This window comes from Lygodium microphyllum, chromosome 21 (genome assembly GCF_053477565.2).
Source record: "Lygodium microphyllum isolate KBCC chromosome 21, Lygodium_microphyllum_v1.1.10, whole genome shotgun sequence".
NCBI lineage: Eukaryota > Viridiplantae > Streptophyta > Polypodiopsida > Schizaeales > Lygodiaceae > Lygodium > Lygodium microphyllum.
The window spans coordinates 62,505,094-62,577,182 of NC_141155.1; the positions used below are offsets into that span (position 1 = coordinate 62,505,094).

The window sequence follows — 72,089 nt, forward strand, 5'->3', positions numbered from 1 at the left end:
GAGTTGCAATGATCCAAATGACCAAGTTCTTGGCTCTCTATGAAGCTTAGGGTGTCCCCTTTCAAATGAGCTATCAAATGTTGAAAATGGTTAAGTACAAAAAATTATGTAAACAATTTACTATAGTTGTCTAGAATTTCCTGCAACATGCGAATGCTTTGTTCTAGTCATTTAGTGACTTGTACCATCCATTTCATGCATGTACCAACTATGTAGACCTACAAAGGAACTCCATACATCTGCCCACACTGATAATAACCTCTACAAGTATCCCAAAAGATTGAAAAATCCCACTGTAGGCTACAAAATAAGGATCCAATCAATGGAACCTTGCTTGAAATCTTTGCTCCAACTCTTTATTGCTTACCCAAGTTTCAAATGCCACAAGTAGCATACATCTTGCTCAGCATAACTCTGTCCCAAATTGCCAATAGCATTTCATTATGTTGCTATACATTTGCATTCACATCATGTACGCCATGCCAAATACACAATGCTGAAGGCTGAATTTTTGTGTCCTTGAAGTGGTACCTGCACCTAAACTTTAAATACGTAGGATCCAAGACTTAAGGGGTGTGCAAATTTCCCTCTCAAGCCGGTTTGTGCTCCCCTTAAGGGTCCTTCTTAGTAGGGGAGGGTCACGTCTCTTTTGTCCTACCAACTTGCCTGGCATCCACTTTTCCTCGTGGGTATAGACATGGGGATGATCAATGCTAGATTAAGAAGACGGCATGAAATGCATGTATTGGAAAGGATTTGATTGTCATTTCATGATATGCATGAGCTTGGAAGAAATTGGACTGAAAATGAAGTGGGATTAGGTAAGGAATACCTACATCAGTGACTCACTGGTTTACAATTGTACTTCACTTACCATTGAGTAATATTTTTCATTCAAGGTAATGAGACAAAAGGCAAACAGTTCAATGTCCGGTTAGAGAAGAATGGGTGAGAATTTGAAACATTGGAAGTGATTATTTTCAATGAATGTAAGTGATCAATCAATAATTAATCACTAGGGTAGCTAAATGGATTGTTCATGAAGTGCTTTTAAGAGAATAATTGGAATTTTGAATCCTTTTAATGCCCCTTTTATCAATTGGATTCAGAAAGGAGAGATTAAATATGATTTAAAATACCTCATATGCTTGTGAATGATGAATGTAGTTGATGTAGATTCCTCACACAAAGATGGATTATCTTCACCTTATAAAGATCCACAGAAACCCCAATTTCAGCATGTTTCAATGTAGCATAAGTTCCCAGCTTCATTTGAACTCCATTGTTGCCACATGCTTCAAGAATGCTTGATGCAGGAATAACCTTCTTCTATTTGATGAAGAACTTGAAAGATGGTAGAGAATAACTCCAATATAAGCTAAAAACTCCGATTAATTGAAAGAGAACTCAGGATTTCACTGACATTGAAGATACCCAAAGCTTCCGTAGATCAAAATGAACCCAAAGATGCTTCAATGTTGCTTCAATGTTATCAATGGATTGAAGCCACGTGCATACGCAAGCTCCAGGAGTGATTCGCCACCAATACTCCCTTCATTTGCTTCAAGAAATCTGAGATTCTCTATTGTTGTCCAAAACTGTCAATAATAGGGTTCCATGGGAGAGAGGGGAGTCCACAATAGAGAGAAATCTTTCCAAAGCTTGAAGGAGTGCACTTGGCAAGTGCTTTAGAGCCTTAATCATGAATGATTTGAGCTCCATAGCTCATTTTTGGCAATAAATAGGCATGAATATGCAGCAGGCACAATTCACGTTGCTGCCTACTATTGTATTCCTAGGCAAAAATGAAGCGTAGTGTGCCATTCCACCATTCCATGGAAAGATTGAGAGATGGAGAACAAGGCTATGAAGTCCTTTTGCATGATAGAGATCATGGGCAAGAGATTTTGATCAACCTTTCACCATGGATTCTTGAGAGAAGCTTGAAAGGAAAGGGAAGAAACCCCTGTTCTTGAAAAGTAACTCAAGTTTGAACCAAACTAAGTCCTGTAACCCTCATTTTGTCCAACTTACCCCAATTTTTGGTCCAAAACTTGGTCATGAGTTACCAAATTGGTTGGAACCCACCATTATCCATTGGTTCATGCCAAGAACCTCCATGTTAGTCATGGTTTGTGACAGATCTCCATGTTAGACCACGGTTATGGAAGAAATAACTCCTGTGGATTGAATTTAACTGTGGTTTTCACTCCCTAGTCACTACAAAAAAATCTAATGCATGAAAATGACTTTTGACAGGATCTAAACTAATGATCTGCTACTAATGTAAAAGGAGTCTAATCTAACAATGGAAATGAACAAGAAATCAAAATATTCTAAGCAACAGATAACAAGAAATAAACCAAACTGAGATTCCAGCATGGCCATGCCATGGAACTTCTTCCATTACCATAGCACAATGTAGCCATGGACTATCAACAAAGTACAAGAATGTGAAAGACAAGAAGGATGAAATTTTGATAATGCCAAAGAATGATGCTACATTAGCACTTCTTGCCTTTTATACTAAACCCTAAGTCCTCTTTTCTCTTGGCTCAAGTATTTAAAAAGTTCATACTTGGAAAAGGCTTCAACTCTCATGTTAATAATTTGCTTCATTACACTTCACACACATTTTGTATATTAGCTACTTTGAACTTAGGCAAGCCCGTCACAATTTCATGTGATTGCATATTTTCAACCATTGTTCCTTTAACATGGCCAGTATGTTTATACCAAATGTTAATATTAGCCACAACTCTTGCACCTTGTGCAAACATAGTAGCCTTCAACTCGAGTACAATTATATCCAAGGTAAACATTCTTCCCAAACACTTGCTTTTTGCAACTAGTTTGCATTTGTTCCTGAAATCTTCTACAAAGTAGCCATTTTGATTGAACTTTACTTGTGATCCCTACTCAACCATTTGTCCAACAAAGACCAAGTTCTTTGCGATACTAGGCACATGTAGCACATCAATCAAACACTTTTCTAGCCTGCATAGACAATGAGACACTCCCAACATGAGCAATATGATGCATTATATTGTCACTTGTTTTCACAAAACCAAGCATTTCGAGATTTGTCATTTCTCAAAACCATTCTCCATGAGATATCATACGGTTAGATGCACTTAAATCCACATATCATACATCATTGATCATTACTATTGATACATCAACATTTATTGCATTCATCATATGCTACATAATAAATAATTTCTCATTATCAACATGATTACTAGTAGATGCATAATTGTTATCCTTTGTCTTCTCCCATATTTGTTATTTCTACCTCTTCTATTTTCCGGACAATCATATAAAATATTACATTTTTATCACAATTATATCATTCTTTGTTATCATAACATGCATTCTGCCTACCATGTCCTTTATGACTCTCCTTATCTCAGGAGACTAGCCTCTACCACTTGTATGTGATTGCTCCTTTGAGTCGTGAGGCTGTCCTTAATGGCCACCACTACAACCTCTACCACCATGACTTCTATCTCTACTTGTGTTAGAGTAGAGCACTTATTCTAAAGTGTTCTTGCTTTATGATGATGGTGCAAAAAGTCTCAAATTTTTCTCTTTTAATATCAACATAAATATTAGATCTGCAAAATGAAGGATGGTGTCTCTTATGTTGATGGAGGTCTGAAACTTCTTATACCCATTGCCTAAGCCATTCAAACACATAACCACTATATCACCACCATCAACTTGTACTTTAATAAATCCAAAAGCTTCAACAATGCTCTTAATCTTCAATGCATAGTCATTAATAGACAAGTTTTCATGCTATTGTTTAATTTAGACTTCAACTACAACTTTCTAGCTTTGGTATTTATAGCAAATAGTTTGACTAGGTTATTCCATGTTTTTACAAGACTATCCATATCCTATGTACACCTAATCATGTTGTCTAAAGCCAATACATAACTTTTTGAGCACTTTGGCTCCATTCATTAAATGCCTTAGTCTCCTCAACTATGGCATTTTCCTTTGGTAACTCTGGAGCCTTAGCATTATCTCCTTTGATGTACTCCCAATAACCTTTACCCATAAGGAAATATATCAATTTGAACTTCCAAGTATGGAAGTTGTGCTTCTCAAGCTTATCATTGACAATCTAATTAAATCCCTCAGACATTGTGCAGCAAAACCCATATGTTATCAACAACTTGCTAATTAAAGTAAATTGTCACCCGTACTCAACTCGATCCATAAGCATGCCATAAGCAATACCTATAACGTTTGACAACTTCCAAATATTGTCTGCTACACCCAATACCTACAACTTATTTGGGAAATGAAAAGGTTTACAAATTTCATGAATTTTACCAAATTCACATATGAATAGCCTCAAATTCCTAAACAAAGGCCGAAACAAACCAAAAATGCGAATTCAACCACACATGCATAAACCAAAGGTATGTTGTAACACTCTCTCAAGTGCTTCAAGCTCACGAAGGTGGCTCATCAATTGGCGATCATATGAGAGAGATCTCCACAGATGTACTCTATAACAAGGTTTCCTTGTAGACTCTTGTGTTTGCAGCTCACAATTCCTTACTTGAATGCTACTGATACCATGAAGAGATGGGGGGAGAGAGAGGAAGCTTGAGCTCTTGCCAAACAGAAAACACATAGAGAGAATGCACACAAGATAGGAAGCTAAAACCTTAGTCTTTCTTACAAGCTCCAATATACGCCTAGTTTTACATATAAGCAACAAGCTAAGGGAAAAGTTATGTGGAGTTGATAATCTCATCTTAGGGGATGAGATAGTAGAGCTCTTTTAAAAACGATCACTTCCACATAGCATGAAAAGATTTTAGATGTTTGTAGTAGACAAATGAGGGATATTATTTACAAAGAGTGTTTGGTAAAGTTCATTGTATGAGTCTACCAAAAATAAGAGAGAGTACAATATACATAATTTACAAGTGATCCATAGTATGAATACGCTAATGTAGAAAGATGACTAAATAGATATCCCATAACTCAGGTATGTAGACTAATTGATGTCTAGTTATAAAGTATCCTTGAATGATATGCTAATGCAAACATGTCAAATTTCGAGCTAAACAAGCTCTAATCAATCCAATAATCTTTCTTGAGCATCAATACATCATCTAAGTATTATTGTTGGGGGTAAAGGCGCACGTGTCTAGCCGCCCGTGTATTACTATGTTGATAGTACCCACACTTGCGCACTATAGGTGAAAAACTCCCATCACTACCACTTCATTCTTTATTCTTTCAGTGACATTTGAATAAAGGGAAGGTTGGTCACACATTGTGACTATTGGAGTTCCCATATATTGAGTCTCTCTCGCTCTCGCTCTCGCTCTCATGCTCCATCCGCCATAGCTCACACCTCTCTTGCCTTCGCTTGCTCATGCTTCCAGTTGGCTTCTCCCTTCAACTAGTATTATAACCTTATTCTCGTGAGCTCGAGCTCAATCCAACATTGCTTCAAATCTCATTTGAGTTACCTACAATAGAGTTTCACCATTGGCAATCATAGCTCAACCTTTTAAGGTTCATATTGAGCTCTCATTGTCTAGGACTTCTCAAAACCTATTGAGGCTATCTCAGGGCATTCTTGAGTCTACATTGAACTTATTTCAAGGAATATTCAACTTAATATACAGGGCTAGAAATACAAATACGCTTTTTAGTTGTGGCTATTTTCATGTACTTGTGCTTGCTTAACCACTTCCTAGCATTGGACAAAGGCTTTGGCATTGTTTATCAATCCTCCCGGCATTGACCATTAACATTGAGCATTGGTTTTGAGTCATTAAGCTTTAGCTATTAATTGTGCAAATAGGGTAGCATGTTGTCATAAAATAGGGACAACCATATCTTCAATGTTTGGAGCTCATATATACTTCTCGAGATGCCCGTACACCTATGTTTTGTTATCGGATACTTGGGAGATCATATGTCATTGGTTTGAGATGCTATTGGACTAATTTGAGCACTCTTTTAGCTCGGTTTTTTTATAGATATTACTGTTGTCATAACAAGCTGAATCCTATTTGTCTAGGAAATGTCATGCTCTTGGCTTATGTGATGCTCTTGGGATGCTCATTTGATGTTGGGCACTTGGGGAATGTTTGGCCAATGTATCAGAATGCTTTTGGACTGATTTGAGCCCATATTTGGCTCAATTTTACTATCATTTTTACTATTGTAATAAGCAGGATTGAAGGTCATTTGATCAATGAAAGCATATGCCTATTGCTTGTTGATGCTTCCCAACTACTTGGGATGATCCATTGATGTCTATGGTTGATGCCGCATGCTTGGCCATGCTCACGGAATGCTTTTGGGCTTCGATTGAGCTCACTTTTGCTCAGTCTTGACTATCATTTCACAGCTGTACATACAGTGGACAACAAGCTTTTAACAAGGATAGTCTATGCCTAATGCTCTTTCATGCTATTTAGGCATTATATCCAATGCATTGGTGCATGACATTGAAGCTCTATGTTTGGTTATGCTATTGAATGCATTTGAGTTTTGATTTGAGCATAGGACATTCGACATTGGTTGTCAGTTACTTCATTTGATGCTTCAAAGGTCTATGACCTTATAGGCTTATAGCTTTTATTGGGTCTTATGCTCCCAAGTATGTACTTAATGTATCTTGGATGTGACTCACATGAGGATTTTAGCTTTGTTTGCTCATCTGGCATCCGACTTTTATTCCAATGGGAGTTGCTTACTTGGCACTTGGATGTTACATTGAGCTTTAGACTTTATTTGCAGTGATCTTGAGTATATTATACCTCATTTTCAACATGTTGTAATTGTTGATTGTTGTACTAACTATGAGAGCGGTCCCCTCCATTTGATGCTATTTTGGTCATGGTTTGTGGACATCTCATTATTTGGTCCATACTTCTTATTTTCAACTTTTTTGGTAGTGATTTTGGGGCTATTTGCAAGTATGACAACAGCGTGTTTAGTCTATAGTACTGTACCTCTTTTTCCTATAGTATGGCTAGTCATTCAAATGATAGTGTCATCTTCAACATTGAAAAGTTGAATGGTGGCAATTATGGCTATTAGAAGACCCAAATTTGGCAAGTTTTGGTGTAGAAATCTCAGATTAGGTTGATCAAATGCAAGAGTATTAAGCCTGAAGGTCAAGATCAAGATGTATGGGATGACTTAGATGAGCTTCGTAGGTCCACAATTATATTGTCCCTCAATAAGTATGTTTAATATAATGTTGTCATAGATGGGTAGTCTGCATGGGATCTTTTGGAGAAAATCCATAACCTCTATGATAAGTAGAGCCTTGCTTCTTAGATGTATTAGCTAAAGCAACTTATGGACCTTTATATGAAGGAAGGTACCAATGTTTCTCAGCATTTCAACGAGTTTCATGCTATCATTGGCCAGCTATCTAAGGACAATCTCACACCTTTGCTCTTATAAGTCACACTGAATGAGTCTTTGGACACATTTCGTACTGTTATGTATGCAAATATGCCCAAGAATGGGCTACAATTATCTGATGTAGAAGATGCACTCTTAACAAAGAAGATAAATAAGAAGAATGTAGATGCTTCTCGTACTTCTCATGCTTTGACTGTTTGGGGTCACCATGATGGCAAGAATGAGAATGACTACCATGGTAGAGACTCGCAAAGTCTCATCCTGAGTCCTGTAGACAGTCTCGCAATAAGTCCCATTGATGTAAGTCTGATTTGACCTATCATTATTGTGGAAAAGTAGGCTATATTAGGCCATAGTGCCATAAAATATGCAATGACAAGGACAAGGAAAATGGAAAAGGGAAAGCACAGGACAAGTTTGATGATCGCATCATTGTTCCTTCTAAGTCCAATGTTAACATTGAAGAGATCAATGTAGTGCCATAACCTGACTCTGATGATGATTACATACTTGCATCTTCTTCTTTGGATGAGCCACAAAGCTGACTAATGCTTCACTTGGTTTTACTCAGTGTTGGTTGTGACTAGATTTGTCCATTTGGGGAATGCCTTGGCATTGCAGATAGTTGGTATTGGTGATATCCGACTGTAGTGTAGTTCAGGTAGTATGTTTACTTTGCATAATGTTTGACATGTACCAACTCTCATGAAGAGTCTTATCTCTGCTGGCATATTGGATGATGAGGGTTACTTTGTTTCCTTTGGGGATTCTTCTTGGAAGATCACCCATGGGAACCTTGTTCTAGCACAGGGTGCCAAGTTTGGCACTTTATATCCCTTGGTTGTATCTAGATCCATAGATCATGTTTTATCCATGGTTGTAGTTTCACATGTATCTCTTTGGCATCATCGCCTTGGGCACATGTTCTTAAAGGAAAGGAAAATGCTTACTCACTGGTAGTATCTTCCGCCCCTTGACTATAAGTGTTTTGAGTCATGTGATCATTGTTTGTATGGCAAGTATACACTTAGTATGCATAAGAAGACTGGCACTCTGCAGATGGGTGAGCCTTTAGCTCTTCTTCATTCTGATGTCTATGGATCTATGCCTTGTCAATCATTAGGAGGCGCAAAGTAATTTATCACATTCACTAATGATTACTCACATAAGGTTTGGGCATATTCCATAAAGCTAAAATATGATGTTTTGGCTACCTTTCAGCATTGGCTTGCATTTGATTGAGGACCAATCTAGGTATAGGTTGAAATGCCTACAGTTAGATAATGGGGGTGAGTATGTCTCTAAATCCTTTGAGCAGTTTTGCAATGAGAGGGGTATTAAGCATCAGTTGACCACCCTATACACCCATCCCAAAATGGTATGGCTAATCATATGAACAAGACAATATAGGAAAGGGTCCATAATATGCTTAGCTAGGTAGGCTTACCACAACAGTTTTGGGCTGAGACAATGACTATTGCAATCGATCTCTTTGCAATACTATTAACTTTCAGGTTGTAGAGCAAGTGTGGTTTGGAAACCTCCCTCGTATGCTCATTTGTGTGTCTTTGGTTGTGAGGATTTTTGCCATGTATCTAGGGACAAGTGCACAAAGTTGGATCCTAAAACCATGAAATGCATCTTTCTTGTCTATGGGGATGTAGGTGAAATGGGTTATCGCCTATGAGATCCACAGGCTCGAAAAGCTATTTGTAGCCATGTTGTAGTTTTTCACGAGAAAAAGATGCATAAGTAGCCTGAGCAGATAGTCGAGATACATAGGGTTATATTCTAGAAGGAGCCTCCTACTCCCTTATAGCTAGCTAGGTAGCTTGTAGTAGCAACTGATGCTCAAGTGGCCCATGACCATGATGTTAGGTAGAATGTGCGGGCTTCCTAGCCTCCCTTGAGATGATCTACTAGAGCCAGATGTCCTCCTGAGTGGTTTGAGCCCTCCATTGATTATGTGATGGTGATAGATGCAGGTGAGCCTCTCACTTATGATGAGGCCATGTGCCGTGGTGATAGTCCCTCTTTTGGGAGAGGACCATATAGTCAGAGTTTGAATCTTTACAAAAAAATCATACATGGAAGTTGGTTCCTTTGCTTGGTGGAAAGCATACAATGCCATGCAAGTGGGTGTACAAGTTAAAGAGTACCCCTGGATGCCCCAAGCCTATCTATAAGGCCATATTGATAGCTTAGGACTTTAAACATGAGCATGGTATTGACTTCGTGGAAATCTTTTCTCCTATAGTTTCTTATAAGACTAACCCTACGCACTTTTGGAAAAGTGCAAGGTTGTAGTTTTTATTGAGTCTGAAAGCATGCTAGCATTGGTTGCTTAGTTTGATCTGGACCTTTGTGTTAAGATGACTTTCTTATTTGGGGACTTACTTAAGGAGATTTATATGCAATAGCCTAAGGGGTTTGAGAAAAAACATAGGGAACACCTAGTGTGCAGATTGAGAAAGAGCATTTATGGCCTTAAGCAAACACCTAGGGAATGGTACCACAAGTTTGGTGCTTTTATGCTTTCACAGGGCTATACACGTAGTGATATCGATCTATGTTTATACATAAAGAAGGCTCGTGATGGCAGCCTTTTGATTTTGGCACTCTATGTGGATGACATGTTGATTGTTGGGAGAGCTCCTGATGAGCTAGATACTCTGAAAAGTCAGCTCGAGAAGAGCTTTGAGATGAAAGGCATGGGACAGGTCTCACATATTCTTGGGATGCACATTACGCGTGACCACTCTTAGGGGCTCTTTTACTTGTCACAGAAGGAGTATATCCCGAAGGTCCTTAAGCGGTTTCATATGTAGGATATTAAGCTTATTGAATGTCCTTTGCCTTATCATGTGAAAGTGAGCTAGGCTGATGGGTAGAGGCTGAGATGGCCAAGATCCCTTATGCATATGCAATAGTGGGTAGCTTGATATATGCAATGATAGCCACTCGTCCTGACATAGCTTTTGTAGTGGGAGTTGTAGCACACTATATGGCTACACTTGGCAGGTGGCATTGGGATGCCATCAAGGGTATTATGAGGTACCTGAAGGGCACAACAGACATGTGTATATGTTATGGTGGACATGATATATACATTGACTCTGATCATGTAGGACATGTAGACAATAGGAAATCCACCTCTGGCTAAATTATATTTAATATATAATTAATATTAATATTAATATTAAATATTAATATTAATATTAAATATTAATATTTCAATTAATTTAGGATATATAATTATATTTTAATCAATATATTGTGTGTGTGTGTATGTAACCATGGCATACATGTTATTTATTATGAGAGAGAGAGAGAGTGAGAATAAAAAGAATAAATTATCAATATCATTGATGGGTTGTCAAGTTTACATAATGTTGTCGGCTCAGCGTGTTAAGATAATATGCATGCCATGTTAGGCTCAACATGAATAAAAATTACTATTAAATATGTTTGTCTTTGAGAAACTTTGAAAAATAGTCATGAGAGTTCTTTGGGAATATAGTTTAGGCTTGATCCTAGTAATATTGGTCTTTCACTCCCTATATGTTAGTGAGTGCCACATCCCCTATATTATATTTTTGTGCTTGTATTAGTCTAAATTACCTAAGCTTTTTGAGTTTGGAATACGTTCTTTACAAGTGCAGCTATGCGACGTTTTGTAATTATCTTTTTTGTTATTTTTTGGGTTAAAGAATAAAAGTACTTCCAAAATTAAAGAAAATATTTTTAAGAAAAGCTTAAATGTTTGAAAGTTTTTAGGCTTTTCAAGTTTGTAAACTACAGAAGCTTTAAAAAGCTTAAAGGAAAGCTTTGAAAGTTGGGAAGCCTTAAGCCTATATACAGGGGAGAGAGTTAAGTATTATGGGTCATTCTCTTCATTACGAAATTGGTCTCTTATTTGAGGAGAGAAGAAGGTCATACACAAGTGTGTGGAGACGCATACGTCAGTTCCTCGATCATCGCATTTGTAAGACAAAAGGTTAGATTCAAATCTTTATCATTCGTCCTTTTTAGGATTAGTTTAAACAAATTTGTCATTCGTCTTTTTAGCTTATTAAGGTTAGATTCAAATCTTCGTTATTCGTTATTTTTAGATTAGTTTAAATGATTTTGTCCTTCTGTCTTTTTAGTTAATTTTAATTAGTCACAACATCATTAGTTAGTCTTCGTTCGTCCTTAGAATAGTTAGTTTTGTCAAGATTAGTTTACTATAGTTAGTCAACATGATTAGTTTATTATAATTAGTCAACATGATTATTTATTTATTTTTGTTAGTAATTTTAATAGTTCTAGTGTAATTAGTAAATTAGACACACTTTTGTAATATAAATAGTATTTGTAATAGTTAGTATGTAATTAATAGTTGCAGTATTAGTAGATAGACTTATGTTAGTTAATAGTTAAATAGTAGCGAAACGAAAATGAAAAAACATATGGTGAAAACAAAAGCGTAACAAACTTTTGAACATACTTAAAAAAATAAAAATGTAAAACTTTAATAAACTAGATATTTTAAATGGACGACAGAATGACATCTTCTCCTATAATTATTTAATTGGGAAGAGATTTATACCAACTCTTCGACATATTGTAAAGCATGCTTTCTCTATTCATTTAGTTTTTTTTTAAGTTTTTGAAGTAATGTTATTGTTTATTGATTTTATTTATCTTACTACTATATTATTTTAGCTATAGGTTCGGAAAGCCCCAAACCTCCAAAGGGCTTCCCGAACCTACCCCCTTTTCCAAACCTCCATTTTTCAATTAGAACCCCCTCCCCTCCTCTCTTTTTCATGTGCAATATCTCATTTTCTCTTCCCTTGCCTTTTTTTATTAAAGCAGGCGCTCCCCTTCCCCCCACAACCCCACACACACACACCAAACCTATTTTTTAAATTAAAACCCTCTCCCCTCTCTCTCACTTATAATCTCTCTCTTTCTTTTCCCCATCCCCTTTTTAATTAAATTCTTCTCCTCTCCCCCCCCTCTCTCTCATGTATAGGGCTTAGGTTTTTTTTTTTCTCACATACTCTCTCTTTGTTAGATTAAACTTTTTAATTTAAAAATTTTCGAATATAGTTCTTCACACACTTTGAGAAGGAGATAGAATAAAAGAGAAAGAGAGAGAAAGAGAAGAAAAAGAATGATAAAAAGAAGAAGACGAAGAGAGAAGGGGGAGAAAGAGGAAAGAGAATAGTCTTTTTTTAATTAAACATTTTTCTTCTCCCCCTTTTCCCTCTCTCTCATGCATAGGGCCTAGGTTTTCTCTCTCTCTCTCTCTCTCTCTCTCTCTCTCTCTTAGATTAAACTTTTTAATGTAAACGTTTTGTTTAATTAAAATAAGGAAGGGGAGAGAGAGAGAGAGAGAGAGAGAGAGAGAGAGAGAGAGAGAGAGAGAGCAAAAAAAAGAGGAGAGGGAGAGAGAGAGCAAAAAAAAAGAAGAGAGGGAGGGAGGGAGAGAGAGGGAAAATAGAGAGAAAGAGAATTATAGAGAGAGAAAATATAAAATTTAAGAGAGAGAGAGAGAGGAAAAGAAAAAAGGAAAAGCGAGGAGAGAGGGGAAAGAGAGACAGAGAGAAGAAAATGAGAGAGAGAAAATAAGAAGAAGAAGAGAAAGAATTTGAACACAATTAAAATTCGAGAGAGAGAAAGAAGAAAAGAAAAAAGGAAAAGAGAGGAGAGAGGGGAGAGAGAGACAGGAGAGAGAAAATAAGAAGAAAAAGAGAAAGAATTTGAACACAACGAGAGAATTATAGAGAGAGAAAAAATAAAATTTAAAAGAAAGAAAAAGAATTATAGAGAGAGAAAAAGAAGAAAATAAAAAAGGAAAAGAGAGGAGAGAGGGGGGAGAGAGACTGAGAGAGAAAATAAGAAGAAGAATTATAGAGAAAGAATTTGAATATAGAGAGAGAATTATAGAGACAAGAAAGATAAAATTTAAAAGAAAGAGAAAAGAAAAAAAGAGAACCTTTCTTTTTAATTAAATTAAGGAGAGAGAGAGAGAGAGCGCAAAAAAGAAAGAAGAGAAGAGGGAGGGAGAGAGAGGGGGAACAGAGAGAAAGAGAATTATAGAGAGAGAAAATATAAAATTTAAGAGAGAGAAAAAGAAAAAGAAAAAAAAAGAGGAGAGAAGGGGGACAAAGATAGAGAGAAGAAAATGAGAGAGAGAAAAGAAGAAGAAGAAGAGAGAGAATTTGAACACAGAGAATTATAGAGAGAGAAAATATAAATTTTAAAAGAAAGAGAAACGAAAAAAATTTAAAGAGAGAAAAAGGAAAAAAGAGGAGAGAGAAGGAAAGGAGAGAAGAGGGGAGAGAGAGAGAGGGAAAATAAGCAGAAAGAGGAAAAGAGAAAGATAGATGGGGAAAAAGAGAAAATAGATTTTTTTAAATTTAAATATTTTTTGAGAGAGAGAAAGGGAAAGAGGAGAGAGGGGGAAGAGAGAGAGAGAGAGGATAAAATTTAAAAGAGAGAGGAGAGAAGAAAAAGATAAAAATTAAAAGGGAGAGAAGAAAAAAAGGAAAATTAGGAGAAAGGGGAGAAGAAGAAAAGGGGGTGGGGAGAGAGAACATGTATAGAGAATTATAGAGAGAGAAAAGATAAAATTTAAAAAGAGAGAGAATAAAAAATAGAGGAGGAAGAGAGAGAGAGAGAGAAGAAAAGCGCAAAGAGAAGAAAACGAGAGAGAGAGAGAGAGAGAGAGAGAGAGAGAGAGAGAGAGAGAGAGAGAGAGGAGGAAAAATTTAAAAAGAGAATGAAGAGAGAGAGAGAGAATAATAAGAAAAAATAAGAAAAAAGAGGAGAGGGAGAGAGAAGGAAAAGAGAGGAGAGAGGGGGGAGAATAAAAGGAGAGAGAGAGAGAGAGAGAGAGAGAGAGAGAGAGGAAAAACGGGGAGAGAAAAAAGAGAGAGAGAGAACCACGAGAAAAAAAAAACTAAAATAGAAGGCAAAGAAAGAGAGCGTGAGAGAGAGTGGCCTAGCCTTTTGTGCACGCGAAACGCTAGTTTATTTTATTAGAATTACTATTAAGAAGAAAAAAATCATCATCCTTGCACGCATGCAAGGTCATTATTCAAGAGCTTCAATCAAAGCCTAGAATGATAGATTTTGGAGACACAGTTCTCCAAACATAGGGCCGTGTGGCTTCTTCATAAAAAAAGCCCAAGGCTAATATCAAACTGACCAAAGAAAGAATGCCAAGAAACATGTAATCGAAATTTTGTGCGAATAGGTGTAAAAAACTGCATATAGAACTTCATACTTCTTTACCAAGCTGCAAGTGTCAACCTAGTTATATCAATCTTGCATGAATCCTCTTTCTAAAATTCTTTTAGTTGCTTCGATAGGAGCTATTACCGTGGCTCCATGGGAACGAGTGAAACGCGAGAAGGCGCTGTGAAAATCTAAGCATGAAACGCCTAATTATACTCCAAGATAGATGCTAATCCTAGTTTTTTTTAAATTTTTTAAAAAAAAGGCAATATAATTTACTTTTCCAAGGGGAAAAAAACAAAAAAAAACAAAATGCATATCCTCCAGAGTGCACACTCTGAAAGACAGAAGCAGCAAAGGGGGAAGGAGGGAGCGAACAGGCGGACATGCTCAGAACAGAACAGAAGGAAGGGGTCTGGCGAATGGCGGATGGTAATGAGACGACCATTGCTCATCGCACTCTTATACAAGCCTCGTGCCTCAAAAGCAATCCGCATTTTCCTGTCCAAATGGGATCTTGGAAGACGATTAAAGAATACAGCCGGCGCTCCGATGACCTTGGTGCTAATGCGACAACGACTGGCATTAAACCAAGGACTAGTCGTGCTATCTCCGATGCCATATTCGGCAGACAATAAGATAAAAACACAGGGTTATGTCCCCTCCCTCTGCATGTATGGGTCTCTGTGTGTGTGTCCCCGTGGACCCAGTGTGCATAAGCAGAGACTGTATTTCTTAGCGTACAGAAAACCCTATCTTGATGTGACACTTTGAGAGAGAGAGAGAGAGAGAGAGAGAGAGAGAGAGAGAGAGAGAGTGTGTGTGTGTGTGTGTGTGTGTGTAGCATAAGGAGAACGAGGTTGAAGGGGAGAGCCTTGCATAAGAAGAAAAAGAAGCGGAGAGAGAGAGAGAGAGAGAGAGAGAGAGAGAGAGAGAGAGAGAGAGAGAGAGAGCATTCGCCTTTCAGTGCACTGGAAATTATCATGCACTGGCTTCTGTACCTTACAGCCTGGCATTGGAACCAAGGCCTAATCCACCATTCTCGGAGCTTGGCGTATTCTATCTTATATCGGGCATGTAATCTACCTCACTAAGCCAGGTCTTTGTTCTGAGTTCCACTCTAGCAGGCATGGTTGGCAGCTTTCTTCCTATGCAATTAATGTACTGCAATGTATGACGTTTCTGTAAACGAAATGCATCAGGCATGCAGAGAGCCTTGCTTTCTTTAAACAATCCAGCAAACTGAATGCATCAAGCACACAGAAAGTTTTATTTTCTTAAACCAATCCAGCCATGGTTCCTACGATGGAATTTTAACTGGCTGTTGCACAGTATAGGATCGCAAAATCTGGCACTCTGCAAACATTTTGCTCGCTCACAGTATCTGCAATTTTAGTCCTTTCTTGAATTGTCCGGAACAAAGATGTTCAGAACTGGAATAGCTGACATACGCTTGAGCTACAGTCTGCTATCGTTAGATTCCTATTTTTAGGCAAAATATTCCCAGGGCAGAAATTGCTTTTTAGATAAAATTGACCTTAAATTCCTAGTGGGTTTAATCGTTCACGGGGCAGAAAGTACTTTTTTAGATAAAATTTGCAGTGACCTTCAGCAGGCAGGATGTGCAATGAATAACAGTTGATCTTGCTAAATGCACTTCTGCTATTCTTTTTGACTTCCCCCCCCTCTCTCTGTGTCTCTGCATGCATGTGTGCGGGTTTGCCTACTGTTTTCACTTTTCCTTGCTTTCTCTATATCAGCTGTGCTAAAAATTCCGACAAGAAGTCTTCAAGACCATGGTGTCCCCATGTGGTAATTGTCTTATGACTGACAGATTACGTGGTCCAAGCTAGTCATGGCAAGTAAGATCAGGTCTGTACAGCTCATCAAGTTACAGAGTACATAGAACATTGGAGGAATAGAGGAAAGGTGAAGTGTATACAGGACAGTCATGTGAGACATTATCGCAGGACCAAAGTGGTAGGCCACTTTGTGGCCCATGGTGTTGTAGAAAAACTGGCCTACACTCTTGTACATAAGCCTTGCATTTAGTTGAGTGAATGCCATTGGAAATCTAGTGTATGCTTGTAACCTCCTTATAGATGTACCGGTTTAGTTTGACCTATCGTACTCTAGTGAACATGTTTGAGTTTACGCTGGCCTCATAGAAGAGATAAATCTTGGCAACCTTAAGGGCTTCCATCCACCTTAATCTCTTTAAATTATTCTGAAGGTAAGTAAGACGATTTGCGTCAATATAACAATACCCTCCGCTTAACATCCATCGCCTTTCATAATATAGGGGTGAAGGATTGCATATTTGATCTAATATTCGCATCATCTAGTTTCTCAAGCTGTATGGTGCATTGTGCATCTCGACTCAAGAGCCTTAATTTATGTGACTAGAAAATGTCCTTGAATTGAAGTTGAGAACTTTACTTTTTGTTTCAGCTATTAATTGGAATAACTAATTGCATTTGTTTTTAAGAACCGGAGAAGTTACTTCAAAAAATTCAGACAGTTGTTCCAGACCAGCTTCCAAGATGAGCAGTTGGCCATCTCATATATCTCATACTCGGTGCTCAGCTTGTTAGTATTCCTCCTTATATGATTTTTTTAAATTTTTGGTTGACTCATTCGGAGATTGAGCTAATCCTATTGAGTATTCATGTCTCTAGGAAAAATAAAAGGGATGGTTACACCCAATACGTGACAAAATAGACAAGCAATCTCGACCAATCTTGGGTGTTGGTGAAGAGAAGTATGGGGGTATGTGTTTAAAGTTTTCAAAGAAATTACTCATGGAGATTGCCATGTGAGCTACCACGAATATAGTGCAACCAAAGTTGACTACTCTTTGACTGAAAAGGGATAGATATGCACAAATGCATGTTTATAAGAACAAAATGTCAATACATGGAATAATGTAAAGGGCATTGTACTAGGTCATGCTCAAGCAAAATGCTATGTGGTAGTGCCACTTGGACAATTCCCTTGGTGGAGAATTGTTCACTTGTCCAAGTGCCCTTTTAGTATCATAATTATCTTGATGATATGGATAATGATACAAAGTATAATAATAATATCCATGAAGTAAAAATAATCAAAATCTTGTAAACACTAAGAGAAGAAAGCCGTCCCCTCTCATCATTGGATAAGAGGGAATCCCCTCTCCTCTTAGGTTGAAAGAGTAAGAGAGGGAGCACCCATGTCGATTTTGGGAGTAAGTATTGAAGAACTGGTTAGCTTGGTCAATATGTGTGTAAAATTTTTTGGTGAAGGCACAAACTCTAGGCAGATGGTTCCTAGCTCAACTTGCTCTCTGGTGCAATGTTAGTGTATTTGTACATGCCTTGTCTTTAGATTGATGATGGGGTAACCAATAAGTGTGATGGCATTTTGGTTATTGGGTGGTTGTGGGATGAGGGAGCTCAGCTGAAGGAGGCATGAGTAGGGTAGCTTTGTGGATAGGCGACAGAGTAGGACTGTGCAGGAGATAGGGCGATGACATTGTGTGGGCAATGCATAGGGTAGGGTGACGTTTGGGCAATGCGTAGGTAGAGCAAAGGTGTTTGGGCAGCGCGTAGGCAGGGTAGAGGTGGTAGGTAGTTGGAAGAGAGCGCTAAGGCGGCTAAGCTACAAGATAGGTGGCTGGAGGTAGACTTGTTGTTGGCAGTGGAGCTGAAGTTGAGAGCTGGTGGCAATAGGGGACCTTTGGGGAGTGGCACCCGCTAATGGTGGCTATTCCATAGTTACCAGGAATGGGGAACGGGACCCCTCGGAATGGGGGGAACGCCCAAAGTTAGGAAACGGGAATGAAGGGAACGGCACACACACACACACACACACACACACACACACACACACACACATATATATATATATATATATAGAGAGAGAGAGAGAGAGAGAGAGAGAGAGAGAGAGAGAGAGAGAGAGAGAGAGAGAGAGAGAGAGAGAGAGAGAGAGAGAGAGAGAGAGAGAGAGAGAGAGAGAGTCAACACTTAAGTCTTAGAGAGAGATCATATCAACCATAATTTCGTGAAATTAGAGACATAATGATCAAGTTTCAACAATAATAAAGATTCAAAACATTGTAATCAGCAATGGATTGTTGCATTCATGACTCAACATTGTAATCAATAATGTTACATAAGTCCAACAAGTGTGCATTGCAAAGACACAAAATATGCACTAAACTTGATTTATGGAAGATGGCTCCACTGTGCTTGAATGCTCATCCTGCTGAACAACATCCTACCCATCACCATCTCCATCATCATCATCATCATCATCGTCATCTTTTTCCCAACCTATAAAAGAATCAGCCTTTGCAATTGATGTACGAGCTAGCAAGCGAAGATTTGAGCTCACATAAACTAGGTCATTTGTCTTCATTGTACCAGGACGATTTCTCTTCTTTGAGTGAATGTGATTGAATGAGCTCCATAGTTGCTCTAAACAAGAAGAGCTAATTGTTTGGCTAAGAATACGAATAGCCAAACTTTGCAACTTTGGAGCTTTTGCGCCGAAGTCCTCCCACCATAAAGCAGCTCCAATATTTGTCCTGTCCTCTAGTGCATCTTCTATACCAAACATCCCTAATGTTTGTCGATACACAGAGATCTGATTTTTAATTTTGCGTTGCATGTCACGGCTAGGATAAAGCCTTGCAAGCAATGTGTTCCAAGCCTTGACCACCTCAAGGTCTCTTTCTTGTGTCTTTCCTTGAAACTCAAGATCTAGCACATATGTTGCGGTATTCATAGGAGAGTCATACTCATTCCATCTGGTGATGCATAACTCCTTGATCTACTTATACATGTTTGCATTTGGTTTTACTCTCTAGCTTCTCAATCATGTGATCCATACCTTCATAGATCTTCCCAATGCATGTATCCATGCCATCTGCAAGCCTCAACATGTGCATAATAGGATCAACCATTTGGTTGGTGCAATTCACCTCATCCCAAAAATCTCTATCAGCACTAGCAGTGGTAGTCCCGGTCCAATTTTCATTCTCATCACTAGCAAATAGCTCCCTAATTGCACCTTTGCAATAGTGCAATCGACCAAGCATAAGAAAGTTATATGCAAATCGTGTATCAGAGTATTTGAGAAGTTCTTTGTCACTTCTCTTACGAAACTCAGCATGCAAGTACTGATGATTGCATATAAGTGTGATAATCTTGTTGCCTTTCGCAACAAGAGATGCAATCCATGGCAAGTCCCCAATATCCTTCAACAAGTTATTCAAGCAATGCGCCATGCATGGACTAAAGGGGATATGTGGATACATTGCCATTAGAATGTTTCCTATTGCCTTGTTTGTAGGTTCACCATCTGCCACAAATTGCACTACATTTTCTATCCCAACAGCTTGCATTGTCTTGCACCACTCGGATGCCAATACATCTGCACTCTTTCCAATCTCTGAAGCATCATGACTGCCAATGAAGTATCCATCCCCATGAGAATATTCGACAACACCATGTATGGACCTATGGCGTGTATCACTCCATCCATCTGCTATCAATGTCACTCTATTTCTTGCCCATTGATTGCGAATATTTGCTGTTGCAATTTCTATGGCTGCTTTCTCCTTTTGAAGCAATGTAGTCCTGATAGTTTGTGATGAAGGGGGCTCATATGTGGGTCCATACTTTGCAATCTTTGTCACCATATTTAAAAAATAAGGTGACTTGGCTGATTTGAATGCAATATGGTCATGGTAAAAAAAGCGTGCCATTGTTGCATCTGTTTTCTCTTTTTTCTTTGGTTCCTATGAAGTGTGCAACGAACTTTGTCTAACACCACGACTTGCTACCATTGATGGCCCACGAGAAGGCTGCGTAGCCACTAATCTTGGTGGTCTTCTGCATGAAGCACCATGCCCTGCTGGCCTTGGAGTCCATGTTGTTGGATCCATTGCTATATTTGGCATCCTCTTGGCATGTGAATTCCCCATAGAAGTGGCTATGCGGTCAAGTAACTCGTGTCTTTTCTCAATTGATACATTGGTGCAAAAACGCACCTCTTTCCCCTCCTCATGTAGAAGATGGGCTCTCACTTTATCAGCCCTACTAGTGCAAGCATAAGAGCAAAGTTTGCATTTCCAAGGGCGAGCCCCTCCACCTCTCAATGGCACCCCTACATCTACCTCATCCTTCCATAACCAAGTAGTGCTTCGACTTCGTCCAGTTGTTGACGAAGTACTTGTTGAGGATGATGAAGATCCCATAGATGTCAATGCTGCCATCTATATAAAAGTGACAAATAATCAGTAAGCTTCAATGAAATTGCAAAAATTTGCAGCCAAAATTTCAACATCCATGTGTCAAAGTTCAATGAAATTGTAGAAATTTCAGCCAAAATTTCAACACGAGATTCCTCGGACCTCACCTAATCGCAGGTGGGAGTCAGGCTAGGTAGGCAGGAGAGGCGGGAGCAGGCGAGGCAGGTGTGGCAAGCAGGGCAGGCGGGAGAAGCGGGTGACACAGGCAAGGTAGGCGACATAGGTGGAAGCAGGCGGGGTAGTCATGTAAGGCAGGCGACAGAGGCGAGAGGCATGGGAGAGGTAGGAGAGTTGCGGGCTAGTGACAAGAGACGTTGGGCCAGCGAATCGCGACGTCAATCGACAAAATTTTTTTCCCTTAAAGTTAGCTGCTGGAACGGCCGTTCTAAATAGGAAACAGCCAAGGAACATGACAGGGAACGGGCTGGAATATTCCTCTAGTATTTTTTGGGCTCGGACCTCCCGGAATGCGTTAATCTGTTCCTATGTGCCAGAACGGGCGTTCCCTGTCTCTATGGGCTATTCGGAATCCATGCATAGAAGCTATTCTGATACCAACTATGAGAAATGGCACCAGTTATGGAGAAGAGTGAAAACGAGACAGTGAGAGCATGTGAGAGTTATGGAGAAGAGTGAAAATGAGACAGTGAAAGTGCAACTAATGTTTAGGTCAAGAGTTGACCTAACTAGCCTTTCACCAACTAACTAGAGTTAGGTTTATTTACTCTAGAGTCTAGTGTTGCTACTTTAATGTTTTAAGACACTAGGTGTACACACTCTACATTGACACTTTAATAAGTGTCCACACCACTCAAATTACATTGGGCATTGCCCAAAATTGGAAAACTCTAGCAGAGTCGTTCTAAATGTCTCATGTCCTCCATTGGAGAGGCAACCAACCACACCAATTAGTTTGGATGTAGTAACAAAACTGGTAGGAGGGGTGTAAGCTACTATATCTGATATGCAAGTACTCTTCAAACTCCTCCTTGGTCATGAGATTGAAATTTGGAACATGAGAAGTAAAAGAAGGTGAAGGTGAAGGTGGGGTGTCACCTTTCTCACGGAGTCCATAATGCCTCCAATGATGGAGAAGCTTGATAAGACATCGTGGGATCCCAAGAAGGTGTTTGAGATATTATGAATTGGTTACGTGTCATTCCTATACCTCGTACAAAACCAAGTCTCCAGTATCCGTAGGATACTCTTTACAAGAGTATTGGCTTTGATCCCATGTGAAGATGATATGCTAGGGTTTGCACTAAGGGAATAGAGAATGTACGACCATGACTGAAACACAAAGAGTCAAACAGTGACGTGCAAAACTCAGACCCTAATCGCAAAATATAAAACTGAAAATGCAAAAATACAAACACAGGTAGAGAAAGAGAACTCTAAAGTGAATGAATTAGCGCAATAAATGGATGTAAGAGTGTAGAGAATGCTCAAGGGCAGAGTAGTGAGTGTTGGAGTGTGACATCCACTGAAGACAAATTCCGAGTCCAAGAACCACCATTTGGAGTTGTTGAGTGTGGAGAAGATAAAAACATTGATACATTGATGACTAGAGGCTATGGAGCACCATGCAATAGTAAAGATGATGGAACATGATACAAGCGACAGCCAAGCGGTAGCCCAGGACTCCAAAATGCAATTGTGGAAGGAGTTACATTAGAGAGAAACTTGATGCTAGGTGTTGGAGGCAAGAAACAAAAGCAGGAATAGGTGTTGGAGGAGTTGGCGATGGCAAAACAACAAACTGTTATAGGAAGTCGCTAGGTAGTAGGTGTTAGTAGTCCTGACAACTCATGTGAGAGTTTGATCTATGTCGGGTATGGCTAGGCTATTTGGGAATTTTATTATGGTCATTTTATCCTTATTTGGGACATTTTATGCTTACTGACCTGCCCCTATTTTGGCATTGTTTTCTTCTCTATATATCCAACTCTCTTCTCATTCAGATTATTACCTATAGGTTCTATAGAGAGGGAGCTAGTGCCAGTGCCTAGGAGCTAGATACTAATTGTTGTATGCGTCATTCTTGTGTTTGGTATATGGATTCCATTTCTTGAGCACATCTTTGAACTCTCTCCCTTTGCAACGTTCTTCTGTTTTCTTTCTCTTTTGTCTTGTGTTCAACAGTGTATTTCAGCACTTGTCTATACTTCCATTGCTGCACCACTTCTAATATAGTATCAGATTGTAGGATCTAGCTTTACAGGTCTTTCCTCCCCCTATTGATTAGGCGATCTGTTTTGTTGATCATTGTCAGCTTGTCAAAGGTCCATCGCTGCTTGTGTTTTTAGACTACCACTACGCATTTTTAGCTTGCGCTTGGATTCTAGCCTGCAATTGTTGATTTGCTGCATTAAATGCTCAATCAGCTTGTATTTTTGGTTTTCTATCCCTAATTGTGGTTGGGAGGCTCTTTATGCATTCTATTTTTGCTGTTTTTGGTAGTTTTTGATTGGTCTTGCTTCATTTTGCAGTGATTGCCCTTTGTTTGTGATCAGATTTTTGGTGACACTGCATGTGAACTCTCGTTTTGTGATGTCTTGGCTGTTAGTTTGGTTGTATTCTCTCTAATATACCTTCTATTCTCTATCCTCTATTCTTATCCTCTCTAGATGGCTCCTCTGTGCACTTCTACAGATGATAAGCTACATGGATCTGACTATCTTACATGGAGTGCTATGATGAAAGCTTGGTTTGTGCAAAAGCCGATTTGGTACATTATATGTGGAGCTATTCCTTGATCTCTACGTCCTTTTCTTCTTTCTGAAGATTTTGATGAGGACAACCATAAGGAAAATGTGCTTACTTGGGATTCAGACGATGCACATACGTATTCTCAACTACTTTAGTGTATTTCTAAAGAAGTTTTATTGATGGTTACCTCCTATAAGATGTCCCTAGAAATATGGTCAAAGCTTTAGATATTGTATAAGACACCTTCGACTATGCATGTAGTGACCCTTTATGGTGGACTTCAGTAGATAAAGTTTGAGCCGTAGGATACCATTCAATCCTTTTTACTTCGTATTACATAGGTATAGGACTAACTTCAAGACATGTAGCTTGCCCTTTCAGAGGCACATCTAGTGGGAATGGTACTCTACAAGCTCCTCTTGGAGTTTAATGGAGTGGTGAATGATTTGAGGGTGCAGACATCCTCTACAATTGTGAGCTTTATACATATATCCTCAATGCTACTTGAGTATGAGGTATCTTTGCGTTTTTAGGAGAGGCTTCTGTCTCATTATGGAGGTTCCAATGAGGCCTTTACAGCTTCAGAGAGGGGTGAGAGGAAGAAGTTAAAGGCCTAGTGTTATCGTTGTGATAAGAAGGAACATTTGTGAAAGGACTACAAGGAGTTAGCAGTCTCATGGAAGAAAAAGGACAAGAAGAAGTGAGATACAACCTAGTGTTATTGCTGTGATAAGAAGGAACATTTGTAGAAGGACTGCAAGGAGTTAGTAGCCTCACGGAAGGACAAGAAAAAGAAGTGAGATATAGACTCCTTCACCAAGTCATCCTCTTCCTTACACTGACTCTAATCCTCCAGCCTAGAAAAAGTCTAAGGTGTGGAAGGGATCCACTTATTTAGATTACAGGAAGGGCTTGATTGTCTGTCATGAGGACATGTATTTTTGAAACCTTACTTAACATGTGGATTAATTTTTAATCACATGATTAAGTAAATGATGCACATGTGAGGTGCAATTGGGATTAAAGTAAATTTATGAGCTCAGGACTCGGAGAAATCACGGGATGTCAGAGGCAAAAGTTGCTATAAGTTATGCTGCACAGGTACTTGGTAGTATCTAGTGCCAATTGATGGCCTAAGTTATTCAGTTGGTGACACTAAGAAGTGGCGTTTAATGGTACCTAATGCTAATCTGAAGGTCAAAGATGGCACAGAGACACTCAGGAATGGAAGTTGCCTAGCCAATTTAATTATTGGCCAGTCAGATTATTTTTCAAGGCATTGAAATAATTATTAGATTAATTTTCAGTATTTTAAGGCTGAAAATTAATATTTAATTATGAAAAAGGTTAGAAAAACCATTTGGGAAGGTTGCCACTTGTGAAAAATGCCCATGCAAGACTTAAAAACGTCTTTAGAGGCTGGAGAGAGGCATTTTTATAAATTCAGCCTGCAAGAGAGAGGGAGGGGAGGCTGCTGATTTGATTTGCAGCAATTGGAGGACCTTCTGAGGCAGCCAGGGGCAAAAGAAGACCAATCAACAGCAGGAGACAGCATCTATAGGCTGTTGATGCAGGGCAATAGCAATAAATGACTGATTTTCTTCAGTTCTTTGTATCTACATGTTGTTGTGGCAAGGCAACAGCTGCACTTGACTGATTTTCAGTCATTTTTCGCGAGAAAACTCTGAATTTTCTCTCTCTACAGCTTTCCCTCTCATCTCCCAGTCATTTCACAGCCTTGCTTCGAAGATCTGAACATTTGGACCTTTGGAAGTTGAGAAATTGCAAATTTCTCTGTTGTAAATCCTAATTTACAGCAAAAATTAGGGTTTAGCAGAAGCCTTGGAAAGCGTGCCGAAAATTGGAAGCTCCAAGACTTGGATTCAACAAGGCTGAAGGTGAATTTCAGCTGAATTCAGGTGGAGGACTAGCCAGCCATTGAATTTGGGGCATTTCCATCGTCTATGAGGTGGGTGAAGGCCAATTGAGTGCCAAATCAAGGGGGAAAATAGATTGAAGACTTGCGGGTCACTTTGGACAGAAAGGGGAGTTGAAATACCGAAAGGGATTGGGAGAATCCCATTGTAAATCAACTTTTTCTTCAATAAAGCTAAAGAAATACCGGACGGGGCGCTAATTTTGGGGCCAATCGGGTGTGCATTGTCCAAGATCAGTAGGTAAATTTGTATTTTCAGATTTGCATTTATTGTTTGCTGCTGTAATTAAGTTGTAATCAGGGATTTACCACCCTATCCGAGGAGGAAGGCTGGTTACATGGTTTCATTGCCGGGATACCACTCAATCCCTTGATTTGGTGGGCCCGAGGTACCTGATTGCAAGCCAAATCTTTGTGCCAGTGCTGATTTTTACTCTCAGTTGAGAAATTACAGCAATATGTCTTCATACAGTGAGATGGATTCGAGCAATGATGATGAGTATGAACGTTCACATGGGAATGAAGGAAATGCAATGCCTAACCTTGGACAAGCCTCAGACCATGGATAGCAAGCTGAAAATGTTGTTGTTGGGCAAGATGCACGGCCTTCAGGGCATAAGGAGGTTGATGACCAGCAAAGTGAAGAGGAATTTGATGACCAGTTGAAGAATCTGATGAGGACAGCAGTAAATCTCTTTGCTGAATTGGCAAAGGATCCTCAATTTACCCGATTTTTCAATGCTCCAAAGAAGAACAACAAAGGCAAGAAGAAGAAGTCTTCTACACCTTCGGGACAGCAAGATGCACAGAAGATAATGCCAAACCCTTCATTTGAAGCTCCCAAAGATGCTAATGAAATAAAACAATTGGTGCTTATGGGGCTCAAGGAATGAATGCTGGTCATGCAAATGCTCCATTTTGCGTTGGTTTTGATGTAAATTCAGCAAATGCACCCTTTTTGCAGCAACTAGTGTATGACAACTTGACACCCAAAGGGGCAGCAAAAGACTATGATGAGGGTGGAAAAGGAGTGAAGTTTGAGTCCTTTATCGGTGTACAAGATAGGCTGAAAGCTTTGACTTTCATTCAGCAGTTTGATGCAGCCTATTCAGGGGGGAACTTCACGGAGTCCTCAAAGATTCGAAAGGCAGTCACTTTCTTGAAAGGGAATGCATTACACTAGTGGTCCACTCTTTTGATGCAAGGTAGAGCACCGCCAATCTGGGTTCAATTCAAGTAAATGTTTGTATCTAATTGGTTGATAAGTATCTTTGAGGTGGACATCATGACAGCTTGGAATAAGTTGGATGCTAAGGAATGTAAGAATTTGGAGCAATATAATAAGAAGTTTTGGGATGCATTGCTGCCTATTATTTCTTATCGCCTTGTACCCCTTCATGAGCAAGTGGAAAAATATGTTTGTGGGCTGCCCAAAGGAATTAGGAATTTTTGCATTAAATCCACCGTGTCTAGCATGTCTCAGCTTATAGAGACTGCTGCTACAGCCGATGCTTTGCTGCATGAAAAGGATTCGGGTTTCCTAAAGAGTGGGGAGAAGCCGAATAAAAAGGTGTTTAAATTTGAGAAAAGGGACAGATCTGAAAATCAGTTTGAAAAGAGGCTAAAACAACAAAGAAAGGGCTCGAAAACATTGGCACAATGTAGGGAATTGATGACTGTAAATAAATGTTTTATTTGTGAATAGGAGGGTCACATTGCAAGGGACTGTCCCAATAGGCAGCAAGCTAAAAAATCAGAAAATCAGAGAGATTCTAAAGGAAAGAAGCCCAAAACATCAGCAGGATTGGTGCTCGATGTTGTTAGTGATTAGCCCAATGATGATGCTATTGAGTTGTGCAAAGCATGGGGCAAAATTAGGGATTAGCATGTATTGATTTTCTTTGATAATGGTGCACGAGTCAACTTCATCTCTGTTGACATGGTTGCCCATCTAGACATCAGTGAGGATGAGATGAGACCCATGGGGGAAGTTGAAGTGGCATGTAAAGGCCATGCATAGCTTGCCACATTGCTCATTGGAAAGCTTCGGTTGCACATACAAGGATATGTGGACAGCAAAGAGTTCTTCATTGCTCCACTTGAGGGTTGTGATGTATTGCTTGGTATGCCGTGGTGTCACCATATGCATGTAGTGATTGATTCTCGTGTAAAAAAGATCACTATTCAGTATAAGGAAAAGGTACTTGCACTTAATGTAAAGTTGAAAGGTGAATCTGTTTCTGTTGTATCTACAGTTGCCATTTCTAAAGTAATGAAAAATTATCTTCTAGCGTACTTGGTTTTTACTAAGGATAAAGATTATAGTGAGAATGTTGAAAACATGTCTAAGTTAGAAAAGGATCGCATGTCATTTCTGAAAATGTATGTTGATTGATTCTCTCAGTCACTTCCAGGGCAGCTATCGTTTGAAAGGCCAGAAGATCATGACATAGATCTTATCCCTGGAAGTAGCCCACCTAATAAGCCACCCTACAGAGTCAGCGGAGCCCAACAGGAGATTATGACTCAGGTAAATGAGCTGTTAGAAAAAGGGTTGATTCAGCCTAGCTCATCTCCTTTTTGTTATCTAGTGCTTTTGGTACAGAAAAATGATGGTTCATAGCGTGCTTTGAAGAAGGATCATAATAAAGAATCGTGCTTTGAACAAGATCATAATAAAGAATCACTTTTCGATTTCTCGAATCGATGATGTTATGGATAGATTGCAAGAGGCAGCCATATTTAGCCGTATAGATTTGAAAAGTGGGTATCATTAGGTACGCATTAGTTCAGAAGATGTGTCTAAGATAGCTTTTAGGACATCTTTTGGATTGTATGAGTTTCTTGTTATGCCTTTTGGACTTATGAATGCTACTGCTACTTTTAATTGGATGATGGATTGTATCTTCAGGCCACATAAAGGATTTGAGGGCACTTTCTTTGATGACACGATTGTCTATTCAAAGAATGAGGCGAAGCATAGAAAACACTTGGATATTGTGTTCAATGAATTGCATGACCATAGGTTGGTTATCAATGACAAGAAAAGTGAAATTTTCTTGCATGAAATCCACTTTTTGGGCATATTGTATTCGCATGGACCCTGCAAAGATTGAAGCAATGCGATTATGGCCACCTTTGAGGAATATGCATGAGATCCATAGCTTTCTGGGTTTATGTTCTTACTACAGGAAATATGTACGCGGGTTTGCTGAAATTGCATCTCCATTGCATACCTTGCAGAAAAAGGATGTACCATTTAGATGGACAGCAGTGCAAATTTCAGCATTTGAAAAGTTGAAGGAAAAGATGACTTCAGATCCTATGGTTATATTGCCCGATCTAAGAAAGTCATTCATAGTTCAATGTGATGCATGTGGTAACAACATTGAGGCTGTTCTTATGCAGGATGGTCGAGTTGTGACTTATGAGAACCAAATTCTCCACGGTGCAGAAAATAGTTTGCAGGTCTATGAGAAAGATCTTGGTTGTAATTCATGCACTGTCTACGTGGAAACATTATTTGTTGGGGGCTGATTTTACAGTGCTGACAGACCATCAAACTTTGAGGTACTTTTTGACGCAGACAAAGTTGTCAGAGGAGAATATGAGATGGGCAAATTTTCTCTCTATGTTTCATTTTCAAATTGTACATATTGATGGTAAAAAGAATGTTGTGACTGATGCACTGTCACGCAAGCCACAAATTTCAGCCGTCAGCATGGTTTATCACATTGAGTTGGATGCCATGAAAGAGCAATATGTTGCTGATTTGGACTTTGCTAATGTTTATGATCAGCTTTGCAATGGCCAAAGGCATGAACACTTTGTGCTAAGAGATGGATTTCTGATGATGTATGGACGACTATGTGTCACAAAGCAGTTAAGGCCTAAAGTTATTACTGAAAGTCATATTCCTTCGTATGCAGGACACAGAGGTATTGATGCCATGGTCAAGGTAGTGGAGCATTTCTTTTATTGGTCAGCTTTGAGGCATGATGTAGAACAATTTGTTAAGACGTGCATCGTATGCCAGAAGGTAAAGCATGATAGGCAAAAGATGCCGGGTTTATTGCAGCCCTTGCCTATTTCAGATAGGCCTTGGCAGAGCATTGCAAGGGACTTTATTTTCGAGCTTCCTAAGACATCTACAAGAAATGATGGGATATGGACTATCATTTGTAGGTTTAGCAAATAAGCCCATTTCATTTTAATGAGGAAGAAAATAAAGGCTGATCATATGGCACGATTGTTTTTACAGCACATCTTTAAGTATCATGGTATGCCAGAGTCGATCATTAGTAATCGAGACCCCTGGATGACTAGTTTATTTGGAAGGGCTTGTTTGAGAATATGGGTACCACGTTGAAATTCTCATCATCCTTCCATCTGCAGACAGATGGTTAGTTTGAGGAAGCAAATTCCACAATGTTAGATCTTTTGAGGTACTATGTTTCAGGCCACAAGACACAGTAGGAGCAATATTTGCCCTTGGTTGAGTTTGCTTACAACAACACAGTGCATAGTTCTACGGGCAAAGCTCCATTTGAGGTGGTTGAGGGTGGCAAGAAGGTACCATCTATTTTGCAAACTAAGGATAAGATCTTTGAGGCTGATTGTTATATGGAAAACTTGAATGTAGCCTATGCAAAGATAAAATATGCACTTCAAAGATCACAAGAAAAGCAAAAGAGAGCAGCTGATCGATACAGACGTGCTTTGCAGTTTGCAGAGGGTGATTACGTATTGCTGCGTTTTGAAAAGGCAAGGCCGAAAAAGATGAAAGGAAGAGAAAGATTGTATCCGAAGTTGAGTATAAGATACTATGGGCCCTTTCAGGTATTGGAGAAGATCAACGATGTGGCATATTGGTTGAAATTATCTCCACATTGGCGGATACACAATGCCTTTCATGTTAGTTTGCTGAGGCCTTTTCATGGCGATGTGCTAGAGGATATGTCTGTTGAAATTCAGCGTGAGGTTGAGGAGCTAGATGAGATTTTGGTACTTCAGCAGATTTTGGAACATAAGGAAAAAAAGATCAAAGGTAAAGTTTTCAGGAGATACTCGGTGAAATTTAGGAATTATTCACCAATGGATGCCAAATGGATGGAAGAGGATGACTTGGCAGACCATTCTCAGTTGTTGCAGCTTTACCTAGATGTCTTTCGGTTAGAGCCGGCTTTAGTTCGGGCTTCGCCAGGGAGTATTGCCTGATGCTCAAGGGGGAGGTAGCACTTCCCCTACTCCAGTTAAGGACAACTCTCGTATGTAGTGGATCTCGGATGTATTCAGCATGCATCCAAGATATTGCGCTAATAGTATGTTTGCCATGAGGTCACTACTTAGTGTACTAGTCACTGTGAAATGTATGCAGATGAGTTTGAGTTTCACCCGTGCATTGGAACTATACTTTTGCATCGGCTTATGATCAATTTAGTATGAATTTTGCCTCAATTTTGAGACAAATTCTGATAAGTTTCAGCTTAGTTTTTGATAAGCTTGAGAACCGTTTATGGTCACTTTTTGGATCAGTTGTGCATCAGTTTTTGCACTGATTGCTAGTCAGTTTTTGCAATGAATTTGTGATTAGTTTGGGGTCACATTTGCAGCAGTTTGTGATGAGTTCTCAGATTAGCAAGTGATCAGTTTATGATCAGATTATGCTCAGTTTTCAATGGTTTACATCTAGTTTCATGGACAACAGTATATATTTTGATACCATTGATGTTTTAGCCATGGTTTATGCTTGGTTATGCTATGCTATGGGTTGGTTTTGCTAGATGAGTTGAGCTCATGAGAAATCGACATGTCACATGATAATCTGGCAATGTTTTTGAGATTCTTTGTGAGTCTTACGTTATGTTATATTGGCTGGTAATTTTCAGCATCTATTGGGCATATGGAATGGTTGAACAACAGTGGGCAATGTTGTGTTGACTATGATGCCCTATGGAAATTCCAGTGTAGTACTTTGCTTTTGATGCATTTGGTAGTGCAATGTAGGATGATTGTAAGGATTTCAAGGGGGAGGGCTGTTAAGAAGAGTGCTAGGGTTTGCACTGAGGACACGCAGAGTGTATGACCACGACAGAAACACAAAGACACAGACACAGACACAGAGGGCAAAACTCAAACCTAAATGCAAAACTCAAAACTCAAACACAAACAGAAGAATGGAGAGAGAGAACACAACTCTGAAGTGAATGAATGCTGTAAATGAATGCAAAAGTATAGAGTGTGCTCAAGGGCAGAGCAATGTCGGAGTGTGACGTCCTCTGAAGACGGATCCCAAGTCTGTGACCACCAGTCGGAGTGTAGGAGTGCTGAATAGTGAATGGCAGCAGGCTGGTCACCAAAACGCAGCAGTTTGGAGGCTGGAAACTGGTAAATGCAGCAGTGTATCACCGATCGGGGGCTGGAAACTGTGCACAGGCTGCTGTAAACAGCAGGCTGAAACAGTGTCTAAGAGTGTCAGGGCTTGCAATGCTGAAAATGCAGGCTGGCTGACCTTAGAGATGATGGACAGCAGGCTGAATTGCAGTCTGGGACAGTTTGGAGCAGTCGCCAACAGTTGAGAGCTGTCGCCTACAGCAATGGACATGCTGAAGATGATGTGGCTGCAGTCGATGATGGCTGGACAGCAGATGGAGGCAGGCTGCAGGCTGGAAACTGGACGCCAACAGCAGCAAAGGGTGTATGGGCTGGTGTAACCTGCAAAACAATGATGATTTTGCTGAATGGGGGCACCTTGTCTATTTATAGATGTGGAAGGGCGGCCCAAAAATTAGGGTTTCCACTAAACTTTCTTGAACCGCTCCACGTTTTAGGATTTCCACTGAACTCTCTCGAACCGCTTCCCATTTTAGGGTTTTACTCTAAAAGAGCATTTTTAGTGTGTTTTGGGATTGTTTAAGAGGCTAATCAGCAAGTAATGCATATTTTAGCTCAACAAGGGCTGTCATGAGAACATGTATTTTTGAAACCTCACTTAACATGTGGATTAATTTTTAATTACATGATTAAGTAAATGATGCACATGTGAGGTGCAATTGGGGTTAAAGTAAATTTACGAGCCCGAGACTCGAAGAAATCACAGGATGTCAAAGGCAAGAGTTACTATAAGTTATGCTGCATAAGTACTTGGTGGTATCTAGTGCCAGTTGATGGCCTAGGGCATTCATTTGGTCATAAGTGTCAGTTTGTGACACAAGAGAAGTGGCGTTTAATGGTACCTAATGCCAATCTGATGGTTAAAGATGGCACAGAGACACTTGGGAATGGAAGTTGCCTAGCTGATTTAATTATTGGCCAGTCAGATTATTTTTCAAGACACTGAAATAATTATTAGATTAATTTTCAGTATTTTAAGGTTGAAAATTAATATTTAATTATGAAAAATGTTAGAAAAACCATTTGGGAAGGTTGCCACTTGTGAAAAATGCCCATGCAAGATTGAAAAACGTCGTTAGAGTTTGGAGAGAGGCATTTTTATAAATTTAGCTTGCAAGAGAGAGGAAGGGGAGGTTGCTGGTTTGATTTGCAGCCATTGGAGAACTTGCAATTTCACAGCCTTGCTTCGAAGATCTCAGCATTTGGACCCTTGGAGGCTGAGAAATTGCAAATTTCTCTGCTGTAAATCCTAATTTATAGCAGAAACCAGGGTTTAGCAGTAGCCTTGGGAAACATGCCAAAAATTGGAAGGTCCAAGACTTGGATTCAAGAAGGTTGAAGGTGAATTTCAGCTAAATTCAGGTGGAGGACTAGCCAGCCATTGAATTTGGGGCATTTCCATCGTCTATGAAGTGGATGAAGGCCAATTGAGTGCGAATCAAGGGGCAAAATAGATTGAAGACTTGCGGGTCACTTTGGACAGCAAGGGGAGTTGAAATACCGAAAGGGATTGGGAGAATCCCATTGTAAATTAACTTTTTTTCAATAAAGCTAAAGAAATACCGGAAGGGGCACCAATTCTGGGGCCAATCATGTGTACATTGTCCAAGATTAGTAGGTAAATTTGTATTTTCAGATTTGCATTTATTGTTTGCTGTTGTAATTAAGTTGTAATCAGGGTTTTACCACCCTATCCGAGGAGGAAGGCTGGTTACACTGTCCCTTTCTTTGCTGCTTTCTAGCCCTGGTGATGCAATCATCCCTCACGACGGTGGTGCCAAAGAGAGAGTGTGAGAAGGTGGTGAGATGGGGTTAGTGAACCTCATGTATACAGGTATATAGGCGTACATGTTCTAGAGAGGGACTTTTCTAACGCGGAAGTTGGGATTGATATCTAGCCTCTAGGTTCATGATGGGTTGTTATTTGACAGAGAGTGGGATTGGCTCTTAGTCCGAGCTCCCATGAGGGGACACTTTGGCGGTCCTGGCCAAAGGAAGGGAATCCATGGCCACATATGTTCAGAGGCATTTTGACAGGATGGTCTTGTATGCTACTACGAGACATTGTTGACGGACATAGAGATTTGTTATGACTCTTCTCTATTTTCAGGAGCTTGTATGATGGACATCAACATTAGGTTCTCTTCAAGGTACCTTGGTGGTGGCTTGATCACCCATTGCTTGGATATCCATGGTTCTAGTCTGGTGATTCTTTGTTGTATAGACTATGATTAGACTTTATCATTTTATCCTTGTATTGTATTAGATCACCCATGATTTGAGAGGTGTTAGCAATCGAGATAGCTCATGTGTGAGTTTGATCTATGTTGGGCATGTCTAGGTTATTTAGGCATTTTATTATGGTAATTTAATGCTTATTTTGGGGCATTTTATGCTAGCCGATCAGCATTAAATGTTGGTCGGCTTGCCCCTATTTTGGCATCGTTTTCATCTTTATATATCCGGCTCCCTCTTTATTTAGATTATTATCACCTACAGGTTTTGTGGAGAGCGGGAGCCGGTGGCGGTGTCTAGGAGCTAGAGACCCACTATTGTATGTTTCATTCTTGTGTTTGGCATATGGATTCCATTTTTGGAGCATATCTCTGAGTTCTCTTTCTTTGTAGTGTTCTTTTGTTTTGTCTTTCTTTTGTCTTGTGTTTAGTCGTTTATTTCAGCACTTGTCTATGCTTCCATTGTTGCACTCCTTTTGATAGCAGGGGGGTAGTTGGAGGGCCGTTGTTGGGTGCTACTAGGAGGGTTGATGGAGAGGTGGCAGCAATTGTGAAGGCTGGATAGCCAGAGTGGAAGGCTGATGGCTGAAATCAGCATGTGAACACAAGAAACTTGCACAAAAGGATAGGGCTAAATGGTGGGCAGTGTGTCTATTTATAGATGTGGAAGGATCCTCCCGAATTAGGGTTTTGAATGTGGGAACTCTCTAGAGTTGCTTGCCGTTTAATGAAACTTTTGGTAATTTACTGTTTTGGAGCTGTTTTAGAGAGCTAATCAGTGGCAAATGTTTGGTTCAACACTATCTCCCCCTTGAGTATGAGGTAGTACTTAGGACCCCCTACTTTGTTGAACTTAAATGATCGCAATCTGGCTCCATCTAAAATGCATCGAGGTAAAGCTATAACAAATGAGGATGATTTGCAAGTCACCTTCTGTTGAGACTAAAAAGTCATTAAGTTCATTGTATTCCATTAATTCCTATTTTGGTCTCCATTTGCAGCCCCAAAAAGGCTTCATTTGCATTATTTATTAGTGTCCGGGTGCCATATGAGCTAGTTGGGGTGCTATCCTACATAGTTCAAAGACTATGTGCCTATAAATAGGGCATGGCCATTCATCACTCCACTCTTATTCTCTCATTTATTCTTCATCATTCCCCTATCACACCTTCAGCCTCAGACCTCTACAATTGCTGTCTGCACTGGTAAAACAGATCTCCTTCATCATTATTTTGTGTTTCCAACTCCTGCTACTACTCCAATACCCGACCGACAATTTGCAATCATCAACCACTGTATAGAGGTTGCATTTGTAGGCAGATTCAAGCTGTCTACAGCAGGTTACACCCTCTTCGTTAGCCCTACATTAGATGCTAGTGTTTTTGTGTTTCTTCACTCCTGAAGGGCTACCTGACAGTCGCCTGTTTGCAGCCATTTACACAGAGAGATCTCATCCATAGGTGTTGCTACTTGATCAGCCAGGACAATACAGTTATCTTTGAGCTCGACTCCATTGTATTAGCATGATTCATTCAGCATGATTCAACATTGATCACTCTTCATTCTTGTTCAATGCTTTTGAGTTTCTTTGCCTCATTTCTTGCTGTACACTTTTTGTTTCTCCTTGCAAACCCTACTGTTTCTTGACATGGTATCAGAGTATACTGTTCCATCTCTTGACGTGTATTAGAGCAGAGGTGCTCCAAGAGTTAAAGATACTCATTCTTCATTGAGGCAAAAAAAGGTTGTGGGATCAGCAATACTCTCAGATTCTAGATTATTTATTTTTGTTGCATCATTGAAGGATACCATTATCTTTTCTATTTCCCGCCCTCCCTCTACAGGTTTGATGCATCAATGCAATCGATCATTCTACTGCAGATTGTCATTGTCAACCTTTGCTCCCTACCCCACCGGAGTATATGTCTCCACTCTTGGCACTTGTGCTACCTTGCCATTCTAGGCCCCCCACTTTACTTTTTTATTATGCCTTTCAGCCCTTTTTATGCCTATGCTGATTGTGGTCTCTGGCTGCTACTGATTGTAGTCATCTTCTCTCTCCAGCCATCATCATCTTCTCTCCTTGCTCTCGAGTCAAATCTCTCCCCTTTGTCCGGCATCCTCACTCATCCTGTCCACAGTTGGCACTTGTGTAGGGCCCCAGTTTGTTGTCTTCAGCATTGTATGCAGTCCCACTTTTCTTCATCATCGATGCACGCTTTGTGTTTTTTTGCCCTCTTCTTTCTGCGTTCTCTCTTTCTGTTGCTTCTGCATACGCACTTGGTATCGTCACTAAAGTGTATAGCTTGTGTGAGAGTTTGCTGCCTTTCTTTGTCTTGCTGCTGCGTTTCCTCCCTTCTGTCTCTTTCAGGCCTGCTCATGCCCTTCTTCGAGCAAAGGCTCCTTATGGGACACAACTGGTGGTCTGTAGATCACAGCATCACAGTGAGACTGATGGTGTGTGAAGTAGGGGAAACCAGAAAAGGGAATGACTGGATTTTTAGTCATAAAGTTTAAGCAAAGGAATGATAGCACACTCAGTTCTGCTTGTTTTGCAAAATGAAATTTCATATGTTTTCTTAGACACTGCTTTATTTTTTTGGTGGTTGCATTTAGATTATGTATTTGAAGTTCAAAAGAAGGACTGCAAACTAACATACTTCTATACTCACTACAGGCTGGTGGCAGCTTTCAATGTTCTACATTCAGTTCTAATGACTCAGATGATGAACAGCCCATTAGTTTATGGACTCATGGTGCCTTTAATCCTGTTTATCATCTTCACTGCTGCTTTTTGGGTTGTCTTTATGTGTGCAAGCAAGGATGATGGAGAAACTAAGAAAGTGAAAAGGGTTTTCCATAAAGGTTCGAATTATGTAAATTTTTGTAATTGATCTAATGATAGGAGTTTGGAGTCATTAGGGGAAGTGAAATTCAGTTCTAACACCTGAGCATGCTAATCTGCTCCAGCTGACAGTCATGGCACGTCGGAATCGGCTAATGCCATCTTAGACCAAGCACAAGTTTTTCAGTTAGCAGATCTAAAAAATGCCACCCGTAACTTTGTCAATAAGGTTGGGGAAGGTGCTTTCGGTCAGGTATTCTATGGAAAGCTCTCAAATGGGCAAGAGATAGCAGTGAAGGTTCTAGCAATCGACTCAAAGCAGGGTTCACATGAGTTTTATAATGAGGTATGTCATCTATAGTCATCACATGTTGGACTTCGATTGCTGCTGAAACACCCAGACATCTTGTTTTCCTGTGCTAGTCAGGTGATATCTAATATCGTGCATGCAGGTAACATTTCTCTCCAGAGCTCATCATAAGAACGTTGTATCACTTTTTGGATATCATGCATCTCCAACACAAAGGATGCTCGTTTATGAATTTTTGCCAGGGGGAACTTTGGAAGATCATCTTTTTGGTAATTTGAGAATAAGTCTCTAGATTTTTTTGATTGTCTTCTCTACTTATATTTAAGTTTAACTGATGTCATATTTCATGCAAGTATTTGCAGATATGAAAAGATCTCAACCACTTACCTGGAAAGAAAGACTAAAGATTGCTCTAGATGCTGCAAAAGGTAATACTAGCAAGCGTTGATTTTTTTCATGCAAGGTTGCAAGATTTTCATGGTTTTTTCGTGATCTTGTTGGCTTTTAGGGCTCGAATATCTACATATTGACTGTGTTCCAACAATCATTCATCGTGATGTGAAAAGTAGTAACATTCTTCTCACGAAGGAACTATCAGCCAAAGTTGCTGATTTTGGTCTGTCAAAGCTAGGACCTGAAGAAGGTGCAAGCCATGTATCTACTATAGTTAAGGGCACATCTGGTTATGTTGATCCAGAGTAAGATGTTTGTGTTTGCGTTTTTCTTCAGATGCCATGTGTTTAGTATATCCAAACCATTTGATAAAACTTTGTTAAGCTCTACATCCTTGGTACCAGGTATTATGAAACAATGAAGTTAACTCAGAAGAGTGATGTTTATAGCTTTGGAGTGGTGCTTCTAGAGCTCCTAACCGGCCGTGAAGCTTTATTTAGTGATCCATCCACAAGTTATACAAGGCTTTGTGATTGGGTATGAAACTTCTTTTCCACCTCCAGTTTCTAATGTAATTGAATCACATTGTCAGAAATATGCACAAAGAATCCTGCTCTGGTCATTTCCTTCTGCTTCTGTAATTCTCTCTGTTTTTGGATGTACTTGTTACTAAAAAAGCATCCAGTCATACGTTTAATCTCAGACTGTTGACTTTGAGTGTTTAAATAAGAATGTCAAAACACATTCATCATGCAGTTGCTACTCCGTCTTATTGTGGGTGGTTATAATTTTTCTTTTTTAATGATCATATAGCTGGGAAGGGCTGGCAGATATCTATGACATTGTTTATTTTCCAAGAAAAGTAAATTCTATTGCACCTCAGCAATAAACATCTGAAACCAGCTTTCCTCTTCATAGAAGAGTTGTGAAACCCTGATTTAACACTGATTACAGAAAGCAATAAATTCATAAAATAAATGAATGACTTCAAAACGCAGCACTTCACTAGCTTGGGCTAGAATGCCCTCAAGAAATCAAGATGAGCCAGGGCCACAAAATGTTGGTGCCCATATGGTATTTCTTTTCGCATCAATTCCAAAATCTTGTTATAAAATTGAGATTTGACTTGAATCCTGGAAGATGGCAGACCTTGCCTGAAACTCAACAAATATGCCCCGAAGTTCCCAACTTCCTCTATTAACCGAGCCAATTCTCTTACAATGATTGGAGTAACTTGCTGTTCTCTGTAACCAGCAATCATAAAATCCAATTTGTCCTTTGATTCCACAATCAAGAAAACTCAAACTGAATCTTCTTCCAGTTGCATGCAAATCAACCCTCATTGATTCCAAAATCTCGCCCTTTTTTTTTTCAGTGACCAAATTTACATTAGCAACCTTCCTTAATCACTGAGGCATGCATGCATGCATGCATCCCAATGCAGCTCGGCAAAACCTAAACCTTGTTGGTTTCAAACTTGAGATAAGCAATTCCCAATCAGCAACATTTCAAGTTCAAATTGAGGCTTGAACTTTCAATTCTCATTGCCAGGTTCAACATGCATTTGACATGGTTGAGGGAAACGAGCAAGAGGGGGAAGCATTTCCAACCTTGAAGCAGTGAGTGACATTGGTTTCCAGTCTAAAATAATGGCCAACATCATTAATCCTCAATGTTCCCCTTGTTTTTGAATGCTTGGGGAGCTAAATTAAGACTTCCACAATTGCATGTAGGTCTGTTGCTGTAGATGACCAAACCTCCCTAAATTCACCATTAAGCTCTAGATTTGCAACTACAATTTGTCATGCATGACCAAACCTCCCTAAACCCCCAAAATCAGGTTTGGCGGCTGTCAATTGCTCCATAGACTCAGCTGGATGAAGGAACAAAATTCTGATATGAATACAGCCCTTGCACGTGTGGATTGGCATTGTCAGGGAGGGTGCATGAGCAAGGAGAGGAGAATGCATCCAATGATGAGGAGATGATGAAACCAGCCTTCCTTCTTGGAATGGGTGGTGATAACCTGATTAAGCACTTAATTATAGCAATAAATAAATGCACGTAAAATGAAATACACACTTTACCATAACATTCTTGGACAGTAGACTCTCTGTTGGCCCCAAAACTGGCGCCCCTTGCGGTATTTCTTTAGCTTTCATTCAATTGGAAGGAGTACAACTTGAGATTCTTCAATCTCCTCCTGCTAACCAATTGCTCTTGTTGTAATAAATGACTAGCAAGCCTTTTGGGTCATTTGCCCCTTGATTCACCCAGGACTTCTCCAATTTGACCCTTGGTTGGCCAAATGCTGTCCCAAATCAATTCGGGATGGGCTGGCTCTTGAAATCCCTTGATAATCTTCAATGATCAGCTGTTGATTTCAGTCCCTTGAGCCTTCAATCTCTGGCACGAATCCCAAGGTGGCTGCTCAACCCGAATTTCTGCTGTAAATCAGGGTTTACTGCAGAAATTACAAATTAGCCCACCAAAAATGGCTGAGATCTCCAAATGGCTGAGAATGGCTGAGTATAGGTTGAAGGAGATGAGAGAATGTTGTAGAGAGAGAAAATTCTGAGATTTGTCGCGAAGAATTGATCAAAATCAGGACAAGCATTAATCCATTAATTAATGCCTAGTCCCTAGTGTTACCACTGACACTTAATGGCCAATTAATGGTCCTAGGGGCAAACTGAGACCAAAATTCACCTAGAATCTAACAAGTCTAACTTGTTACAACTTTTGCCTTTGACACCCATCTTTTTCACAGGGTCCTTCGGCCTTCAACTATGAAAAAGTAGCTTGCACCTCACACGTGCAACACATGTGCAACTTTTAATTGCACATTTGATTAATCCTTTAATCAAATGTCAATTAAACATAAGCAAAGCATCAAATTTTCACGTCCTCGTGACAGATGAAGATGAGAAAGAAGAGGGTGATGCTTAGGGTGAGTGAGAGGGGCACAAGAATGGTAGCCTACATAGGCAAAGATGAGGAATTTTGTGTTTTGGCTGGTAGCAGCAGTTCTGAGTGTAGCAGCCGCATGTCGGGGCAGTAGAGTCTGTGTTTTGGTGGCTGGCAGCTGCATGGCAAACTGGAGCAACACAGGGTGGCTGATGAAGCTGACTTGGCAATTGTAAAATAGCGTTTCTTGATGATACGACACCTGATACTGACCTTGCCGAGCAGCAGCAGTTGTCCAGGCAGCAAGGGCTGTCGTTAAGATTTTCATGATGATGCAAGAGATTGGAGCAGTCATTGATAAAATAGGAGTGCACATGGTAAGCTAGTGGCATGGCAAGTTAGATGCGTGGTGTGGAGTAGGTTGGACTAAAGATGTGGCATTTATGATTAAGGATGAGGGATGAAGTGTGGTTCTTACCTTGGCCCCCTCATATAAAGTTTTTGGGTGACCGTTTTTCCCACCCAAAACTCCAAATTGAGAACAATTCAACTTGGCTCTTTGTGAGGCTGTTTTTAGTCAGAAATTTGGCCATGTTTTTGTAATCAATTGGCAGCATACTTGGATGAATTTGTCATTGCTGAACGGAGGTCAGTGAGTAGATGTGTGGGGCCAAAATTGGGCCTAAAACTAGTTAAAAAAAATCGGCCATGATTTTGTAATCAATCAGCAGCATGCTTGGCTGAATTTTTCAGTACTGAACAGGGGTCAGTCAGTAAATGTGTGAGGCCAAAAGTTGGGGCCAAAATTGGGCCTAAAACTAGTCTTCACCTCTTCTACAGCTTGCGCCATGCAATAACACAATTTTCATGGATCTGGCCATGAGTTAAGTGTGGCATCAAGGGCCTTGTCATGAATCTACAAGCATGAAATGCCAAAAGAAGCCATTTCTCATAGGCTCTAACTTGCATGTGAAATCTAGCATTGTGAATGTGCTTGACATGAAATGTGGAGATGGCTAAAGTGGACCCAAAAGTAAAGGTTTCTGAGCAAATAGGTTCTAGGCAAAGAAGCAAATAAAAGTTACATGAAAAGAATTAACCATGTCCATGGAATACAACATCATAGGTGCTCAAAAATCCAAGACTCGTAAGGATGCTGACCAATCGCTTGAAGGTTTAGTTTTGTTTATCAACTACAATCATCAAAATGAGATTAGTTCATGATGAAACTTTGCCATTTTCTGGAGGACCTCATCCACAATAGACTAGGGTGCTACTTGTGTAGGTAAACCAAGGGCAGATACTTTTTCAATAACGAAGGTTTGCATGCATACCCCTGTTTCATACATGCTATAACACCTTGATGGACATGCCTCAGGAAGATAGACAGTAAGTACCTTAGCAGTGCTGGTTCAGCAAGCTAGATAAAGGTGATGGATGCCTTTCATTTCTATTATATTGCATTCATTTGATTTAACAGGTAGATATTTCCCATTCTTTGGTGACATCTTTCTTTCTACCCTGCTAGTTTGTTTAAGTGGATATTATGTGTTTTGGTGACATTCTTTTGTGACAGACGGACCATTCAATCCAGATCCAGTTTCCATGCTGTCTTTCAACCTCTGTATATCTGATATACAGTTTCGAAGTTGATACTTACCACGATCTTTTTTGCTTCTAAGGCAATGCAATTACGTTAGATAACACACTTTTCATGCATGGGGATCAGCATCTCTTTCTAGTGGGAAAATACTGAATCTATTAAAATTTAAAAGTCCATTCTGCTTTCTGTGTGTTTATGATGGTTGGTTTTGATGGTTTCAATTGCTTAGTGTGATCATGGCCTGCCTTGTTTGGTTCTGAGCTAGCAAGCATTCATTCAATTAGTGTTGTCAACAACTTGTGTGTTTACAGGCACGGAATTACTTAATTGCAGGAAATTTGGAGAGCATTGTTGACCCTGTTCTTCGAGATTCCTATAACATTGATGCACTCTGGAAAGTGGCTGATATTGCGATGTATAGTGTGGAGCCCCGTTCTATTCATCGACCTAGCATGAGTGAGATAGTCCAGGAACTCAAAGAGGCTATGGCTATTGAGTTTGGCTCACAGGGACCTGTATTTGAGTATGCTGACATGGTTGTCCAGAGCACACCATGGGATGATACTGAAATTCTATATTCAGGTGTAGCAAGCAGCCCTCTATCATTTTAATGAAATTGTTCCTCACATGCCTATTCTTGATTTTTTACAGACTAAAGACAGAAACTATATACATGTGAGGTGTATTCTAAACAAGCATTAAAACCAGTAAGCAAGAAGTTGAAGTTGCTGATTGGCAACCCAAAGTTACCCACTGGAATAAACAATTACCAAGGAATACAATTGCAATACTTCCAATGAAATAATTTAATTGTGATGTGGTACGAAGGAGTGCTTTAAGGAGTTGATTATTGGAGGTTTGTTAGTTGTGTTTTAAGAGGTTCTTTTGCAATTACAAGGCATAGCTTGAAAGGTAGCTGCTCAGTTTTCTGGATGTCAAAGAACTAAAAGTTGCCTTGCAAAGCTTCAACGAGAAAAAACTCGTGGGTATCTATATTTACATTATTGCTATTATTTGGTGGGTTGTTTCTTAACGCTTTTTCTCTTTGAACTCAAAATTAAGATGCTACAAAACAATCTTTGCACTGAGCTGAAAGCTACCATGGAAGGAGCTCATCACATTGTCAAACTTTGTGATGGTTAGTAGGTTTTATCGAAGGCCTATTATTCTTGGGCACGTTGGGGTTCTCTCCACAATCATTAGTTGGGCATGTTGGAATTTTCAAAATCTATCTAAACTTGTAATAGTATATCACAATTGAGGGATTTTTGTTGACCTATGACCATCCTATTCTGCAAGCATATTGTTTTCAAACCTTCAAAAAATAAGATGTTTGTAAAAATACTTTATTTACCCCTTTTCTCTCTTTCAATGATTGCACGCATGGTAGATCACACACACACAAGCGTATAACTACCACAATCTCTCTTTGTTTTATATCTGAAACCTGTGTGTGTAGCCCTTTTATTCCACTCTTTTACATTCCGTATTGTCCCTTAAGGTTTTTTCCAAAAAACAAAATGACTTGTTGGTGTGGCTCATAGGGGATTGTAGAGTACTACTTTGTTTAACATTACAAGGGTTGTATATGTATGAGGAAGCTCAATCTTATGTGAAATTGGTGTATAGATGCATATGGAATATGTACAATATGTGTGAATTGACAGTATATGAGTTTGACTACCAATTCTTGGCAATTAGGCTTGTTGGAGGAAATTGATCATAACTTTCTTTGGGCGGCTTTGGTTGAGACGTATGACATGTCAAAACAAAGCTCATGAAATGTACTTTCAATCCCATACAGGTTGCACATGATTGTAATTAGGAGATGGTAAAAATAATTCTAAAATAGTGTGTTGTTTACAAGTATTTTGAAAGCCAAATTGAGCCAAAATGAGCTACTCTTCAAGTAAAATTCCATCCTTTAGGTCGGGAAACTCCTCCACGATTGTTGTTGGTCTCTATGAGACTTCTTTTGAGAATAAACCTTGCTATTTAATTAGATATTCGTGGATGGATTGAATCCTCAACTTCTTTTCTCTTTGTCCAATGATTGTCTCAAGAATGTACTGGATAATGTCCTCTTCATCTATGGGTGGTTGCTCCTCCATAGTCTTTAGGAGTCCCAAGAAAAGGTTTCAGCTAACTCACATGAAAAACAATATTTATCTTAGTGGAGGAGAGAGTTAGAGATGATAGGCTAAGTTATCCACTCTCTTGACTATCTTGGAAGATCCATAATAGTGGTGTGTCAACTTGTTGCCAGAGCTATCCTTTAGGGTGGATTGTTGAGACTCTGGATTAACACATCTTTTTGAAACTCAAGGGAGTACCTTTTTTCATCAACATAGAGCTTTATATGTTCTTGGGCCTTCTTGAGATTTAGCATGTGGTTTAATTCTTCTTTTCCATGGGGGTTCAACTTTTCACTGAATATGACAATAGGAAGGGGCAACTTGTACCCATATATGGCCTCAAAAGGGGATACTCTAATGCTAGCATAAGTGGAGTTATAATAAGCAAACTCAACCAGATGGAGCTACAAATCCTATATATGATGTACATCATGACAAAAGTGCCTCAAGTATGTCGTAAGTCACATGGTTGCCCTCTCAATTTGGCCATTCGTCTAATGATGATATGCTATAGATGGAGCTAATTTTATCCCCATGAAGCTGAAAACTATCTACCAAAAATGGCTCTTGAATTTGGTGCTTTATCATGCACAATGACCTATGGAAGCCCATGCAACTTAAACACATGCTCTCAATATTGGTCGGCAACTTGTGATGCGATATATTGTGTCTTGGTAGGGATCCACTATCACATAAATGCTATTCCAACCCTTCTTGGTCATGGGTAAGCTAGTGATGAAATCCATCATAAAATGTATCTCTTTTCCCTCAGATAAGCAATGCTAGCAATAAACCCCTTGGCTTGAGAGTGATATCCTTGTTTTGTTGGCATGGCACATATTTAGAGACGAAGACCTTAACATCCTTTCATAGGTCTTTCCAGTTGAAACTCTGCAATTTGATTGTGTCTTAAAGATGCCAAAATGACTAGCAATAGGTAAAGAATGCATATTTTCCATTATCTTTTGCGTAAAAGGAGAGGTGTGAGGGATTATAATCTTGTGATGTGACCAAATGAGTCCATTTTTGAGTTTATACTAGGAGTTCTCTTCCATGATATCGTGCTGTAATTTTTGAAAAATAAGGTTGAAGTCATCACTAAGTAGACCTCTTGAAGCTCCTTTATCCAATCATTGTGAAGCTCAAAAATAGCTGATACTTTGCATGCCTATATGTGAGAGAGCTACAACATTATCCTTTCCTCTAGTATGAGTGATCTCAAAATCCTAATTCTATAAGGTTGCCACCCACCTTTACTTAGGAGTCAAGTTTGGCTGCAGTAGAAAGTACTTAAAGAGTACTCAATGATCACTTTTCACTCTAAACAAGTTGCCATAGAGATAGTGATGTCACTTCTTGATAGCACAAAGGATGGCCAACATTTCTTGGTCATAGACATGCATTTGCATCTCTTTTTCATCCAATTTGTGACTCTAAAATGCAATGACACCATGTTCATGCAACAAGATAGTGAAGCCTCCTTTTTCAACCTATCAATCAAAGATGTTGCAATTGTTGCATAATGGCAAATAAATCTACGATAGAATGAAGAAAGACTTAGAAACCCTTGTAAAGAAGTGACATTAGTTGGGATGCCAATCCTTGACACATTGCACCTTTTTTAGGTTAGCATGTATGCCAAGCTTGCTCACAATGTGACACATGTACTCTACTTCAATCTGCATGAATATACATTTGCTCTCTTTTGCAAACATTTTATGCTCCCGTAATATGTTAAGCACCCTCTTGATGTGTAGTAAGTGCTCTCTTAATGATTTGTTGTAAATGAGAATATCATCAAAGAATACAAGCATGAACTGAAAAAGAAAGGCGTGTAAGATCTTATTCATGAGGCTCTGAAAAGTAGTAGGGGCATTTGTTAATCCAAATGGCATTACAAGGAAATGATAAAGCCCTTGATTTGTGCAAAATGTTGTTTTAATTTCATCACCTACCCTCGTGCATATCTTATGATAGCTAGATCTCAAATTAATATTTGTGAAATATTTTGCCCCCTTTAGCTCATCAAGCAAGTCATTAATCCTAGGTATAGGATGCCAATTCTTAACTATAATTTTGTTCAAGTCCGTGTAGTCAATACACATCATGAATGATCCATCTTTCTTTTTGAATGAACAAGATTGGGATGCATAGGGAGAAGAACTTGTCTCAATGAATCCTATCTCAAGTAGCTCCTTGACTTGTTTTGCAACTTCTTTGCACTCTCAATTTGAGAGCCTATAAGGTGGCTTGTTCATTGGCTTTGAATGGGGCTCCAAGTCAATGGGGTGATCCATCTATCTCTTAGGTGAGAGGGATGTAGGCATTTAGAATAAATCCTTGTACTTATCCATCTATCTCTTAGGCGAGAGGGATGTAGGCATTCAGAATAAATTCTTATACTTATCCAAGAGATATTTCAATGTTTAATTCTTAGTTGAAATTGTGGATTGATCTATAATTTCCTTGTTCAAACACAACACAAATATGTGCGACTGTTTGTTGAATTCTCTTTAAAGTTGCATGGTTGTAATAAGCTTAAATTTTGCATTATCTCGAATTCTCTCTAAGTGTACGAGCTATCTATGCATAATAAACTCCATGTAAAGTTGAGAGAAATCCATGGCAAATTTTTCGAAGTATTTTAGCCAATCATAGCCTAAATCAATATCAATGGGGCCCATATCAAGTGCAATCAAGTCCACCAATCACACATAATTTTTAGCCAAGTATAAAGGTACTCTAGAGCATATTTGAGTGTTAATTTTCTCCTCACCATTTGCTACTTGCACTCTTAAGGGTTGTTATAATTCAGTGGAAAAACATCTCAAACGATCCATGGTTGATTTATTCTCACAAAACTATGAGCAATACCACTATTCACAACAATAAAAATACGTTTTTCAATTATGCTTCCTTATATTCACAGCATGCTCAAACTCCTAGAGCCTATCCATTCATCCATAGAGATAGAGCATATGGAAGTGGCGGCATATGGGGATATGGTAAATGCATTTCTACTTAGGTCATGAGGCAACCGTGTTGAAGGGAAAGTCATTTGGGGAATGATAAAAATGTTATTGCCCCGTATCCTTATCATAGTCCTCATAACCAACATAGCTTAGCCCTTCATAAGCACATTTTGAAGCATGATCCATGGCATACTTTTTCCACGTCGAAAGCATAAGCCTTTTCTTTACGCCCTCTAAAAAGATCCACCAAGTTGCATTTTTGGTCTCCTTGATTACCTTGGGTTGAAGTATTTTTTGGCCTATTTTCAACCTATTTTGTGTTTTTTGTTGCCCTAAAGCGTGGCTATTATTTTGAGGTACTAAATGGCTAGTAAGTGGGTATTTTATGACTAGTGTATAATATATTACTTCCCTCATAAGCACCTCCTTGAGGGCTTTGTCCACCTACTACTCTTTGTTGTCCAAAATTGGGCTGAAATCCAATGTCTTTCTTGTATTTACGGGCATACCTCTAATCCAACTCTATTGCTTGGGAAAGTTAGTGGGCTTTTGTGCCATCACATCAACAAATAAATTGGACTCTAAGCCATATACATACTTACACAACTTTGCATCATCACTAACACTTTTCACATACATTGTTAAGGAATTGATTCATGTAGTCTCTCATGGATAGGCTACGTTGCTCTAGTTGGTACCACCTCCTAGCCAACCACTCCACTTCAACCGAAGAGACAAATGCTTGCACCATATATTCCTTGAAGTCATCCCACCATCCATTAATAGGTTGATTTTTGCACTCTACATAGTACCATTGAAGTATGCATAAAAGCTCAGGATGGAATGTAGCAAAGTACATCTTTCGCTTATCCGTCTTGGGTTAAATATTAAAGTAAGTGAAATGTAGAGCTTGAGTGTAAGCACATAAGCGAAAGCAAGAGTAAAGCAAGAGCTATGGTGGATGGAGTAAGAGAACAAGAGAGAGAGACACTGTATGTGGGAACTTCAACAACCATAATATGTGACCGGCCTTCCCTTATTCAATAGTCATTAAGAGAATAAAGAATAAAGTGAGAGTAATGGGTGCCTACCGGCTACAATGCACATGTATGTAGTCACGGTGTGTGAAGTAAATACAAGGCGGTGTAGGCACATGTGCCTTTATCCCCAATAACCCCTCACTTAAAGACGAATGCGCCAATATTGAGAAGATGATAAGAAAAAGTGACAAAGTATAAATGTACATAAAATACAATAGGATGAGGAATAGACATCATCTCATCCTACGTCCATCATCTTCCTAAGGAAGGCAAAACATTCCGCTAAGAGAATTTTAGTGAGTATATCTATAGGATTTTTGTTAGTCAAGATTTTGACAAGCTCAAGAGGCTTGTCCTCTTACCACCTCCTTAATGAAGTGGTAGCGCATCTCAATGTTTGTTGTCTTTGTTTGGAAGATCAAATTATTGGCCAACTAAATAGCACCATAGAATTCAAATACAATGTAAGAGTAATAGTAATACCAAGGTCGGCCAATCCGTAAGGCTTCCTTTTGCAAGCCTCAATTGGCTGCAACATACTCTACCTTAGTAATAGATAATGTTATGCATTTTTACACCTTGGATATCCAAGAAACAACACCTCCAATAAGGTAAAGACCTACCCAAATGTGAACTTCCTACTATCTACATGTCCTGCATGGTCAGAGCCAATGTAACCCACAACTGTAGTATCTTGACTACCATAGCAAATGCTCATATTTTTGCAGTGCTGCCTTTCAGGTACCTCATAATACCTTTCACGGTGTCCCAATGTCACTAGCTAGGTGTAGCTATATAGTGTGCCACAACTCCCACAGTAAATGCTATGCCTAGATGAGTGGCTATCATGGCATACATAAAATTGCCCACTGCAAATGCATATAGGATCTTGGCCATCTCAGTCTTTTACTCATTTGACTGGGGACACAATATACCTAATTGACCTTTACATGGGAAGGTAAAGGATAGCCAATAGGCTAAACATCCTGCATATGAAAGCGCTCAAGGAGCTTATGTATGTAGTCCTTTTGTGACAAGTAAAGGATCCCTTTAGAGCAATCCCACGTGATGCACATATCAAGAATATGCAAGGACTATCCCATATGCTTTATCTCAAAGCTGACTTTTCAAGGTATATACCTAGCAACCAACATATCATCCATATAAAGTACCAAGATAACAAGACTGCCATCATAAGCATTCTTGGTGTAGAGACACGGATCCATAGCATTGCATGTATATCCTTATGAATGCATGAAAGCATCAAAATTGTGGTACCATTTTCTAGGTGCCTACTTAAGGCCATAAAAGATCTTTGTCAACATTGTGCTCTTGCTTAAAACCCTTTGCAACTAATCTAGCCTTATATGTTGGCTTGGGGTATTTAGAGGTACTCTTTAACTTGTACACCCACTTACGTAGCAATGCAAGCTTTATACTAGCCAAAGGAACCAAGTCCACATAAGATTTTTTTGCAATAAGTCATACTCTGATTGCATGGCTCTCTCCCAAGAATGACTATTACCTCTGTGCATAGCCTCATCATAGGTAAGAGACTCACCAACATCTGTCACCATAACATAGTACATGGAGGCTGCAAACTGAACAAGTTGACATCTATCTCTAGTAGTCCATTGCAAAACAAGCTATGGGGCCTATACATCCTATCTAACATCATGAGCATGGGGCATGGGAATATCAATTGCACACTTTCTACCTGGTTGTATGGTAATAGGATGCTCTTCTTGAGATATCACTATGTGTATTGCAACTTTCTAATCAAGCCGCTTGTGCATCTTCATCTCATGGAAAACAACATCATGGCTATGGATGATCTTTCTAACTTGTAGATCCCATAGGCAATAGCCCATCTCACACGTATCCTCATAACCAAGAAAGATGCATTTCACTGATTTAAGATCGAGCTTATTGCATTTGTCCTTGAAAACATGGTAAAAAGCCTCACATCCAAAGGCAACAAATGAGCATACAATGGAAGTTTTCTAGATCCCATATCTCCTCTACAACCTGACAACCAATAGTAGTACATGATATTTGTTTATCAAGTAATGGTAGTAGTAACTACCTCAACTTAAAAATATCATGGCAAGCATGTTTGGCTAAGCATACTACAGACTTTCTCTTGAATCATCCTATTCATGCACTCTGCAACATCATTCTAGGGCGGGGTGTAAGGGGTTGTCAACTGTCGCTTAATATCTCACTCATTGTAAAATTTCCTAAATGCTTTAGAGACATATTCACTCCTATTATCTGACCTTAGGCATTTCAATCTATACTAAAACTGATTCTCAACGAGAAGAAGCCAATGATGAAAGTTAGCCAATACATCAATTTTTGCTTTATGGGATATGCCCAGACCGTATGTGAATAATCAGTAATGAAAGTCACAAAGCACTTCACACCACCTATTGATTGATAAGGCATGGGGCTATATACATCAGAATGAACAAGAGCTAGAGATTCACCCATGCGCATAATGCTAGACTTATTATGAGAACTACATGTCTTTGTTGCATAAAGATAATGATCACATGAATCAAAACATTTTTAGTCAAGGGGTGAAATATACTGCAAATGAGAAAGTATTTTCATTTCTTTTCAGGACATATACCCAAGGTGATGATGCCATAAAGATATATGTGGTATGTCAGCAATAGCCAAAACATGGTCAATAGATCCAGATACAAGTAAGAAATAGAGGCTGCTAGCATTGGCACCTCAAGCAAAGATAAGATTTCCACATGTAATCTTCGACGTTAAATCATCAAAAGGTACATGGTATTTGCATAATCACTTGTCTAGTAGAGAGTAGGATTTTGGTTAAATCTAAAACATGGCATACATAATGCAAAACAAAAGTGTTGCTTGAAGTAAACTGTAATATAATATTATCAATACCAATAATATCAAATGACAAGTCATTTTCTAGTCTCATAGAACCTCTCATGCTGCAATAGGAATGAAATCAATCCTTATGCAAGGAAACATGAAAAGAAGCCTTTGAATCAAATAGCCAACACTGAGAAAAGTATTATTGGTGTAAGGCTAAGAATCATTATTAGGGCATTAGACTCCAAGATATTTATCTCCTCAATTTTTACATTGGATTTACCAGGAACAATGCTATGATCATCAAAATTATCTTGCACTTTGCCCTTGTCTTTCTCCTTATGCTTATCATCACACATCCTATGGCACTATGGCTTAATATAACACTATTTCCCACAACAATGACATGTAAGAGAGGCCTTATAAATGTGGGACTTATTGCAAGACTGTGTATGAGACTAAGACCTTTATGAGTCTCTACCACAACGGTCATTGCTGCTCTTACCATCATGTCTTCCCTTAACAACCAATGCATGAGAAGTATGGGCTGCATCTAGTAAGACACCCTCAACATATTGGAGTTTCAAACCATACTTAGGTATATTAGCACACATGGTAGTAAGGAAAGTATCCCATGACTCAAGAAGTGTCACAAGCAAGAACAAGGGAGGAAAATTATCCTTAAAATCAACGCCCTATACGAAGTCAATTGGCCAAAAATTGGGTGAAATTCATTCAAATGCATGGATGCACTAGTCCCTTCCTTCATGCGAAGGTCCATGAGCTGTTTCAACCAATACATCTATGAAGCAATACTTTGCTTATCATAAAGTTTACATATTGAGGGCTGAAATGATGAACGAGTTGCCTCTTACCCATCCAACCTCCAATCCTCACTAAGAGAACTAAGAGGGGCACCACCTAGCCAAAGGGAGGATGGGCTAGGACATCCCTATTCTCAAAGAGAATCAAGAGAGCCAAGACACAAATTTACAAGAGAGAATATATGTGCTAGACACCACATTGGAATATAAGAGAGAGAGATGAGAGGAGAGGGAGACAAGAGGAGAAGAGGTAGAAGAAGCTTGCCATTATGCTACATGGAATGAGAAGATGAGAAGAGAGGGAGATAATAGGAGAAGAGGTAGAGGAAGCTTGCCATTATACTACATAATAAAAGAACTTACTCATAGCTTACCTCAAAGAGATGAGGATATTGTAGAGTGCTCTCATGGACTTGTCATTCTCCCTCTTCCCCCTCCCTTTTCTCAAAGAGAATCAAGAGAACCAAGACACAACTTTACAAGAGAGAATATATGTACTAGACACCATATTGGAATATAAGAGAGAGAGAGGAGAGGAGAGGAAGACAATAGGAGAAGAGGTAGAAGAAGCCTGCCTTATGCTACATAATAAAAGAACTCACTCATAGCTTCCCTCAAAGAGATGAGGGTATTCTAGAATGCTCTCATGGACTTGTCATTCTCTCTCTTCCCCCCTCTTCATTCTCCATGGGCTCTTTATATAGCCTCCATGAGGGATTAGATTAAGCTAATCTTCTCAATTAACATAATCTTAGATGATGTATGGCATCTTTGAAAATATGGAGCATAGTGGATGGGACAAGTCCCCACCTTGGTCATCATGCAAGAAGCCAAGGGTGGTGGTAGACAAAATAGAGAAATTGAGCTAGATTACAAGAGGTGGGTGCCCAAAGCACATTATTATAATATATTTACAAGAAGGATAGAGTGGAAAGTTGGTGTGGTGAAAGAGAGAAGAAAATTGCATGTAGCCAGTAGTCTGCGCCTTCGTAACTTCAAATCCGTGAGGAATTTGGAAAAAGTTTCTTCTGCAACTTTGTAGACCAGGTCGAAACCGATCGGCTTTTGCGAGAATTTTCTTGAAATTCGCTTTTTCTTGGGAGTTATTGAGATTATAAAAAATGGCTTCTAAAAGCTGCTTTGACTTTAGTTCCTCATATGTATATAAATACATATAAGCATGTGACAAAAGGGGTCCATGCTTGTAAGCTTTTGTGCAAGATCCAAATGACACCATGATGTGGATATTGACTTGTGTGCAAGGGTGAGGTGTCCTCTAATGATGGTGATAGATTCCAAATCTTAGTGATGCAGACGGGGCCCATGTGTAGTTGGAGGCTAGTCCTTTGAAAAAATCCATGCATTCACTCAACTCCTAGGTGTAATCCATTTTCATCTTCACTAAGATAACCATCCCTTTTACCCTTTACATTGACATGCCTCCTAAGAACTTGTTTCCCCCATTTGCTAGAGTTATCGTAATCGAGAAGCAATGTAGCATACCTAGTGCTTGAAGAGTAAACCCAGAGTGATATGGTAGGCTCTTGATAGGGGCTTTGGCCAAAATTTTGTGGTAGTAATCCGGGTTGTAAAAAACCCGGATCACATATCTTCTCCCATAGTTGCCAAGCATTATCCTTAGGTGTCACAAGATTGAAATAAAACTGTTTAGACAATGACAATATAAGAATGGATTTACATAGCTCATTCAACTCATCCCAAGTATCCTGATCGATGCCTTCAAGCTTTACAATTTTGGTTTTCAAAGGCTTAACCTACTTCTTTTGAACAGGTACCTGCCATATCTATGTCTTCCAATAAGTGAAGTTTGTGCCATATCAAGCTTTTTAATATTAAAAATAGCACTATCATTGAAAAAACTAGTCATAAAGATAGTATACCAATGTAAAATCCAAGAGAATTGGCTACTGTAAATGATTGAAAATCAGCCCCCAAAACTTAGCCAAAACAAGAGAGAATACCCAAGTATGGAGCTATCCACCAAGCAACAGGCTGTCAAAATACAATATCTACTCTCTAAGACAATGCTAAAAGTTATAATCACAACAATGCTAAAATAAAAACAATCGTATATGCTAATTTAACTATAGAAACATAGCCAAGAAAGTAAGTTCTCACTACCAAGGATATCAAAGTAGCAACCAGGATACAAAGAATAAAACTAGCAATGACTAAGCATAGACCACATGTACTAAAATCTATCACAATCTTAAATTGTTAGTAAGCTATATATCCCATAAGCATATGCATCAATAACAAACTACTAACAGAGGTACGTATCGATGTCCAAAGCATACGAAATCAAATCATCCCATTAGCAAAGGTAACTACATCCAATAGCATACAAGAGAGCATATATATGAACTAAGAGTTTTACTAACTTGCTCCACTGGGTACAAGTGAAGACCATTGGAAGTAAATTCAGAATGCAAAGTGAGAAAGTAAGGCTCAATACGTATACATCAAAGCATCCGAGAAGCCCAAGTGCATCACAAAATCATTCGAGCTAAGTGTCAAATAAATGTTCAATATCTGTAAGTAAGCATAAAAGCTCAAACTAATTAACCAAAGCCCAATTACATCATGATGTAGCTCAAATTCAAGTGTCAAATCATGTCATAATTGTATTTAGGCTCATACATCAATGTTGCTAGATATCACTATAGACATGTATACATGCATACCCAAAATACCATATAGGTAGAATAGGCATTCAAAGTATGAAGTACATTCTTATATGCTTACTTTCCAAACTATTATGAAATCAATAAATCTTTGCAAAATTGAGCTACCAAATCTCTAAACAATCCAAATAGCATCCCAAAAGCATAACCATACTATCCCGGGCACTAAAATAGTATCCTTGAAGCATCAAAACATGCATTATGGAATGTTTGCTCTCCAAACTAGAACTATTGTGTTATGTGTGAAATAAAGAAAATAAAACTATATAAAATCAAATCTATAAGTGCTCAAATTTGTAGCTCTTGTTGTGTTCTTCATGTCTAGCTATAGAATGCTTGAATTTGATATTGTATACAAAAGTTATCACCAAAATATGATAGTGCAGTCAAGCTGCCATAGTTGTCCACGACTTCTACAACATGCTCTGTATCCACTCAAAATGGATAGATTGGATTCTCTACTCAATAAGCACTCAACAAGGCTTAGTTAAGTTGTGGGAAGCTCCTCAGTAAACCGAGAGTGGAACAAGCTAGGAGAAGAAAATACCCAATGCATGCCTTGAGAGGAAGAAACAAAACCTTGAGCTGAAGCTTGAATCTAGGCCAAAGCAAAGAATGAAGAAGCTCCTCGAATGATTGGATTTAATAGCAATTGGAAGATAGATCTCGAGTGGAAACACACAAGTGGAAGCAAGAGCAAAGCAATAGCTATGGCGGATGGAGCAAGAGAGCAAGAGAGAGAGACACTATATATGGGAACTCCAACAATCACAATGTGTGACTGACCTTCCCTTATTCAATATTCATTAAAAGAATAAAGTGACAATAATGGATACCTACCACCTGAAGTGTATAAGTGTGTAGCCATGATGTGTTGTTAAGTAAATATAGGGCAGTGTAGGGACATATGCATTTATGCCCAATGGTAATATTCTAGCTAGTAGCTATCCACTCCTTTAGATCTGAGGGGAAGAATATTGGCCATTGTATTTGGTAAGAATTATTTTATCCTAGATCTCTCAATCATAAGCATTTGGTTGCCTATTCAAGCCATGTTGGCCATTATAAGCATGTCACATATTATATCCATAATGCATGTTATGTCCATGTTGCCCATTGTGGCCATGTAGCCCATTAAACACATGCTACCCATAGTCTCCGTGTTGACCATTGGAAACTTGTTGTCCATTATACACATGTTTCCCATTAGGACCTTGTTATGCATTATATGCATGTTGTCCATTGTGGCCATTATACCCATTATGTGCATGTTATCCATGGCTATCAAGTTGTCCATTTTGGCCATTTTGAGACTAAAAGCAACTCAAAAGTGGAGGCTAATTTCTAATTCCAAGGTATGTCTTCTTATTTCAAGGAAGCAAAAAGTTAAGAATATGAATGTATCTCTAGATTCCTTAATTGCAGAGTTGGAGATACTCTAGATAGGTATTGAGATGGATCTGGACTTACACTAGATGGATGTTAAGACAACTTTCTTACACGGCGACTTGCATGAGAATATCTATATGTAGCAACCTAAGGGCTTTGAGGAAAAGAGCAAGGAATACCTAGTGTACAAGTTGAGGAAGAGTGTTTATGGACTTAAGTAGGCACCTAGGGAATTGTATCATAATTTTGATGTCTTTATGCATTCAAAGGGTTACTCCCACATTGATATGGATCAATATCTTTACATGAAGAAGACCCATGATGGTAGCCTTATCATTTTGTTAATATATATTGATGACATGTTGATTGATAGGAATGCTCATGAGACGAGCTAGATACTTTGAAGACTTAGTTTAAGAAAAGCTTTGAGATGAAGGATATGGGGTATGGCTCTCACATACTTGGTATGTCCATTACACCCAATCACTCTAAAGGACTCCTTTACTTGTCATAGAAGAAGTATATTCATAAATGTTGAGAAATAGACAAATGATGTATGCTCTAGGAAGAGATGTCCTGAATCCCATATGCACAGTGAGGAGAGTGGAACAAACCCAACTTCTATAAAGCATTGTACTTGATTATCACTTTCACATGGAATGAATATAATATCATGATGCTTTGTACTTTCACTTAGTGTCTTGTCAGTGTCAATCCATTGCACAAGATTATCTTTATGAGTCCAAGCTAATCTAGCTTGGAACCTGATTCACTTGTGTAACAGTTGGTCTCTCTTTTTTTATGTCAACATGAGTCTTGTCTTCATCTTCCATCCTCCATAGCTCCTGCCATGCTCTAGATTTGCGATTTTTAACATGGTATCAGAGCCCAGTCAGCGGGCATGGCTTAGCTCATCTCCATCTCTTCTCAGTTCAGTTTGAGTGTTGGATCCCATTTCCAGCTTCATTTGCATTTCTACCTTCAATGAAGCTTCCATTGTAGCCATAGACAGTAGCACCATGTTAGCTTGAAGCTTTCATATCTCTCTCCATAAGCCAATTTTCTCTAAAATTCATTCTAGAGAAGTATTTCTCTACTTCCATAGCTCCTCCCTTGTGCCTTAATCACTGACATTGGGCAACTATAGCTTTAGCATTACCTCTTTTCAAAGTCGTTGCCATAACTGTGTCTGTGCACAACAACACCTACTTGACTTGGAGGAGTTGGATCTCCACATATAGAGCGTATCTCTCCAAGCTTTCTTTTGGGGAAACATTCCTGAACTTTTTGAGCTCCTGCTTGGCACATTATAGTGGGACATTGCTACTCCTTGGCTTTAGCATTGAAATTTGTCACACTTCCTTGAAGTGTAGGTCGTCCGTACATCTGCACTTCCTGCACGTGACACAATCCTTGCCAAGAACGTAGGGGTTTGGAAGCTCTACACCTAAAATCTCTCCCACTTAGAGGGTTTTTAAAATGTCTACCTCTGTGAGCTGCAATGAGTGAAAAATCAGGACCCTATCCTGAAACCCTAAAGGGCAACCATAGCCAAGTTTCTTCAAGCTCATAAAACACTTCAATTTCACCTACTCAACTTCTTGCCACTCTAACCTCAGTTTCCAACAAACATTTAGGCATCATTTACTAGTAAGGAGGAGACTCAAATTGAAGGACACGACAAGGACAAAACAAGCATCAAGAATAATCATCAAGAACAAAGAAGATTCAAGCTCAAGATCAGACATAGTATCTCTTGATACTACATAGTGTGTCTTCACACTTCCTTGCACTTGTGTCTCTTAACACATTGAAATACAACTCTTTTGATGGTTAATCAACATGGTAGAGCTGGAGCTAATAGCAAAATTCAATGGAGAAGGTTTCCATGCCTAGAAGGAAAAGACCATGTACCACCTCATGAGGAAAGACCTTTGGGATCTCTTTGAAGATGATGAAGGTGATGCAGATGATGGGAAAGAAGATTCAAAAAGCGGGATCCTTGGAGTAGCTCCACCAAAAACCAAAGAATGGAAGAAGATGAATAACAAGGCACTAGGCATCATTGCTTGGGGACTAAGTGATGATGTGCTACATCATATCGCTGGCATTAGAGATGCTAGAATTGCTTGGGAGGAACTTAACAAGATGTTTGGTACCCAAGAAAAGAATTCAAAGGTAAAATTACTCATGTAGTTTTATAAACTGGATATAAAAGACAGTGCTTCCATGACCATACACATTAACAAGTTCAAGAGCCTAAAAACCCAGCTTGCAACTCTTAAGAAGAATATTGGTGAAAATGGAGCAATAGCCATACTGCTTGCAAGTATAAATAAGAATCCATATGAGAATATTGTATCCACCCTAAGAAATGTTCCAAGTTTCTCACTTAAAGATATTGAGCACTCTCTTCTTAATAAAGAGAACAAACAAAAGAACAAGAATGTAAAAGATGGTATTTCATCATCTAGGGAAAATCTCTTATACACCAAAGGAGTTGCTAGACCCAAAGAAAGAGGTCAAGGATTCAACACCAACAACAAAAATTGGATGACATGTCATTATTATGGTAAGACTGGGTCATATAGCCAGTGAATGTTTCCATAATAAAAGAGCACAGCAAATGTAGAATGATCACCACCAGAACCAATTCATGAATGAAGATGAAGAAGAAGAAGATGAAGAAGAAGAAGACGATGCTTCCCCTACCATCAACAACTTTAGCAGATTGTTCTAAAAGAATTTTCATTGTATCTTTCACTCATCTTTCATATGTTTTTCCCTTAGTGGATTTTCTATGTAAAAAACCCTCACCAAAATGTAAAGTTTCAAGCCTAAACTTCACTAGATTGCCAAAGAGCTACTCTCCCAGGCCATGTCATCATGTAGGGGGGGCAAAACCCAACAAGGGTAGAGACTCATCATTTGAGGGGGGTGTTGAGAAATAGAAAAATGATATATGCTCTAGGAAGAAATGTCTTGAATCCCATATGCACAGTGAGGAGAGTGAAACAAACCCAACTTCTATAAAGCATTGTACTTGACTATCACTTTCACATGGAATGAATACAATATCATGATGCTTTGTACTTTCACTTAATGTCTTGTCAATGTCCATCCACTACACAAGATTGCCTTTATGAGTCCAAGCTAATCTATCTTGGAACCTAATTCACTTGTGTAACAGTTGGTCTCTCTTTATCTATGTCAACATGAGTCTTGTTTTCATCTTCCATCCTCCATAGTTCTTGCCATGCTCTAGATCCATGCTTTTTAACAATAAAATCCTTTAGCAATTGCTTCAACATTGCAGAAATCGAAACTCGTTGCCCTGTTTGCACCTCGTGCTGTCTTACAACTCTCGCCACTCATGCATGCCACAATCTAGCTTGTAGCTATTGGGCATTTGAAGCCCATTGTATTAGCTATCTCACCACCCTAGGGTTCTTCAAAAGATGCACTACAGCTCTTGCTACAGGCAAAAAACCAGTCGGCATGTTTAACCCTAATAGAAGCCATAGCCTTTTGAGCTTTAAGTTCATAAACTTGCTTCATTTTCTCTCTTTTGACACTCAAACCAACCTATTGCCACTCTAATTCATTGAGTTACTCAGTGATAAACATAAAGGAGAAGACATTTGTGGAGTGTTTGGAAGACTTGGAATATTTAATCAAATATCATCATCAAGCTCCTCTTCCATCTCACTCTTCTCACTCCATTGGAATGTTTTGCCATTGATATGAGCTCCTAGCTCAGTTTCCAGCAAGGACTCAAGTTAAAGGAAAAGACAAGCATCAAATAATCACCGTCAAGAAGGAAGAAGAGTCAAGCTTAAATACCAGACATAGTATCTCTTGATACTATAGAGTGTGCATTCACATTACCTTGCACTTGTGTCTCTTGACACATCAAAATACAACTCTTTTGCTAAATAATTAAAGCTTATCAACATGGCAGAGCTTGAGAAAATAGCAAAATTCAAAGGAGAAGGTTTCCATGCCTCGAAGGAAAAGACCATGTACCACCTCCTGAGGAAAGACCTCTGAGATCTCTTTGAAGATGATGAAGGTGATGCAGATGATGGGAAAGAAGATTCAGAAAGCGAGATCCTTGGAGTAGCTCCACCAAAAACCAAAGAATGGAAGAAGATGAATAACAAGGCACTAGGCATCATTTCCTGGGGACTAAGTGATGATATGCTACATCATATCTTTGGCATTAGAGATGCTAGAACTACTTGGGAGGAACTTAATAGGATGTTTGGTACCCAAGCAAATAATTCCAAGGTAAAATTACTCGTGCAATTTTATAAACTAGACATAAAAGACAGTGCTTCCATGACCATGCACATTAACAAGTTCAAGAGCCTAAAAACCCAGCTTGCAACTCTTAAGAAGAACATTGATTAGGATGAGGCAATAGTAGTGCTACTTGCCAGTGTTAATCATGAACCGTATGAGAACCTTGTTTCAACGCTAAGTAATGTTCCCATTATCTCACTCAAAGACATTGAGCACTCATTGCTTTTGATGGAGAAAGCAAATTTAAAAGCAAAGATGTAAAAGAGACTAGCTCAAGGGAAAATCTTCTATACACCAAAGGAGCTACTGGACCCAAAGAAAGAGGTCGAGGATTCAACACCAACAACAAAAGTCTGATGACATGTCATTATTGTGGTGAAACTAGCCATACTGCCAATGAACATTTTCACAAGAAAAGAGCACAATAGATGCAGAATGACCACCACCAAAGTCAATTCATGAATGAAGAAGAATAAGAAGAAGAAGATGCTTCTAGTACCATCAACAACTCTGACAGATTGTTCTAAGGAATTTGTTCCCATAGTGGATCTACTTTGTAAAAACCCTTGCCAAAGATGTAAAGTCTCAAACTTTAACTTGACTAGGCTACCTATGAATGAGCTAGTCTCCCGAGCCATGTTATCATGTAGGGGGGGCAAAATCCAGCAAGTGTAGGTACTCATCATTTGAGGGGGATGTCGAGAAATAAAGAATGATGTGTGCTTTAGGAAGAGATGTCCTGAATCCCATATACACAGTGAGGAGAGTGGAGAAACTTAAAAGCTATAAAGATATATACTTGGTTCACTTTTCAAGGAATGCTATTTTGTACTTTGTACTTCATTCTGTGTCTCTATCATGGTCAATTCAAGATTGTGTTTATGAGTCCAAGCCTACATCTTGGAGCCTAATTCACTTGAGCAATAGTTTGTCCTCTTGTCTATGTCACTATGAATCTTGTTATCGACTTCCGTCCTCCATAGTCAGTGCTATGCTCTAGATCCATGCTTTGTAACATTCCATATGCAAGGTGGCGATCCATTATCTTCTCGTGTGAAGGTTAGTTAGGAAAATTGTCTCCAATTATATGATAAGAAGGTTGAGATGGCCAAGATCCTAAATGCATTTGGGATGGGTAGCTTAATATATGCCACAATAGCCAATAGACTTGACATAGCATTTGGGATGGGAGTTGTGGCTTATTATATGGTGACACCTAGTAGGTGACATTGGGATGCCGTGAAGGGTATCATGAGATACCTTAAAAGACACTGCATATATGTGCATTTTTTATGGTGGCCAGAATACTTGAGTCTTGGGCTACACAAACTTTGATTATGTAGGACATGCAAGTAATAGAAAGTCCACCTTTGGCTATGTCTTCACCTTTGCTAGAGGTGCTATTCCTTTGATGTCCAAGGTGCAAAAATGCACAACTCTATCTACTATCAAGCCTAAGTACATTGTAGCTAACATTGTAGCTACTAAGGCTTGCAATGATGCCTCATGGTTAGGCCATTTGGTTGCAAACCTTGGTATGACTATGATCCCTACATTGCATTTAGACTCTATGAGTACTATTTAGTTAGCACACATAATCTGGTCTTTCATGTGAAAACCAAGCACATTGAGTTCTGTTATCACTTCATTAGAGAGGTGATTGAGGACAAGCAGAGAGAGCTTGTGAAGATCTCGATTAACAAGAATCCTACAAATTTTTTCACTAAAAATCTCCCAATGGAATGTTATATCTTTCTTAGAAAGATAATGGGCGTAGGATGAGATGACATCTATTCCTCATTGTATTGCACTTATATGTACGTCTTGTACTTTGTCACCCTTTTCTTGTTTTATCCACGTTTATGCACTTTTTCCTTTAAGTGGGAGATTGTTGGGGGGTTAAAGGCCACATGTACCTAGCTTCCTACATTTACTTATACTTAGTGTTTTCAATCTTGTACATTGCATGTGTGGCCGCCCACCATCACTGTCGCTTTTTTATTCTTTATTCTTTTTATGGTAATAGAATAAGAGAAGGCATGTCACATATTGTGACTATTAGGGTTCCCACACACTCTCTTGCTCTTTCTTTCTTGAACCTCCATAGCTATTGTGTCCTCTTGCTTCTATTTGTGCTTTCACTTCTTGCTTCACCTTTCAATTACTATTGGTGTGCAATAATTTGATCTTTTTGGATGAAGACTATGAGTACAAAAGAGCAATTTTTTGAAGACAAGAGTTACATTGTGTCCACCATCTTGAGGAGAAGTCGTTGAAGCCAAGAGTTAGTTAATTCGAGAGTGAAACATATAGTGGACACCCCCTTATACACAATGTTCCACTAATCATGGCACTAACAATTGTGATGTACCCAACACAACTACAAGGAGGTTATACTTTTATTCATATGAATATTGAGGCTTTTTAAATTACTCATTGAGTTGTTTTTATCTATGATTTTGGAGTTGTTTGCATGTGCTAGTGATTTGGGGTTATGCTTTGGTTTTTCTTTCTTTCCAACATCACAATTCCTTGTATGCTTTTAAAAATAATGTCTTGATAAATTTGTGACTTGCGATTACTTAGAAACATTCCATTTGTTAGCAATATTAGAAAGATGATGGAGATACTTTAAAACAACAAAAGGTCTAGAAATCAAAGCACTGATGTATTTTTCTTCACAAGAACTTATAGGCAAAGCTTAAGTATAAATTATAGTTGTGTTGACTTTTACACATAGATAGTAGGTTGGATTGACATATATGCATTGTTTTCATTACATGTGGCTATGGTTGTGGAAATTTTCTTCAATCTTGCATATTCTTCATTTGAACAAAGGAAAACTTGATGCCATATTCACATATGAGATATTTATAAACAACATTTTGGGTGTTTAAAGGCTTGGCATGGATGATATTAATAAAGCAATTCTCTTTCTCAACAAATAACTTACATTTTTCAATACAATTGTTAGTTCAAGAATATAGTCCTCATGTGATGATCCTTGTTTTACACATAGAAGGCTATTTGTAATCTTACCACTTCTTTCTCATAAATCAAAGGCTCATAATGCTCAAAGCTACCACTATACAACAAGGATATTACTATAGTGGCAATGAAATAAGCCAAAGGTTTATTATTGGAAATTATGATCTTTATTTTAGGAGTATATAAACAAATATTAAGCTCTAAAAGGATTAATATGAAAAAAAGGGAAAAGCATCACCTCATAAACCACGAAAGAAGATAGTATTTCATTTATTTTAAGTACTCTTGTTCATTTAGAAGTACATCATGTATATTAATTAAATGGTGGGAAAGAGGAGAGTGGGAAGCTATGTGTTTTTGGTAGAAAACTTTTTTATCATGTTGGGAAGCACATGACAATTGGGGGGAAATCAGGTCCCCTTCTTGCCCTGCATGTAGGAGAAAAGGTTAGGAGATGAGTAAGAACAAGACATAGAGTTAGGTGCAAAAGTATTACAGACAAATGACTTACCCAAAACATGGAGCTAGAGACTTATGCTACCCATGCAAAGGAGAAGAAAGTGTGAGTTTCAAGCTATTGGTTAGCAATGGTCAATACTTGCTGCAAAAGATCAACCAAGCTAAATGTCAAGCAATATAGTTCAGCAACAAGAGGATTTAGAAAGCAAATGCTACATCACCTCTTGAATCTCCGTGTATTAGGTATTACATGTTTGTTACCTGTAAAATCTTTGACTATTTCATGGGGAGAATATCCTCAGATGAGAAGCTTACAAATGGTCCTTTATCAAGGATCAAAATAACCAAAATACGAAGGCAATTTGGGTGGGAAAAATGAGACAACAACATCCCATAAGAATCTAGAAGAATAGTAATGAGGCCCAAAATAAGGATTTTTAGGCTATACCAAGTGAATCTCACAAATAGAAGTCAAATTGGAAGCATATAAGTGAAAGGAGAATTGAGAGTGAGTATCTCTAGAGATTACTTATATGCTACTAGGGGACTGCATAGATTCAAAACCATTATCTAATAATGATGACATGAAAAATTAAATGTGAGGGGGAATTACAAGGTCCTTCTCTCTTTAAGTTTAATACATCATATTTGTAGGATCGTAACTTTGTTAAGTACAAAAATATTGTCAAAAAAATCATTTTGAGAGCTATAGTAACCATGTGGAAAGTGGACTTGTTGCATTAGTGCAACCACCATATTGTGCAAGGAACACGGAAGGAAGTAGGCTATTATGCCTTGATCAAAATTCAAGATAGATAAAAAGTTCAAAGATAATGTGTTTGATTGTATTACTTGCAATCCTAGGAATCCTAACCTTCATTATCTCTTGCACAATGTTATCTTAAACCCCAATGAGGAACAGTTGGGTGAGAAACCTTTGTATAAGCACACATTGTACGGTCATATATAAGTGAAGATAATAAAGAATAAGGGTATCATTCATTGTATCTAAAAAATAGTCATGTGAACTTCTCTCTCTCTCTCAAACCTATTTGCACTCCATAGCTTTGACCTTGCATCCCATCGTTGTCTCCCCCCCCCCCCCCTCTCAAGTACTATCAAAGTAAAATTCATGTGGAAGCTTGTGCCTAGAGTGAGGAGTATGAGAAGTCAACCTTCATTACAAGGTTGAGGATTTGAATCTTGAAAGAGGTAGTACCCTCATTACCTAGCTCTATATCTAAGGTAATAGGCATTTTGGCTTGAGGAGCCATTGAGGATTGATTTTTTGGGTTTCAATAGCTTGATTTAGATGTAATAGCCCACTACAAGATATAGGCCTTATACTGACGTTAAAAGCAACGAAAATGCAAATAACAAAATTTGCCCCCGTCGTCGCAAAAAGCGTCGTTATTGGCGACACCATAGAATAGTCGGTATCAGCGTCGCCCATCAGCGTCGGTATTGGTGTCGGTATCAGCGTCCGAGGCCAATACTGATGCTGATAGCAATGGTTTGTGACAAAAATAACGATGCGAGCAGTAAAATTTGCGATGGTAATAGAGACGATAGTAGGGAAAAAAAAAATTTGTGGCAGGGCAGCTTGTGCTTTATTAGAGCCATACAAAATAGTTTCTGCACTGTGTACAATGCGCTTGCAAACAAAAACAAAGTATACTGAAATCATAACACTGATACATGAAATAAATACATGATTGCATAATAAGCGATTGGTACAATCATGACAAGATATCACTAATACATAGAAAATGTCTACATAGATCAGGCGACCAAAAAATAAAGGTGTGTGAGCTCCAGGGATCCAAGGGCGAGCTACATATCCTCGCCCTCCAAAAGCTCGTCCCACCTCAAAGGAGCATCGAACGGACTTTGCCAAAAAAGAAACAACAACACGTCAGTCCACCATATAATAATGCATTCTAATTAAACATGGTAACTATAGACAAGAAAGATGAGTGACTTACAGGGCCACCGCGTGTATACAATTGGTCGATCAATGAAGTGAGACCGTGCCTCTATGCATATCGAGTCTCAAGGTTGGTCGGATCACGATTTGTAATGGAGTGCTGCAAAGAAAACAAAATGCTAACTATTAGAAACATGATTGTCAGTACAAAGGATATTGCAAAAAAATAAACAAGCAAAACAAAAGAAAAACTAACAAAGTCCTCCAAATATGTCCTGTGGTTGCCACTCCCAAGATGATGGACCACTCCGGCCTCGAGTCATGCCCTTGTCACCTCGCACTGCTGCTGACTCCAACGTCCTGGAGAATCTGTAGCCTCCTCCCTCAGTCGGCACCAGTCGACCGCATCTAACCACTTGGGCTTTGTAGCCCCACTCTTGATTGCCTTGCGTGCGTCAGATCGTCTGTGTGACATATATGCAAGCATGCAATCCATCATCCAGCCCATAGAAAATCTATCTACTGAGGCTGGAACCGAGAACTCCTCATGCAAGGATGCTACTATTTGCTCCCCTCCGGTATGTTCTTCCAATGATCTAAGACGTTGTGCCGAAAAACTTGTTGGCACAACTCTCTCATGCGAGCCATCACCCTCCTCCCCTCATCATTCATGATGATGGCTCCTGACCTATCATCGACTAGATATTCATATCCCCCTAGGGTCTGCCTAAGATGGGTCCTCTCCCATCTGCGTCCACGCTCCTGGGCATATCCAGGAGACCCCTGTGCATTCGGCGTACCGACCGGGGTAATATCTCTCAGAGTGGCATCCATAGGGGTGCCACGCTAACGGTTGAGCAAAAGCCAGAGTAACTAGAGTAGACGTCCCCATAGGTGTGATAAATCTTGGAGGTGACACAAATCCAGCTGAACAACGAGACGGAGACACCGTGTTCGTGCCTCCACATCATCCACCTGAGCCTGAGCCACGCTCCCTGGAAGGGCCATGAGAGCAAGGAGTCGCACCTATATCCTGTGTCAACCGCGGGCTCACTGCATCTGTATCTCTGCAGCATCCCCCTGACCCTGAAGCACTCCCTCCCTCTGGCCCAAGTCTGGAGCGTCGAGCTCTCTGCTCAAAGCTAAAGCATCCGATCACGCTGAAGTAGATCTAGCAGAGCACCCTGACGAAGACCAAGACAGCTCCTGGTCTGCCATATCTCTAAATCTCGCGATCTGATCTGGAGACATGTGTGTGAAGATATCCTGTAACTCCTCATCGCTCATCCCTCGACTCATCGTGAAAATGTCACCTATACAGACAAAAAATGTTGTTAGAATAATCAATTTAAATCATACAAAGCACAGTAATATAAATCCTAAAAAAAAGATCTCACTTAAAATGCACATCTTATGTACCCTTATAAGCGAATGGTCAATGAATTGAGTAAGTGGATGCTCCAAGTATGAAGTATCCTATGGTCCCATGTCAATCTCCTGACACAACTCCGCATACACTGGAAGGTCGATAGACATGTCACCACAAAAGGATGAGTCCACCTCATTCTCAAAGAATTCTTGGACTCCTGTATTTCCATCATTGTTAGCCGATGCTGGCTCCAAGCTTTCGGTGGCCTCCACCCCTTGCAATATCGACCCCTCTATTTGTATATTATCTTCATCTATGCTCGGAACATCGCTTTGATCATATACTCTCGCACTTCGGGGAGTTGAAGGTATAACATACCACCATCGAGGTTGTCGGGGATTTGGATAGAAGATTACATGTTCACAAACACATACAAGAGAGTTTAAACCATTGTGACATAAACCATGTCGTAATATAATTAACAAACAAATGAGTCCATGCACCTGTTCACAATGGGCCAGTAACACAAAGGTGTCACGCAAATCTGTCCTTTTTTTTTTGGAATCTATTTCGAGAAATCCAGATGGACCTCGTCGAACTGTTGCTCCAGCTCCTCCAAGTACCACTTTGAACCACTGCACATCGAATAGTATCATGGAGAAGCTACAGTAATCCACTGTAATAATACTTTGCAAGTTCCCAAAATACTCCATCTCATCCACAACCATGTTTGGATCCGTTCCTCGTCGCCGGCTCTCTTACTCGAATCTTGCTATGATACACTCCACGCGAAAATGCCATCCGCACGACCACGCTGCACTATATATTTTGTATTGTACATTGAAACACTCAAATTAGATGTCGCATATAAAATTTAGATACGACAAATCCTAAACCCCTCATCAACTTTGGACTATATCCCCTCGAGAATTCCCACTCCTCCATTGAGACCTCTGTCCCTTCGCGAGATGCTGCAGTCAAAGCTCCATACAACCATCGCATTGACATGAACCGCGGCATCTCCTCCATGCCCTCGGGATATCGAATCGGTCGATGATATGTACTATGTCAGAATTCAGTTCACGCTTCCTCTCGATCTTGCCTAGCGATCTGGTACTTGGTGAGCCACGTCTCCATAGAGGCATGGTGCAACATATAAAAGCGATTCACCTTCTCCTCCATTGAGGCATCCTTTTTTTTTTCTACCCCATTTCCAGTCAGTCTATCATCGTCCTTCAGCGCGACCGTAGCATTTCGTTGTCTAGATCCACCGTTGGTAGCCATTGTGAAATATGCACTAGCGCCTCAAATACAAACCAACCGTCAACCATGCTACCTTCTGGCCGAGCTCATTGTTGCACAAAGCCTTTCAGGGTTTTCATGAAGCGCTCCAAGAAGGACATCCATCGCGTATGGACAGGTCTAGCAATCTCCACTTCATCTACAAGATGCACAAGAAGGTGGATTTGTATCGTGAGCATGCTGGTGGGCTCAAAGAGACAAATTGTCTCCACTGCTCCCTGCCTCATGGATTCAATAGAGGACATCTTAATCTCCTTCTATGAGATCCATTGCACCAAAGTCGACAACATGTAAATGGCCTCGCACATTTTTGGAGTAAGACATCCTGCGATCACGATCGGTAGTACAAACTGCCACAAATGAAAAAGCATTATAAATAATGGCTACACTCCAAATAGCAAAATGCGCACACCAATTACAATCCATTCATAGTACAAATCTGACATATCTTATGCCAGTCATGGGATTTTAACCCTGATAATTGGTCGTCTTTAGAAAATGCAGACCTAAGAGAACGCATCATACCCATCGGAGTGCGGATAGACTTGACTACTTGCTTCACAATGTGCTCTTCTTTAGTGGACAAAACCCAAGGAGCGTGAGGTAGCTGCACGCGACCATCAGCACTCGACTGCGGCCAAAGTGCCTCCATCTTATCTACCTCCTTCAAATCCATTCGTGCCCCTATAGTGTCTCTCTTTCCTGTGATGTGGTCCCATAGCAAGCTGTCCACATTCTTGAAAATATGCATGGAATCCAACAAGTGGTTGACCTGTAAGTGGGTCCAATATGGCAACTTGTAGAAAACTGAGAACTGTCGCATTCCGTTTGGATGTGATTCCGCGTGGACCATTTTCAACTCGTACCAGCTTGCGACGTTCATACGTGTTGGAGGTCGTCCAAGAAAACCTTCCCTGAGTTCATGATCCTCTGGCAAGAAAGTAGCGTGTCCTTGATATACCATCTTCTTCATGGTTCGTGACCTTTGGGAGTCTAACTGTGGCCCGCACAATGGACATGCATGATAACCTGAGGTAACCAGACCTATTCCAACACCATGGCCCAGTGAATACAAGCTTGAACGAGATAAAATATAGATATTACCAACGAGAACGAAGGATTGTTCACCTGAGCACTCTTCGAGCACTCTTCGAATCCCGGGAAGTCATGCATCATCCACATGAGAATGGCTTGAATATTGGCTAACCGCCGACCATCGCGCCTACTCATATCTTGCACGCTGACCCTCTCTTCCCAGAAAATCTTAAGCTCATTGACTAATGGACGAAAGTACACATCTATATTTTTGACTTTGTAGCGGCCGGGGATAAGGAAGCTAAGGATGAGATGTCATTTCTTTTTAGAAATCCATGGAGGGATATTGTAGTTGACAAGGACTATAGGCCACACACTGTAAGAAGTTGAGCGCAGACCGAATGGGTTCACACCATCCATTGCAAGACCAAGCCGAAGATTCCTTGGCTCTCGGGCAAAGCCTGGTAAGGTAGAGTTAATGTGGCTCCATACGCGTGAATCCACTGATATTCATTGAACTCCATCCATGGACCTATTCTGTGAATGCCGCGTTGTCAAGATCACCATGCCGGATGTATGAAACATGTGGTTTATGCGGGGGATAAGCAGAAAGTGTCTGAGAATTTTTTAGGGATGGTTTGCCCTTGCAAGTCGTGTCGATACCTGTGAGCACCACACTTTGGACATGTCTCCATAGTCTCGTATTCTCCTCGAAACAGTATGCAATCGTTGATACATTCATGGATGTTGTTGTAGTCCATGCTAAGCTTTTGTAAAACATGTCGTGCATCATCACGAGACTCAGGCATGGTATTTGTAGATGGTAATATATGATATTTCAATAACTTGAAAAAAATCATAAACACCTTGAAAAAGCACAAATATTTTTAATAATAGTGTCGAAAAAAAAATCAGCGAAGCGTATGTACAAGGTACCTGAACAACTCAGTTACACTCGTATCGCTCCACCCGTATTTTGCTTGCACACTTAAGAGTGCAAGCAGTGTCTTCAGGCAAGATACTCGGCACCCATCATATAATGGTATGGATGCTTCCTCTCTAAGCGGATCAGAAGTCTCGACATCCATGGGAATCAATGTATTGATCATTGCCTCCATCTCAGTCTCCAAGATTGTAGATAGGTCTGGAAGGTTGCATGTCTCCTCTGGCATTGACGGTATAGATTGGCCTTGCAAGTGGTAGATTGGCTCATGCACTCCATCCATCACATGCCCACGAACTATTCTAATTGGCCGCAAAGGGTGCACTCCTCCTTGGGACAAGCCATCACCTCCCTGGATAGAAAATTTGCTAGTGAGACCCAATCTTATTGTATATGGTATTCAATTAGCTTGCGAGTACAATGCATGATTGATATTAACTTTTCTTACCATTTGCTGAAAATCCGCAATCGCCTTATCAATGATCTCAGATTGAAACTCGCCAAATCGACGTACGTGTTCTATAGACAATCAGCGTTTTCGTCTAATTGCCAGCTTATATTGAGAGCAAGGACGTGGGACACGTTGATTAAGATACGCCTCACAATCTTGAACAACAGGACCTTTTCGTTTTCCATTTTGTCTACGTTACAACAAACAATTTGTTTTTGTTATCATTCTTTTTTTTCTTAAATTGTTATCGTCTCCTTCCATCTCTCTTTTTTTCTATGACCATGACTACAACTACGACCATGACCACGACCACGACCACGACCACGACCACGGCTACAACTACAAGCACCACCACCACCGCCACCACCACTATCACCACGACTACGACTACGACCACGACTACAACTATGACTACGACTACGACCACGACCACGACCACAACCACAACTACGACTATGACAACCACAACTATGACCCACGACCATGACCACGACTACGACGGCCACGACCACGACTATGACCATGACCATGACCATGACCATGACCATGACCGCGACCACTACCACCATGACCACGACCACGAATACGAATACGACTATGACTACCACAACCATGACCACAACCACGACCACAACTACGACTACAACGACCACGACTACGACGACCATGACCACGACCACGACCACGACGACCATGACTATGGGTAGGTTGCACTCACTAAGAATAGGATTGGTGATTCACCTCATCTTCTCTCCATCATCAATAGAATTCTTCTTTACCATTTACAACTCACCCATCTTCTCTCCACACTATTGCACACTACAATCTCTATAAGGTCGTGAGATTGGGATCTCCACAGATACCAAAGCATGATCTCTAGCTTGATGGTTGCATATATACTACTACTACTCATGGAATAGAGCATAAAATTATTCCTAAGACTATTCTAAGGAAGAAAGAGGGTTAATGATAAAAGAGTGTCCTTCCTTGCAAGTGATTTTATATTATATTTATTAATTAAAACTGATAGTTGAAGATGAGTTTCCTAAGAGATCTTGTGGTGATGTTGTTTTAGTTTTGCGAAGCATATATATGAATGATGCTGTTTTAGTTTTCTA

At 39.5% G+C, this 72,089-nt stretch overlaps 1 protein-coding gene across 1 annotated transcript; it reads left to right on the forward strand.

Moving 5' to 3' along the window:
- The first annotated feature begins 14,994 nt into the window (after positions 1-14,994).
- LOC148018073 (putative LRR receptor-like serine/threonine-protein kinase At1g67720) lies at positions 14,995-43,075 on the forward strand. Its single transcript, XM_087662039.1, has 8 exons — positions 14,995-15,081; positions 36,894-37,081; positions 37,187-37,407; positions 37,514-37,640; positions 37,734-37,799; positions 37,880-38,069; positions 38,169-38,301; positions 42,586-43,075. The coding sequence occupies exons 2-8, from the start codon at positions 36,931-36,933 to the stop codon at positions 42,883-42,885; spliced, it is 1,188 nt and encodes a 395-aa protein (XP_087518165.1). The 5' UTR covers positions 14,995-15,081; positions 36,894-36,930; the 3' UTR covers positions 42,886-43,075.
- The last annotated feature ends 29,014 nt before the right edge of the window (positions 43,076-72,089 follow it).

Coding starts and splice junctions, on each gene's coding strand:
- LOC148018073 (XM_087662039.1), top strand. CDS start 36,931: ATGACTCAGATGATGAACAGCCCATTAGTTTATGGACTCATGGTGCCT. Junction 37,082..37,186: donor GAAAAGGGTTTTCCATAAAG/GTTCGAATTATG, acceptor AATCTGCTCCAG/CTGACAGTCATGGCACGTCG. Junction 37,800..37,879: donor TGCTCTAGATGCTGCAAAAG/GTAATACTAGCA, acceptor GTTGGCTTTTAG/GGCTCGAATATCTACATATT.